Below are 72089 nucleotides of genomic sequence, written 5' to 3' on the forward strand. Positions count from 1 at the left end.
ATTTAAACTTTTTTTGCAGTAAATAAAATACAATTTAATGTAAATGAATAAAACAATATTTTTTAATAAATCAAACTACAGTTTTTTATATAGAAAGAGTGCTTAGTGTGGAAGACTTTGTGCAGGCCCTCTGTGAATGAGTTTACAGACCCCACACTAAGGGTTTGTCTTCATTATTGGGAAGATCAACAGTGCCCTGTCCTCAACATTACTTACCACTCTGCCAATCTTTGGCCTTGTCTTCACTACTGAGGTAAGTCGACCTAAATTACGCTACTCCAGCTACGTGTTAGAATAGTATTTGGCTAAGAAGGCTCCACCACTCATCTGCTGGAGAACATGCTCCAAATGGAGACCCTGCTTAAAAGGGGACTCTGACAGTTATACAGGGGAGTGTGAAGGGGAGGCTATCCACAGGAAGGAAGCAAGTGAGTTTGTAGCTTCACAGGGCAAGGTCCTGGACTGTGGGTAAGACCAGACTGAGAGGCCAGGGGCCTGACTCTTTTTCTACCTACCCCCCCACCTGACAAGGGGGAACAAATGGATACTGAAAAGTGAGCTGGGAAGCCCCAACTGACTATCTGAATTGTGAAGAGTGTGTGAGCAAGCCCCTGCTGGAAGGGAAGCAGGTTGCTGTGACCTTGCTCCAAACTGAAGAGAGAACATGGGGAGGCAGGAAGTGTCCCGGGGTGTGTGTGTGAACTGGGGTATCAGCTAGAGAGCTTGGAGACTCTTCTTACCCCTTCCCTCTTGGGCCCTGGCTGGCCCAGTGGAGAGGGAAGGCCGGGTCCTCTTACCCTTCCCTCCCGCTTCATCTGATCAGGAGAACCTGGGGGATGGATGCACTCTAACTTGGATTTGCCCAGCAAGGCTATTCCAAAATTCTGGGAACTGTTGAGCCATGTCCTGCCCATTAGACCTGCTAGCCCCCCCTCAGTGAAGCCCATTACATGCTTACTAATAGGGTGAATGTCACCCTTAAAGCTACAGTCCAACATATTGTATTTACTGAAAAGGCAAATCCCTCTCTAGTTACAGCTGCATTACAGAATGTTTGGCTAGATTAGGATGTGTAGGTAGCCATAGGTTGTCACTGGTGAATAATTTAGAGAAAATTTTTGCCATATTGTAAGATAATGAGGGCTATATTTACATTCTGATCATCCTTGATTCTGCTCTAAGGGCTGTCCTCAGCCTGACCCTTCAATCTTATTCTCGTTAGATAACAGAACTAGTGTATAAAGCACCAAGTATAAAACCAAATAGCAGCTTTCCATTTCATTTACATGTCAATGGCAATGTTGCTGAGATTCATAATTCATCTGCAAATCCCAGTTCACTACAGTTGACAGGAATTTGACAGCAAAATGCCTGGCTGGAAACCATCCAAGATATAGCAGTTGTATTCACTAAGACTTTATCTCCTATGGAATCTCAAACCAATCTTACACTTTCTATTTTTCATGTATGGTTGTCTGAGATGTTTCTTCTCAAACATCTTATCAAGTGTTAAGCCAATGTTTAAATACAAGTTCAAGAAAATAAGAAATGCATAACAATTCTTCAGCAGTCACATGAGGGATACAGAGATTTGAAAAGGCCTGCATCATCCCATGCCTTTGATTGGTAGATGTAAGTATAAAACTAGTTATAGTTGTCACAGTTTCAGGGTAACTGCAACTGCATTCCCTTTCCGTGGTCCATCGAGGGCACTCACTAAAAGACTTTTGGCTCCCAGCCATCACCTCTCTTGAGCAGAGACCTGCATCTCACTCCCTCCTGACCACTGGTTTTAAGGCTATACAGCAACTTGGAATTACATTATGATATCCCCAGAAAGCCAGACTGCCTAAAAAGTTCAGTGGCTGTGCATTGCTTTTTCTCAGAAGACTATGACCAGTGTATCAGCCACATTTATTAGTTACGCCAGAGCTTCTTCTAAGCATTATAGAGAAAACATTAAAAAAACAGAAGAATCCAAATGCATATTAGAAAGCTTACTAGAGGTCTCCCCCAATTTCAACCTAGAGCTGTTGTTGGATTTAGTCCTTCAAAATTTACAACTAATTTTTCCCTATGGCCACCAGTTCATCCCTCTTAGATCCTGAAGAACCCCCTCTCTCCCACTGGACAGATTGGCTGTTTCTTTATACAGCTCAAGCCTTGGATGTTTGCCTTCTACAATAGGTAATCAGCAATCAATAAGTCTCTCCTCAGGCATATCTTCAAAAGGCTGGATTTTTGCATAACTGGAGTTGAGGAATTTGTATTTACCGCTCCCCTAGGGACTCTTCAGGAATTCCACTTAATACTTATTATGCCAAAAGTCCATACTTGTCTGAAACTTTCAATGTAGTCTTATTTAAACTCCCAGGCCTCACATCTGTCACATTTCGCCCCAGTAAGATTACATATAATCTCATCCTGTGCTCTGGAGAAGACAAATACTGTGTCTTCTTTGCTTGTGTTTCAGCCAGTGGCACTCCTAAGTATGACAAGTGTTGGGGGCATTTTGTTCTATGACTTGTGCTCAGACCCCATGAATAGTGAAGGCTTTAAAGGAAGAACTACCTCTTTTATTGGTACAGATTGTCAATTCTTCCTGAAAGAATGGCTGATTAATAGCTTCTCTGAAGGAAATATCCAAACAGCCTCTACTCTACAAACCAGCACCTGAAAAAGGGAAGAAGAAGGATCCGGGGAACTACAGGCCAGTCAGCCTCACCTCAGTCCCTGGAAAAATCATGGAGCAGGTCCTCAAAGAATCAATTATGAAACATTTAGAGGAGAGGAAAGTGATCAGGAACAGTCAGCATGGATTCACGAAGGGGAAGTCGTGCCTGACTAACCTAATTGCCTTCTATGATGAGATAACTGGCTCTGTGGATGAGGGGAAAGCAGTGGATGTGTTATTCCTTGACTTTAGCAAAGCTTTTGATACAGTCTCCCACAGTATTCTTGCCGCCAAGTTAAAGAAGTATGGGCTGGATGAATGGACTGTAAGGTGGATAAAAAGCTGGCTAGATCGTCGGGCTCAACGGGTAGTGATCAATGGCTCCATGTCTAGTTGGCAGCCGGTTTCAAGCGGAGTGCCCCAAGGGTTGGTCCTGGGGCCAGTTTTGTTTAATATCTTTATTAATGATCTGGAGGATGGTGTGGACTGCACTCTCAGCAAGTTTGCAGATGACACTAAACTAGGAGGCGTGGTAGATACACTAGAGGGTAGGGATCGGATACAGAGGGACCTAGACAAATTAGAGGATTGTGCCGAAAAAAACCTGATGAGGTTCAACAAGGACAAGTGCAGAGTCCTGCACTTAGGACGGAAGAATCCCATGCACTGCTACAGACTAGGGACCGAATGGCTAGGTAGCAGTTCTGCAGAAAAGGACCTAGGGGACACAGTGGACGAGAAGCTGGATATGAGTCAACAGTGTGCTCTTGTTGCCAAGAAGGCTAACGGCATTTTGGGCTGTATAAGTAGGGGCATTGCCAGCAGATCGAGGAACGTGATCGTTCCCCTTTATTCGACATTGGTGAGGCCTCATCTGGAATACTGTGTCCAGTTTTGGTCCCCACACTACAAGAAGGATGTGGAAAAATTGGAAAGAGTCCAGCGGAGGGCAACAAAAATGATTAGGGGTCTGGAGCACATGACTTATGAGGAGAGGCTGAGGGAACTGGGATTGTTTAGTCTCCAGAAGAGAAGAATGAGGGGGGATTTGATAGCAGCCTTCAACTACCTGAAGGGGGGTTCCAAAGAGGATGGAGCTCGGCTGTTCTCAGTGGTGGCAGATGACAGAACAAGGAGCAATGGTCTCAAGTTGCAGTGGGGGAGGTCCAGGTTGGTTATCAGGAAAAACTATTTCACTAGGAGGGTGGTGAAACACTGGAATGTGTTACCTAGGGAGGTGGTGGAGTCTCCTTCCTTGGAGGTTTTTAAGGCCCGGCTTGACAAAGCCCTGGCTGGGATGATTTAGCTGGGAATTGGTCCTGCTTTGAGCAGGGGGTTGGATTAGATGACCTCTTGAGGTCTCTTCCAACTCTGATATTCTATATTCTATGTTGGCAGTCTGACCAACTATTTGTATCTCATCTGCCTTTTCTGGTTAAAATTATTGAAAAGGTGGTGGCGAAGCAATATGCAGAGTATAAGGTGACCTCCAGTCTCTTGGATGCTTCTTAGTCAGGGTACTAACTGGTCGGGCACTGAGATTGCACTTGTATTCATAGATCATCTTCTGATGATAGATGAAGATTTTGATGTCCAGTATTATTAAATCTGTGTGGAAACAAAGTATTCTACAAATGTTCTAGGGGCTTTAGCTCATTTACCTTTAGACGATATCTGGCATTAGAGTTTGATCCTCCAGTCCCTAGGCAAGGCAACAAACATAACTTATAAAATAAGCAATTGCACTTACCCATATTACATCATCATTAAGACAAATACCAAAGGGATGAGGCCAGCTTACATCAGGCACCACCTGAATCAAAATCTCTAGCTAGGTGCTTAAAATGGTCTAGCTCAGGGGTTCTCAAACATCATTGCACCGTTATCCTCTTCTGACAACAAAGTTACTACAAGATCCCAGGGGTGGGGGTGGGGCAGAGCCCAAACCCCGGTTGGGGGCAGAAGGGGCCGCAGCTTGAGCCTCACTTCCCAGGGTGGGGGGAGAGGAGGTGGCAGCCGAACCCCACGTGGGGTGGAGCTCGGCCTTCAGCTTTTGCCCCGAGTCCCAGCAAGTCTAATACTGGCCCTGGTGACCCCATTAAAATGGGGTCACGATCCACTTTGGGGTCCTGACCCACACTTTGAGAACCACTGATGTTCAGTCTATGTCCATCATTGGTGATCTTATGTCACTAAAGCTTCTGGGGACGATGTAGTGGCCAGCGAGGTAGTGGCATTTCTTAGTAAACATGCTATGTAATTTGTTAGTCTTCCATCCTAATACAGCAATACCAAGAAAGCTGCCAAAACTGAAACAGTACCGATGGAGGTGATTGCTGGGTTCGGCTTGAATATGCACATTGCTGATCCTGTCCTGTTACTCACTATGGAGCAGCTGACAAAGATGACAAGAACTGAAAAGTCAATCTGCCACTCTTCAGCCTTCCCATGTTTCACTACCATACAGCAGAGTTAGCATAACTAACTCCACAGTTTCATAAGCTTGAGGTTAAAGTGTCTTCACAGTGACTGCTGAAGGGCACAGAACATATCAGTGGTTGCTGCTATACAAGCACCCACATCTTTTGAACATCAGTGCTATGATGTTTCTCAAGTATATGACAATGAGCTGGTTGTAATCTGAAACTGGAGACTGCTTGATGGTAATGGCCAGGGATGTAGATTAATATAGTCCAGTGCCCACTGCTTCTTACCTGCCTGCCTATCAGCTCCAGCAGTTCACCAAACTGAACCAACAAGACAAAGTCACTGATATATTCAGGTTGCAAAGCAAAATGGCATTCAGCTCCATGCTATTAACAGTTGCCTCCTGAAGCTTATCCAGCAACCAATGAATACTGAACAGCCATGATGACAGGACACAGCCTTGTTAAATTCCCATTGAAATAGTAAAAGTATGCCATGTATCTGCCGTTGACTTAAACACTGTTTTCCATTCTGTGATTAATCTCTGAGCAAAAGTATTGCCAAGCTTAAAATGAACAAAGGTATTGTCAGTGTTAGGCCTCAAACTTGCACTTTGCAAAGGTAAAAAAGGCACACTTTGCAGAGGTGAAGAGGGCAAGCTTTGCAGAAGTAAGCTAAGACTTGTGGTCAAAACGCACTGCAACCAGATAACACATTCTAACTCCTATAAAAGGAGATAAGTTGTGGCCCCGGGCACAGCTTGTCTAACTCACAACTACAACAATTGGCTACAAGAAAATAAGTAAGTATAAATTATACGGTCAAAGTGACACAAGGAGATAAGTAAGCATAAATTATACAGCCAAGGCGACAGCGCTAACCACAATAAAAATTTGGCTAACCCTAATTGGTCCATCTGTTTTAAGACATGGAGGACAGATCAGATAAAAGATACGAAGGCACAGGACTGTGTGTGCATTTTGGTTATAAAGGAAACCTGACCCACACCCCCTGAACCTATGGGACGTGCACTTCATGACCATCTGTACCTGGCCAGTGCGGAAAACGGCCAACTGAAGGGTAATGTATTCTTGGCGAATGCAGGGTAAGGTTATGGAGTAAAGAAGTCTGGTTGCTTGGGCAGAATTGATCTCAAGTTGTATTGATACTATAGTGTTAAGATAGTAGTAAATAGCTAATGAATAATAACTTTACATGTACTTGTGCTTGTCTTCAGTATAACTTGCCATTTATATTAATCCTTATTCAGTGCTGGTCTTTAATCTTGCTTTTCTTATTTTGTCTGTGTTGCCTTTATAGTCGAAAGTCATTTAAAACCTTTTTTTAAGAATAATCAGTAGTTTTAATTTTTCTTATACGGGCACTACTCAACCTCATTACATCTGTGTTGGGTGGTGGGAAGCAGTGATCACCCAGAGCCCCATTAGGGTCCTGACATGTGCCTCCCTCTTCATCTCCGCACATTCCAGTACAGAGCTCTTCTATCAATGGCACTATCTTCCAAGGGACACTAAGCTGTCTCATCAGATCCTACAAGCTTGCTCAATGTACTGAATCATAGCTTGATGGAATTTATAAAAAGCACTGCACACATCTTATTTAATTCAGCCATAAATGTAAAATAATTGTTTTCACAAGAGGCAGGCTTCTCTATCCATGAGTGAATTGCAAAATCTAGCCTTAGTGCATAGGCTACATATTTTCAGCATTTCTCACTAAACAGGGATTAATGCACATATATACATAGTGTGTATGACGTTATATGATAATGGTACAGAGTCCCAGAAAGGTACTTTCTTCTAATACTGTACAATAAATATTTTGTTTCTGCTTCATTGCAGTTTCTGTCTAGAGCCTTCACCCAACCCCTCCTCCCTAACTACCTGCTACAGACTTAAAGAAAAATACCTGTAGTCGTAGGGCTATATCTGTATTAAGAGTTTTCCTATGGGGAAGTGGATGCATATCTCCTAAGCTGTGCCTGCCCCTCAAACTGGTTGTGTGTGAGCTGCGCAATTAAAGTATATCAAACAGAAGCATGAGACACTTTACTTGTAACCTTTATTTCTTAGATTCCTCGACAATCTGGAATAAAAAATTACTTCTTTTTCACTTTGGCAACACGTGTACAGTTTATCAGGCATTACAGTAATGGAGTGTCGGAACGCTCTCTCCACCTCTCCTTCGCTTGGATAATAAGCAGCAGCTCCTCAACAGCTGCCCCTTCTCCTTGGCAGGTGCAACAAACACTTTCCCTCCTGTTTCAATCTACTTTAGCCATTACTTGTCATGTCCATAAACCCGTATTGAATTGACTCCAGTAGATCCTGTTACATATAGAATGAAGGGTGAAGAGGAATTGTACAGAAAGCTGGAGGAAGATAATAGCAGGAAATTGGTTTTTGGGTTGACAAAAAAGAGGAACACTGAAATAAAATATGAAAAGATCTTTGTGTGAAGGATGGGAACTGTATGGTGACTAACCCTAAAGAGGTGATAAAGGTATGGAAAAAATATTTTCAAAGGCTGTTAAATGAGAAGAGAGGGTTGTGAGTGCAAGAACTGCCAGCAATTATGAGGAACCCTCAAGAGGTATTGATATCTGTGAGGGAGACAGAAGAATGCCAAAACAGCTGGTGAAGATGAAATAACAGTTGATACGATCAACGCAGTTGAATATACTGGAGTAAAGTGGTTTCATAGATTACTGTGTGTTTGCGGGATCAAGCAAAGATGATGACTGGAGAACCTGACTGATTGTGCCTCTTTGGAAGGATAAGGGTGATGCAAATGATTGGAGCACCACCTTGTTAAGTGCATCTCCTAAAGTCCTTGGAGGGAAGACTGAGGGGCAAGGAAGAAAATAAAAGAGAGGAGCAACATGGCTTTAGAAAGGGAAGGAATACTATAGACATTATTTGCAATAAGACAGAAGTCTGAAAGAACGATAAATGGAAGGCATAACTTAGAGCATATATTGATTGTGAAGAAAGCAAATGACGTGGTTCTGTGGAAGCTGGTGTTTGGAGTATTGAGATCAATGGGTGGGGGACTTCAAGAAGTGGAGATAGAGGTGTTGAATTAAGCGTGGTAACAGTACATGGAATTTCACAGAGTTTTGATGTGGTAGCATGATTGAGACAAGAGCATGCTGACTCCACTTACCTTCATACTAGTTATGGAGTTAAGTAGGATAACCAAGCCTGTGGAGAGGCAAAGAAAACTAATCTATGCTGATGATCTGGCCCTTTTGGTTAATAGCAAAGAGGAATTGGCAAATATGGTATCAGAGTGGGTGTACATTTGAAGATCATGATTTGAAGGTAAACACAAAGAAAACTGAAGTTATGCAAATAGGAAGATAGAAGAAGAGCTGTTGATTGAAGTTTCAGGAGACAAGCTGAAGCGGAGGAAAAAAATTGAGTACAAGGGAAATACACTTAGTACCATCAGACAGAGATTTGAAAAAATGAAAACAAGAACCCAATGTACATGGGCAACAGTGAAAAAGGGGGAAGGAGTACTGTGGAACTGGCAATTAAGTAACAAACAAAGGAAAACTGTATGCTGTGTGTGTCTGACCCAGCCTGCTCTATGGTTTGGAAATGGAGGGTCTCAGGGAGATGGCGGAGAAAAAGAGGATACAAGTAGTATACAAGTAGGAGGAAGATGGACTTGGGACTCCCAATGAAAGCAAATGGTTGAGGTGGGCTGGACATGTGATAAGAATGGGAGAGTGACCAGAAAAGAAAGCATAAGAGGTAGAAGACACCAAAAACTAGTGTGGAAGACCAAGGATATGATGATGAGTCCTTTGAAGAGAAAAGGACTGGAATCCCAATACCTACAAAACCATGCCCTGGACCCCAAGGTGTGGCCAAGAACGGTGGGCACCTCCAACCTCATGTAAATGGGAAAAAGTCAAGAAACAAATGTTTCTGCTGTGGGTACTGCCCTTACCTGCACTAGGTGCTGGGTCTGCTGTGAAGGTGGGCCTTGCTGGAAGGGGGCAGTGGGGTGTCTAAGGCTGGGGGGTGGACTGTGTACTGTCTGGCAATGGGCGGCGTACCTCCCTCGTAGGCCTCGGACCTTGGATGGGGTCCAGGGGCTGAGGAGTAGCTAGGTGACCAGGACGGGGATGGGCTCAGTTGACACCACCCCTGAGCCAGTTGATGCGCAGGGGGAGTAGGGTTACCATTCGTCCGGATTCCCCCAGACATGTCCGGCTTTTTGAGCTAAAAATAGCGTCTGGGGGGAATTTGTAAATGTCCAGACTCCCCCCCCCCCCCCCCATGCAGAGCACGCGCGGCTAACAGTGCAGCCGGCCGGATGGTGCCACTTACATGGGGCTCCTCTTCCCCCTGCCTGCAGCAGAAATCACTCCCTCCCTCCATTCGCAGATCGGCTCCGGCAGTCTGGAGCTCCTCCCCCACTGCTGCCCAGCGTGCCGGGACGAGCGGCTCAGGCAGTTCCTGAGCAAATTCACCGAGACATTAGGCGAAGAAAGGCCAACAACAAGGGGGCCAGGGGGTCTGAGAAGGGGCAGGGAGGTTTTGGAGGGGGCAGTCAAGAGATGTGGGGGTCAGGAGTTCAGGGGGGGCTTTCTGGGGGAGGGTGTGGATAAGGTTTTGGGCAGTCAGGGTACAGGTAGGGGGTAGGGTCCTGGGGGGGGTCTTAGGAGGGGGCAGTTAGGGGACAAGGAACAGAGAGGCTTAGGTAGGGGGTGGGGTTCTGGAGGGCAGTTAGGAGCAGGAGTCCCAGAAGGGGGCAGTCAGGGGACAAGGAGCAGGGGGAGGGTTGGGGGTTCTGAGGGGAGCAGTGGCGGGGCTAGGGCAGGACAGGGGCAGGGCTCCTCCCGTCCTCTTTTTTGCTTGTTGAAATATGGTAACCCTAGGGGGGAGGGGGCGTAGCTTAGTGGGTGTGAGCGTGGCCTCGGTGAAATCCCGCCTCTGGATGGAAGCGGAGCCGGAAGCTGGCGGCGCGGGACGGTTTGATCCTGCTCTTGGATTCGGAAGTTCGGCCCAGGAATGGCTGGTACCACTGCCGAGTAACGGCGCGCGACGCCTACCACAGAGACCGCTCGTTGGGCGCGGCCATTTTGAACCGTGGTAGCAACCAATGAGTGAGCGAGCACCAGTAGTCACGTGTTAAGGGGCGGTTGGGAAACCAAGGAAACCTCCCCACGCGCTCGCCGCTGTCTGATAGCTACGAAGCGGGAGGGACCCGGGGTCGGTGAGTCCGGCTGGCTGTGCGTGCGGTGGAGGGGACGTGCTGCGGGGGGAGAGGCAGAGAGTGCGCTACAGAAGAGTCTATGGGGAGATGGGGCCCGAGGGCAGAGGCACACGGGGGCGCTGGGCACGAGCCTACCGGGGGAAAGTAGGGGCGAGCGCGCCAAGAGGGCGGGTGGTATAAATCTGTGAGCCGGGGGTCGCCGTGACCACGCTTATTGGGAGCGTGAGGGGCGCGCGCATGTCTGGCAGCGCTAAGTGTGGGCCATGTGTGTCCTGGTGGGTCTCTGCCAGTCGTGCATATTTGCGACTGATTTTGAACTTGCAGGTGGCGCTCGCTGTTTGGTTGCAGTGACTTCTTTGACTCTGGAATAAAGGCTCCCAGTCTGTTTCCGTTCTTGGCTGGCGCTAGTAAATCAGGTCACTCAGAAGTGAAGGTTTATACAGCTCTCGAGAGGGGCGCATTGTCAGATCAGAACGAGAGAAAAGCTGGGATCAGCCTAAGCAGAGGTCAGTCACTTCCTGATCCCAGTCTACACACATGCGGGTTTGGGGCTTTGCCTGTAACGATACAGATTCAAGTTATGCTGCTTTAATAAATGATTTACTTGGAACAGTTCATTGAACGTGTAGAACATGAATAGTTTTCTGTGATTGGATCTTATTACATACATTATTTGCTTATGATATAAAACTCAGCATACTATACAGTATTATAAGGATCTTTTTAACAGCAAGGAAAAAGACAAACATTTGTTTAACAGCAGGGCTGCTAGCTTTTGAGTGCATTTTGCATACATAACTTTTGAACCTTTTTCAGAGGTCCTGGGCACCTATAGCGTCTGGGGACTACAGATGGAGTTGTAAGGTTTAGCACTTGTGAAAATCAAGCCCTATGATAACGCTGGGTGGGAAGGGCCAGTGGCAGAAAGAAATCCATGATAAGAATGTTAGGGTTGTCTTTGATAAAATATGTATTGGAACTATATAATAGTCCTTGTCCTGGGAGATTTAATACATCATAGCCCACTGTCTGCTTTACCTTCATTTACAGTCATGTTTTCAACCTTCAAGGCAATACATTCCTGATACACTTATACATATCTTATGTTCTATTGTCTACAAAATTAACACCCAATCTGTGAGGAAAGGGAAGCAAAATTGGACCATGTTCCCTTTTGATGGTATCACTTATAATTGTCATAAGAGGCAATTCAAATTCTTCCTAGTAAGTTTTTCCAAAAGAAGCATATAAAGCTGTAGTTTCCACTGAAGGTGCTTCTTAATTAGATTGTGCCTGAGCTGTCAGTAAAACAGATGTGAAAATACAGTGCCCTGTTTTTGAAGTCTTCCTGAGTCTTACAGCCTACAAGTAAATAAATGGAAGACTGTGCTTACTCCTGATTCTTCCTTGCAAGAAATATGAGAAAGTGGTTGTGTGAGAGATGTAGTGACTTAGTGTAACTTTTATATGCCTAATAGTTTTAAAAAAAATTAGATTATTGTATCTAAAAGTGGAGGAAGTGGTTGACACTCTGAATAGCCAATGTAGTGGCATGGTGTTGGATTTTACAGTTGGGTATTATTGGTTATGGAAGCATAGGGGTTTGTTTTGTTTAAGGCTAGGTTAGTGTGTTCATATTCTATGTCTGTGTGTAACCATCAACTTCTTGTCACATACAAACATCAGTATTTGCTTAATCTCATGCAATGGTTGGTCACAATTTCTAGTTCGGGAGGAACTGTTAGGAAAAATAGAAGTTTCACTCTTTGATGGAGCTGTAATATATGCAAAGTATGTCATTGCAACACACAAATTGTCCAGTCAGCTTTTAGATTTCCAAACACCTTTTCAAATTATTTCTGTACTATCAGTACAGGATACTTGGGGCTTATTTGCACTTACAGTGCCGGAGCAGCATAGCCGCTGTACTGCTTAGTGAAGACTCTGCCTACGCCGTCGGGAGAGCTTCTTCTGTCAGTGTAGGTTTTCCACCTCCCCGAGCGACAGTAGCTATGTCAAAAGGAGAAGCCCTCCTGTCAACATAGTGCTGTCTACATCAGGAGTTAGATCAGTATTACTATGTTGCTCAGTGTAGTGACATAATTATACTGACATAAGTTTGTAGTGTAGATCAAGGCTCAGTTTTGATTCATGTATAAAATTCCCATAACTCTTAAAATCTTTGATGCTCTGAGCATCTCCAATCTCAGGATGGTCCGCGAACCTTTTGTTGGTCTCATTATTTGTATTATGGTACAGGGTGGATTTGATTTAAATCGCTAGGAAGACTTGATTTAGTCATGGATTTCTACATAAAATGCATTTTTGTTGGTTGTTATAACCTAAATACATATTCTTCACAACTCAGAGATAGATGTAGGTTTCATTTTTAGAAGGTACACACAATACATTTTTAAAGTGATTTATTTTGAAAACTTTTCAGATTAGTTTTACAGCTATATCAGAAAATGAATGATTGTTTGGTTATTTCATTTATCATAGACAATGCGGAGTCCAGTGGCACCTTAAAGGCTAACAAATTTATTTGGGCATAAGCTTTTGTTGGTAAAAAGCACAAAAGCGTATGCTTATGCCCAAATAAATTTGTTAGTCTTTAAGGTGCCACCGGACTCCTCATTGTTTTTGTGGATACAGACTAACATGGCTACCCCTCTGATACCATTTACCAAAGGTAATTGAAGCAGATAGTTCACCTCCCAGTGGCTTCATAAATATCTCCAATTCAGCAGGTTAATCATTAATATATGGAGGATTTTCTTGCCATACTGTATTAGGAGGAGAACATCACCAGACAGCTATTTTAAATTGTTTTATTTAAATAAAACAACAATGTTATGTATTCTGAATTTTTTTCTTCAACAGCAAACATATAATATTTTAACAAAACAAGCATATGGACTTTTGAATTTAGTTAAACATTCAAGTTTTTTAAAATCAGGTTTGTTTTTGTTAAAATTGTTTTTAACTAAAATAGTTAAGTTAAAATTAAATCGACTATGTCAGCCAGGTCAACATGAGAAACTTAAAATATTGGCTTCTGCAGCTAACTCCGTCGTCTTCACTTTCATTTTCCTGTTTGTTCATAATCTGGAAAAGAAAAGAAAAACAAGCTTTCCTACCTTTTCAGGTCCCAAACGATTTCTCAATTTGGAATGAATTAGTCTAAAGGAAGAAAACATTCTTTCTACACTGGCAGAAGGAGCTACTGCTGTTAAAAGTGAGATTATCACTTCAATAGTCTCTGACTTCAAGTGCTTAAGTGACTTCCCCCAGTTCACTGGTGTGACTTTCTTTAAAACATCATCAGCAAACACATATTTCTTGAATGGTTCACCCTTTGCTCTGAAGTTTATTATAGTTGGCGTTATGGAGGGATGATTGCTGGATGTCCATGTCATGGCCAACTCCTCTTCTTCAGCAGTTAAGGTTTGACCCTGGTACCGAGTATTGAGAATACTTGCAAGAAGATGAGCTGCAGATAGTGCTTGTCCCATTTGTTTTTTTAATGCTTGTAATTTAACTCTGTCATTGCATATTTCTCTTTTTAAGATCTCACTCAGTTCCTTCCAATAAATACTGTATCTATAGTATTCCTTCCCTTCCTAAAGCTATGTTGCTCATCTCTTTTATTTTCTGGCCAATGGGAACGTCGGGGGAGGTGCCCACAGGCAAGGGCAGCGTGCAGAGTCCTCTGCCTCCTCCTCCCCCAGGGGCCGCAGGGATGTGGTGCCGGCTGCTTCCCCGAGCAGTGCATGGTGCGCAGCACCACGGGGGTGGCAATCTCGCGGGCTGGATCCAAAGCCCTGAGGGGCTGGATCCAAAGCCCTGAGGGGCTGGATCCGGCCCGCGGGCCGTAGTTTGCCCACCCCTGCTCTAGACCTTTTGCACACTGCTCAATTTCTCCTTCATACACTTTATCCAGCAATTTGCCTGGGACATCTGCTCTGTTGGGTGGACTATATCCTAGTCTTAATGACTGAACCATGTTAATGAAGTGTGGGTTCTCAATCATATGGAAAGGAGAATATGTTGCATAAACAAACCAGGCAATTTTTTCATCAGTTACCTCTTTTTCTAATCTGCTGGTTCTTAGCATAAACTTATCCACGGTTGTTTCCGGATGATAGCAGGGTTTTTTTCTTCTTTTTGCTACAGGTGATATACTGTGGCTATGTGACATATATGATGTGACTGAAACACTGTCATTGGCAAATAACTCTGAAACTTTAGAAAATGATGGTGATCTTGAAGGTGGATAGTCTTCAGAATTCTGTACGTTGAGGATGGATTCTCCTAAACAAAATAAGTCAATGCAGTTATTACCATGCTGCTCCTTTAGTATTACTCATTGCATTCACGGACACTCAGTACTACTTTAAAGGTGAAATTGTAAAAGGAAGATCTGCCTATTTCAGCTATTTTTTTTTATCACAACTGCATCTAAAATGATAGTACCATAGAGTAACAACTATATTTTTGCTCAAATGTGAGAATTCAAGAATAGTTCAGAAGGAAGCCAGGCAGTCCTTAAGAAAGAAGTATGAAATAAAAAAGTTTACCAACCTGAAGATCCTGAATGGTCAGACATGTTTCTTTCATCATTTTCAACGCAGCTTCCTCCTGAGAAGGAACACTTCTCATGATGTTGTTTCATTCGGGCGGCCAGGCCTTGCACTTTTTTGTTGCACTGTTTGCATTTTGCAGGCATGCCTGTCTTACCCACAGGTAGAGGAACTTCATTAAAATGTTCCCAAACTGGGTCTCTTTTACTGCCTGCTGCCATTGTAGGTTTTCCCGTCTAGTGAGAGAATGGTATGGTAGATCTCAACTCAATGGAGGCTACAATCAGAAAGACCTCAAGACTTCTGGAATATGCTGCTCAAACAATTTCACTTTTGTTTCTACTGCCTGTCCCTCCCTTCTCACATTTATCTCCAGACTTCTTCTCCTTGTCCAGATCTATTCCGCCCCCAACAATCTTCTATTCATTGAACTTTTTGAAACTTTGCACTTTTAGAGAGAGGTAAGGGATTGACTCTGTGTACACAAATTTGCAGAAGGACGATAGGGTTGAGGTCTGTTATTTCTCACCTCTCTATATTATTTTTTTATTTATTTAAAAACATTTTTGCTGTTAACAAGCATGTTACCTCTGGAGACACAAATCCACAGTTTGAGAACTGCAAAACTAAGCATCTCTGATGGTATCTTCTAGACTGAGCACTGAGTCCCATTGGGTAAATGGAAAGATTAACTTAAATAATCTATACAGAAGCCCCTGGAATCTCCTAAGATTGGGTCCCTAATCCATGAACTATTGGAACTCATTTACAAAACTTTTTTTAAACAATACATTAATATATTGTCTCATACTATAGAATTAGAATTTATAATCCCTATTCCACGATGACATATCTTTTGAGCTGTAATGTATCTTAGTTAAAATGAACTTTAGGTAGGTTTTTTCCTCAAAAAGCATTTTATCAAAAAAATCCGATTAAAAAATTTAAATCACTGATTTTTATCCACCCTGTTACAGCAGGCTAGAGACCCTAACCATGGATTAAGTAAGGCCCCATTGTGCTAGGTGCTATACCAACACATAACAGAAATACTTCTATCGTAAGCTCTTCTCATTCTAAGATGAGAGACACTGGTACATAGAGGAAGCACAGGGTAACAGTGAGATGATTACTCCAATTCTTTTAGAATAAGAACACAGTTTCTGTTTTGCCTGCAGTCAGTGAAGCAGTTTCTCAGTGGCTGCAACTGACAAGGTCTGGTTTTGATTATTTTCTAGAGTTGGACTATCCCATAGTAGTAGATTAGATTCCTGTCCAGCAAAGCACCTGAGCAGGTGCTTAACTTGGAACATGTGAGCAGTCCTAGGAGCAAGGATCTCCCTGTATGTATCTCATTGCTGGATCAGGATGTAAGTCAGCACCAGCTTAAGGCATTGAGCGTTCCACAAGAAGCACCCAGCATGTGGGAGCATGGAGCCTTGAAAGGTTAGCTTTAAATAGTAGTTACCTTCACAGATGTAGTCAATGTGCTATCAGTGTAAGGGTTTTTCTTTCCTTCCATCTCATTCAGTTGGGTATAGTACTTTAAACATAATGATATTTAGTTAATTGTTCGAATGTAAGCTTTATTCTGGCTTTTTTAATATTGTGTGCCCGTATGTGAATATTGAAAGCATGTAACATTAAATCTACTGTTCAATGGAATCAGTCTTTTATTTTTTTTCTTCCTCAGTTTAGAGAGAAACTCCGCACGTGAATAGAAATGATTGACTCAGTCAAAATAAGGAGACAGAGCACCTTGGATTTTTACTCTCACTATGAATTTCTCTGTGCCGTTCAAGGCTCTGTCCCACTAAAAACTGTGAAAGCTAATGTGAATCAGGGCATTCTTGAGCTAAATGCAGATCGCCTCAAGGCTCCTGACTGGGCACCACTTCTGAATGCTATCAGGCATAATAAGACTTTGACTTCTATTGTAATAAGAAGCTTTCATCAACAGGGTCTTGGAGAATCAGGTTTGTAATGACCACTTGAGATCTTTATTATATCTGTCTAGATGGGAATTCATTACAGGAAAACTAGGAGTTTTTTTAAAATGGTTTACCATCATGTCCTCTTAGTTAAAGCATAATAGACCAATCTTGTGTTGAAAGCTGAGTTATCACAACATAGGATTGTGTGGTATGAATAAGATCAGCTGGAGACACTTAGTGGAGCTCTCTCCTTTCCTTTTAATGGTCCACTAGGTGGTGGTGATAAAAAATCCAAGAGGTATAAAAACGAAATTTCAGGCATTACTTCCTGGGGATAGGAAAAACCTTCCCTATGGCCAGTTGATTTATATCTGTTAGGGGATCCCCCCCCCCCCCTTCTGGGTTTTGGCTTCTGTGGGAGATAGGATACTGGATTAAATGAACGACTGTTCTGATCCAATATAGCAATTGGTGTGTGTATGGCGGAAAAAGGGAATAATTCTTCAGATATCACAATCATAAAACAAAGAAATAAGGAGAAATTCTGGCCCCACTTACCGCAATGGCAAAAATCCCACTGATTCAGTGGGGCCTGGATATTATCAGTAATTCACTTTTGTTGTTTATTAGCGGCTGACAGACCTAAAACCTACTTTAGAAGACGAATTCCAGCAATTCGATCAAAAGACATGACTACTCAATTATGTAAAGCCATCAGAGGTTGTCTGAATATGTCAAGTGCTCTAAAAAATTTGGAACTTGAGGGACTGCTTCTAAGAGAGCGAGATCTAATATTTTTAACAAAGGTAAGACTTCAAATACACACACACACAAATGTATACATTTAGCAATAAAGATGTTGGGTGAGATTCTATTTTATAGTTCTTAAAGGTTTACCACAGATGTTGGTGGAGCTATGGTAGATTTAAGCTTCTTTTGCCCTTGATTATTCTCAGGGTTGGAGAGGCCCCTAGTGTAACTTAGACAGATCTGGGGACTTCTCAAAGTTACTGCAGTCTCTTCAGGTTGTCTGGCATGTTGCAGCCCTCCCTCTGACATGTCATCCCAGCACTACCCTGGCATGCCCCCTTCACTGGGGCTTAAGAGGGAGTGCTTAGAAGGCAGATTTACAGCTATCTTCCACAGTTTTTGCACTAGGAGAATCTTCCCTCAGACACAAATAAGGCTTTTAGGGCCCCTTTGCACCATTCTGTCCCTTTTACATGCATAAAGGATCCATAGTGGGAGTGAGGACCACTACTTTTTCTTCAGATATGTGCTATTAAAATATTGTTATTCGAGCATTTTAAAAAATGTTTTCAATGATTTTTATTTTGAAGGGGTTGGCCAAGACATCATCTTTGGAGAGCTTGTCATTAGCACATTGTCCAATTGGAGATGGAGGATTGGAAAGTAAGTTTTGAAATTTAAAAGAAATAGCCTAAGGTGATCTGTGTCTTTTGTGTTACTGCTTTTAAAATACCTTTTTTAAAAAAATCTCATTGTTCCATCCCTATTTAAATCTATATTGATTATAACAGAAAACAATCATGTTCACTTTGAACGCTGTGAAATTTTGCGTGTGAAGTGCAAGACTTGTCATTGCTGTGACTATCTATCTTTTTCTTTTTTTAGTGTTTGGTTTTGAGCATTCTTCACACTGAAATAAAGTAGTACCCTACTGTATGCTGCAAGCAAACAAACTCTTATGTTAAAAAGTTCCTTTTTATAAATGTTTACAAGTCATGAAATACATTAGCTAACATTTATATCAAGTGGAATATCTAACTGCTTTAACATGAAATATAAAGCAGTTCTGAAATATACCTATTTTAAAGATATTTCATGTTTGTATGCAAAAAGTTATGGAACAGTTAAAATATTTTTATTTAAAATAAATAATATACATCGCTCTTCTACAGTAGTTCTTCATTCAAGGATCTAGGTTCTTTCCTAATGCTAATTATGCCTTTATAACACCACCGTAAGAAACATGGTAAGTATTATTCATTTTAATGATCTGACTGTAATTTTTTTATCTTTTTAACTTCAGCAATCTGTCAAAGTGTGAGAAACTCTGCCAACATCAAATCTATAAATTTTACAGGATGTAGTTTGACCTGGCGGGGAGCAGAACACTTGGCCAATGTCTTAAAGGTAACGTGCCTTTTGTAAAGGCAAATATTTAAATGGATTAATATAATGTATATACATTGTGATTCATAGTTGAATCTAGTATGTAAACACAATTTATTTACATATTTTAATATTAATAACATTCTGATACTATAGGAAAAGCCCTAGTGTAATTTACTGCTAGTGTCGCATTGAGTTCCCAATATTCCTCTTAAGATGATATCTCTTCACTGAGATAACTGCTGCTAGCAAGATATGCATATATGGCTATTTTCTGTTACATCCGTGAAAATAATATAGGGTTATATGATGAGAAATAGTTCATGTCATATGAATGTTCAATTGGAATGACTCCAATAATATAGCTCAGCACATTAATGTAATCATAGTTCTACATATCCTGGTTTGATTAGGGTGACTTGGGCCCCAATTAAACAAAGTACTTCAGCATCTGCATAACTTCAAGCAGTGAAGTCAATGGGACTATTTGCATGCTTAAAGTTACATATATGCTTCTATACCACCCAGGATTAGGACCTATGAGAGCACAAATAGTCATTCTAATTTTAATTGTTTGCACTACACTTCAGCTGCTGTCTTCTTTTTGTTGATAAAGAAACAAGCTAAGCTTATGCACATCAGTAGCTCAAGGAAAATGATTGTACTTTTGGCAATACAATCTCCTCTTCTATCCCAAGCATTGAGGTCCTGATCCAATGCCCATGGAAGAAAATGGAAGTCTTTCCACTGAGTTCAGTGGGTTTGGATCAGGACTCTTGGCCTTATGGGCTGTATTCGATCATTTGGAAGCTGTTAAAGCATGAAAGAAAAACAGATGTGCTTAGATTAGAGCTGCATAATTAAAAATATTGTCTAGATGGCTTTCTAGCTGAAATTTAGGCCCGAATCAAAGACAGCCTGGCTCCCAGACTGTCTGAAGTATACACAGAGGCTTTTGTTAAAGACTCTCTACCTTCTTTAGTGAATGAATCCCTAGTTTCTGTCAAGCTTTAAGCCTGGCAAAGATGCCCAAGAATGTGCTAGCTTTTGCTCAATACCCTTAATGAACTCTGACATTACTTGTCTAAAATTCTACCTGGATGACTAGAAAAAATAATGAGGAACGTAACGCTGCTTACATAGGATTTTTACAAAAGAGATGTGGGTCAGACAACACTCGTCAGCTTCTCTGCACTGTCCTACTATTAAAACCTTTCAGAACTGTTCTGTCACATGTAGAAAAACTCTTTGTTCCTCATTCTACAAAAATTTGGATTTGGTCCCTCTTTCATTTCCTGGATTAGACTTTTGTACTCCAGTCCTAGCTTCTGTTGTAACCAATCACATCATCTCCCCTCCTTGGTACAAGACAGGGATGTCCCCTCTCCTCCTCCCTGTTTGATTTGGCTTTGGAGTCAAATACAAATTAGAATACCTAGGGTTCCCAAGAGATGAAAATATGCCTACATGCTGATTATATATTTTTATTCACTACCAACCCCCTTCAGACCATCCCCAATATTACAAACCGCTGAATTGTTCGGGAAAATTTCAGGGTAGAAAATAAATTGGCACAGTTTGGCAGCTCTCAGTATCTCTCGGGGTGCTTAACTTTGCCCTCTCAGATTTATGGTTTTCATTGGCAGCAGGGGGAAATCAGGTAGTTAGTCCTCTTTTCCAGAGACCTAAGAAAAATAGTCAAAATTAATTTCAATTCTTTTATCACACAGATGGTTTTGGATTTACATAGATGTCAACCCCTCCCTCTATCCAGGCAGAGTTAGAATATTAAAAACAAATGTTCTCCTGTGACTTCTTCTTGTTCTTAGCTCCTTGCTCTGTTTCTTTTCAAAATTAATAACACTTTTAAGAGCTCCTTGTGGGGTATGGGCACCAAGCCCAGATTATCCTTTGAAAAAATGCAACTGCCTTTTAAATCAGGAGGCATTGGTCTACCCAACCGTAGGCTTTACTATGTATCCTCAATCATGAGGAAGGCCACACAATGGAGTGTCCACTCCTTCCCCCTCTCCCCTCCCCCCGACACCCAGCCTATCATAGACTTTAAGGCCAGAAGGGACCATCGTGATCATCTCGTCTGACTTCCTGCACATCGCCGGCCACAGAATCTCACCCACCCATTCCTTTAATAAGTCCACAACCTCTGTCTGAGTTACTGAAATCCTCAAATCTTGATGTAAAGACTTCGTGTTACAGAGAATCCATCATTTACTCTAGTCCAAACCAGCAAGTGACCCGGGCCCCCATGCTGCAGAGGCAAATGAAAAACCCTAAGGATCTCTGCCTATCTGATATGGGGGGAAAATCCTTCCCAACTCCAAGTACAATGATTAGTTAGTCCCTGAGCAGACACCTAGGAAAGAGTTCTCTGTAATAACTCAGAGCCCTCCCCATCTGATGATCCATCTCTGACTGTTGGAGATATTCGCTAATAGCAATTGCGGCTGGGCCATCTGCCACTGTAGGCAACCATCTCCTCCATAAACTTATTAAGCTCAGTCTTGAAGCCAGTGTAGGATTTTGTCCCCATTATTCTCCTTGGAACTTTACTCCTTTGATGGTTAGAAAGTTTTGTCTAATTTTAAGCCTAAACTTGTTGATGGCCTGCCTATATCCATTTGTTCTTGTGCCAGTACTGGCCCTTAATTTAAATAACTTCTTTCCCTCCCTGGTGTTTGCTCCCTATAAATATATCAGAGGGATAATCATATCTCCCCTTCGCCTTCATTTGGTTAGGCCAGGGGTTCTCAAACTGGGGGTCGGGACCTCTCAAGGGGTCAGGCGGCTATTACATGCGCGGGGGGTGGGGTGGGGTGGGGGTGGTCACAAGCTGTCAGCCTCCACTCCAAACCCTGCTTTGCCTCCAGCATTTATAATGGTGTTAAATATATTAAAAAGTGTTTTTTAATGTAACGGGGGGAGTCGCACTGAGAAGCTTGCTATGTGAAAGGGGTCACCAGTACAAAAGTTTGAGAACCACTGGGCTAGGCTAAACAAGCCAACCTCCTTCTTCTCCATTTCTCTGATCCTCCTAGTAGCCCTTCTCTAGACCAGTTTGAATTTCTTTCTTAAACAGGAGAGACCAGAATAGCACACAGTATTCTAGATGAGGTCTCACCCATGCCTTGTATAGTAGTAATACACTTCCCAAACTCTACTGGAAATACCTCACTTGATACATTGTAGGATTGCTTTTGCCTCTTTTACAGCTACATCACCTTGGCAGCTCGTAGTCATCCTATAATTGACCAGTACACCCAGCTTTTTCTCCTCCTCTGTCCTTGATAAGTCTTGTTGTTAGTCCCTAAGTGCATGACCTTGCACTTAGTGCTATTAGTTTTCATCCCATTTTTATTACTCCTGTTTTCAAGGTCATCCAAATCTTCTTGTGTGATATTCCAGTCCTCCTCCATACCAGCAATACCTTCCAACTGTGTGTCATATGCATATTTTATTAGCACACTCCCACTTTTTGTGCCAAGTCATTAATGAAAATATTAAATAGGAGTAGTCCCATGAATGATCCCTGAGGAATACCACTAGTAATTACCCTCCTTCCTGACAGTTCATCTTTCAGCATGATCCTCTTTAGTCTCCCCTTTAATCAGTTCCTTACCCACCTTTCAGTTCTCATATTAATTCCCATCTTCTCCAGCCCCAGTTGTGCATGGAGGAGGGAATTGTCATCCCACTACCACCAGAATTAGTCCCAAACTTAGACTTCTACCCTTTTTTTTAAGGGAGAAATCAGTCACAGTTCTGCTGCTAGGAAAGCCTGGTGTCTGGTTGCTTCTGAGTTTAAATATCATCCTTTATTACATTGTCTTTAGTTTGGGATAACTTGAAAAATGTAACTGTCCATAGACCTATTCTTTGGCCTGATAGGATTAAAAAGAGATTTTGAGCATAAACCACATAATTGAAAATGATTCCATCATGCCCTTTCCTCACCTATGCAATCTGTCTTGGAAACTGAAATCCTTTGAAAAACTTTGACTGGGTAGAGCTCTGATCGTTGCCAAATGTCTAATTCTACAATGGTGGAAGTTCCAAAGGTGCCCAGCTACCAAAGATTGGTACTCTGCCATGGTTCGCCTGCCGGCAGTGCAATAAATGTTTTGCAATAGTAACAACCAAGATGAACGTACGTGTGTGTGTGTGTGTGTGTGTGTGTGTGTGTAAAATATATGCAGACATATATATAGTCTGCATTTTTGAAAGTATTGGAATAATCAATTTAATTCCCCATAGGGTAACCTTGTTTGCAGTGCCCTCCAAGACCCTAGCTACCGCTCATATTCTATTCCTTCCACCTCTTGTATCCCCCCTACTCCGCCGCCCTTTCCTCTCTTATTCCTTTTTTACTTACCTTTCAAGCTTTTCTTTGGTCCTCTCTTCGCTTTCAATACCCTTTTTTCCTTCTTTTTTTCTTTTTTCCCCCTTTCTAAAGAAGTGATTCTGGAAAATAGTTTGATTTTACTTGTATTATCTATCTTGTTGTATAATCTGATAATGTCTCTCTATTCCAATTTAGATACCTTTCTTTTCTTTGTCATCTCTGTTATATATATTAGCTGTGTTAAAGAATAAATAAATAAATTGCCAATGATGAAGACTCCTCCACAACTCTTGGTACATTTTTTTCAAGGATTAATTACCCTTAAAAACTATGTGCCTTATTTCCAGTTTGATTTGTCTAGCTTCAGTTTGCAGTTATTGGATCTTGTTCTGCCTTTGTTTGCTAGATTAAAGATCCCATTATCAAGCACCTGTATCCCATGTAGGTACGTATAGACTCTGATCAAGTCACCCCTTAACTTTCTCTTTGTTGAGCTAAATAATAGACTCAAGAAGCTCAATCATTCTGAAACATGTTTTCCAGTACTTTAATAATTCTTGTGGCTTTTTGAACTTTCTCCAATATATCAACATCCTTCTTAAATTGTGGACATCAGAATTGGATGCAGTATTCCAGCAGTAATCACACTAATCCCAAATACAGAAGTAATATAATTTCTGTATTCCTACTTGAGATCCACCTGTTTATGCATCTAAGGATCATATTAGGCCTTTGGTCACAGTGTTGAACTGGAAGCTTGTGTTCATTTGATTATCCACCGTGACCCTGAAGTCTCTGAGTTACTGCTTCCCAGGAAGAAGTCTTTATAAAAAGTCTTTATTCATAAAAACAGTTGTGGGGCTGGTATCCTATTACTGATGGAAAAACATCAGCACCTACTTAAAAGTTCTGGAATGCCAGTTCTGAGGCTTAATTGTTGTTTTCCTTTGTACTATAAATTTTGGTTTAAAAACAAGAGTAGGACATGAAGAATGACACTGTTCCCTGTCTACCCAGCAATGATGAGTGGTATATAGTGGGTGTGCTGTTTGGGAAATCGGTGTATCTGGGAGAAGGTGAAGAGGCTATAAACTTGCTAGATGGTTTATCTCTTCCTTGCTTTTGCGGTTTTTGCATTAGGTATCTTATATGTATATGAAAGACCTTTCTCAAAGGGCAGTTACCAGTGATTTTCAGTCAAAGTAGGAGGACATCTCAAATGGGGTCTTGCAGGGATCTGGCCTGTGTTTTTGTTTGTAATGAATTTTCATTAATGACTTGGATGATGGAGCGGAGAGTAATGCTCATAAAATTTGCGAATGATACCAAGATGGGAAAGGTTGCAAGTGCTTCGACGAACAGGATTAGAACTCAAAACGATCTTGAAGAATTGGTGTAAGGAATTCTCTGAACCTGGTTTATATTTTACTTCATGGAAATAATTTATCAGTAATAAGAATGAGAGTTAATGTGTAAGAGCATGATTGTGTGTATTTCTTAAATTCAGTAACATTGTAGTTGGGTTTTATTTCATTTCAATAATAGTAATTGTAATTGAATCATTATTTTAATTAATCTTCTTCGCATTAGTGTTGATGGCTTCACTTCACCACTAATGTTAACTTGTTCTGTTTTCAAAGCATCAGGCAATGAAAAGACATGGTGAAGCTTGGGCTGAAAGCCTACGCTATAGGAGACCTGATCTTGACTGTATGGCAGGTTTGAGGCGTATCACTCTCAACTGCAATGCACTTGTTGGTGATCGAGGGGCTAGAGCCTTTGCAGAATGTCTTGGAGAGGACCTGTGGCTGAAAGGTATGGTAAATTGTTCTGTGCTTCTAAGTAGGGTGACCATATTTCCCAAAGGTAAAACGGGAGACGGGGAGGGGCTTGGGCGAGTGTCACTGCTCACCCAAGCCCTGCTGTGCGGGGCTGGTGTTGCTGTTCTCTTCCTCTGTCCCCCTGCATCCCACACGTTACTCCATGTCCCAGTGGGAGGCATGCCCCCCTTTTTTTGGCAAAAGTGGGCATTTGTCCCATTTGCTCTTGGCAACTGATAATCAGATGGCAAGAGAAAATGGGACAAATTCCCAGTTATGCCAAAAAAATTGAGACCCCTGGGACAGGGTTTAAAAGGTGGACTTTCCTAGCCAAAACGAGATGTGTGGTCACCGTACTTCTAAGGCACATTAGAAGTAGTCTTAACAGTAGCTGATTTGCATCTGTAATAGATGTATAGGTAATACATTTTTAAGTTTAAGTATTTAACAAGGTAGGGATAACAGTTACAAAATATAAAGCTAGTAGCCAATATGTGGAGAGGTTTTATAGAAGAAGAAATAATGTTTTCATGGTGATTAGTTAGACACTACTTGGTATTTAATTCTAATTTTGGTAACTGTAATTTTGTGAAACTCTGCCACCAAAATTTGTTCAAATCTTATAAGGGTCTTCATCTACTATTCTACTGTACATAAACCCTAAGGTGGCTATAGAATTCCAGATGTCTTGACTTTCTTACAGCTCTGTAATCTGGAGTAATTTATTGGTTGTAGAACTTTTGCCTTTCAGTATGTTTGATTGTGGACCACATCTGGGAAAATACTGTGGCTGTACAACATGAAAGAATATTGCAAGAAATGGCAAAGCTACAGCAAGTTTAAAAGTATTGGATAATACAATTATCTGCATAGTGATGTGTCCCTGCCCCCGCCCCCCGCCGTGAAATACTGAAGCCAGTATTTAAAACCTAAGTTATTGAATTTATTTATTTTCTTCCAGCAGCTGTTGGTTGGTGTTCAGCACCATTACATTTAATATTGCCTTGCATATTAGACCTTGCTTCACTGCTGTTCAAGTTAGCAATTTTCAAACCCAATCATAAAGATAACTGAGTGTATAAGATGATGTGGTAGGGATTTTTAATTTAGTTACACATCGCCTCCATATTGGTGCATATAACAAAATTAATTCCGCACATGGGTGGGAAAAATTAGAGGGAACACTGCCAGCAGCTATATCTTGAAACTTTGATATCTGATAATGACTTAAATGTTAATCTCCATCCTGCATTTAAAATATTACCTTAGCTCTCCCTTGGGTAGAGCTGAGAATACTATTTCTTTCTTTCTTTTCGGTTACTTGCAAGACTCTTAGGTACATGCATGTGGATGTTTGCATTATGGATAGATTCATTATTTGAATTATTAGTTCAAGTGATGCAACTGAGTAATGTTTAACCTTTTTAAACATTTCAGCACTTGACATGCAGCAGTGTGGAATTTCCAACGATGGGGCAAAATCATTGTTAGATGCTTTTCAGACTAATACAACTCTAGTGATATTGGATGTAAGAAAAAATCCATTAATTGGTATGTACTTTTATCTATCCTTGCATTCTGATTAAATAACAAAGATTTTTCATTTATAACTTTTGAAAAATGTAGCATTTTCAGAAAAATTAAACCAGATTTTACTGAATATTTGCCAACTACATTTTAAATAAAGGGAGATGTTGACTTGTTTTATCTTGCTCTGTTTGTATGAATATTAGGGCTGTCGATTAATTACAGTTAACTCACGCAATTAACTCAAAAAAATTAATCACGATTAATCACAGTTTTAATTGCACTATTAAACAATAGAATAACAATTGAAATTTAATAAATATTTTGGATTTTTTCTACATATTCATATATATTGTATTCTGTGTTATAATTGAAATCAAAGTGTATATTTTTTATTACAAATATTTGCACTGTAAAAATGATAAAAGAAATATTGCACTACAGTACTTGTATTAGGTGAATTGAAAAATACTATTTCTTTTGCATGGAGTGAAAATTACAGATGCAGGCATAAATATACTGACACATGAAGAGAAGGGAGTGTGTCAATATATTTGTCATGTGTCAGAATATTTATGCCCGCATCTGTAATTTTCACTCCATGCAGCTGAAGAAGTGGGTTTTTTACCCACAAAAGCTTATGCCCAAATAAATCTGTTGGCCTTTAAGGTGCCGCCGGACTCCTCATTGTTTTTGTGGATACAGACTAACATGGCTACCTCTCCGATGCTATTTCTTTTGGGTTTTTTTTTACAGTGCAAATACTTGTAATCAAAAATAAATATAAAGTGAGCACTGTACACTTTGTATTCTGTGTTGTAATTGAAATCAGTATATTTGAAAATGTAGAAAACATTCAAAAATGTTTAAATAAATGGTATTCTATTATTGTTTAACAGCATGATTAATCGCGATTCATTTTTTTAAATCGCTTGACAGCCCTAGTGAATATTTTATCAAAAATAATCTAATATTGAAATTAATTAAATGAATGTATTTATTTTTTTCACTCTAGATCACACTTTGATGAAAAAACTTATTGAAAGAGTTCTCATGAATGGAAACAGTACTTGTTCAGAGGTATGTTTCAGGCAATCTGGAATGACTTTAGTTTGTCTGTATTCGGATTTAAAACAAACCATGATATTATGACACCATGTGATTCTGTACAGATTAGTATAACTGTTTTTATTTAATATTAAATTAAGTGTATGTTCAGGTTGCAGTTAAAAATCACAAAAGTTTAGAAAATGCAAAAGTTAAAGCACCAGCAGCAGCATTAACTATGCCACATTGAACATCGTGTATATTTTGTGTAGTTTACAACGTAAACTAATAAAACAGGAATTAGACATTTAATAAGAAAAATAGAAAACGGTGCATATGTACAACATAACAAAGTTAAAAATGTTGTTGGAAGTTCTGATGTTTAGTGGTCTTTAATTGGTCAACCTTAATGTCTTAGTAAAGCAGTTCTTTGTTTGTGTTCCTAATTCCCTAGGTTAGGAAAATAACACCTAACCTAAAAATACGTTGTTTTTTTAAATCAGTGAATTAAATTCTTCTTCGAGTGATTGCACTTGTCCATTGTGCGCCTGGTGTACAGTTATTGGAGATCTTTTTACCTCACTGGTACCCTTTGGGACAGCCCTCAGCTTTGATGGCCACACCATCTTGTACTGTGGTACACAAGGTCAAAGTCATTATGAGGCCCCATCCCAGCTTTATGCATAAGGTGTTCTCAGATTGTATTTCTCTCCCTGTGTTCTTCTCCAGACCCCATTCCCACCAATGGGAATCTTGTCTCCTGACCCCAAGTGTAAATAGAGTGTTCTGCTCTTACTTGGAAAATACCAAACCTTTTATACAATTCAGTAGGTTATATGTAGCATTTGGGGAGATGTCAGGGACCTGTTTACTAGAGGCTGTCACTGGATTAGGAGATGTATGGAACGTTACATCTCAGGTGGGAAACCAGTGTACCCTGCTATAAAATACACACTCCAGGAGAGCCAATGCAGCATAATTGTGTTAGGGAAGTTCTCTTAATGAAGATAAGCACAGCAGCAACTTGGTGTCTGGTGAAAGTGTTCACTAAACTCCATTCCTTGGATTTTACATTGTGCTCCAATTCTTAGTTTAGGAGACTTATGCTACAATCCATATTTAACTAAACTCCTAGCTCACTGTCCTGCTGATGGATCTCATTATGGGAAATATGTGGGAAACGCACAAGATCTTGAAGAAGAAAGGGAAATTACTTACCAGTGACTGTTGTTCTTCAAGAGTTACGTCTGTGTATTTGTTCTCTCTGCCTACCTTCTCTTCTGTCTCATAGTTCTATATAGCATCAGGTCTCTGTGGTTAGGGAGAAGGAACTGAGACAGTTGAGGATTGCACACCCTTATATGAAGTACCTCCCAAAGGACACAGCTTTTCAAAGCAGTTCCACATCTCAATACCAGGGATAGTATATCCCACAAATGGGAATACAAGTGTGAAAATGCAGAGGTGATTCTCGAAGAACAACCGTAAATGGCAAGTAGCCCCTCTTTCTAACTGTCAGACCTGCAAATTCAACCTGGACTCTGAAAGTCCAGCTATGTTCACTCTTGCTTATATTTTGTCATTACTTTATTAAGCTTCATTTGCAGAATCTTTTTCTGTTGACTTGTGAGCCAGATTAGAATCTGTTGGCCCTGCTGTAAAAAGTAGTAAAAACTTATTTGTGTCCATAAAGTATGTAAATCTGACTCTCAATACAAGGAAGGCGAATCAGCTGAGAAAGACAAAGCTGTTTTTACATTAACATTCTTTTCTGATAATCACCACACTAATAGAGAGAATCATAAAATCCTACCAGAATGCTCTTAATAATTTCACGCAATGGGGGGGCGGTAGTAGGATTTTCTGATGTGGCAAATGCTGTTGTACTGATGCCAAGTTTTTTGGAGCCAGTGGCTTCCAAGTGCCATTATATCTACAACATGGAGACACATACTTTAAAAAGCAAACAAAACACTGGAATAGATACTTGGAATATAAACCTAGAAAAATACTGGTCAGACCCAGTCCTTTTTGAGAATCCTCTAGAGCAGCACGGTGTCACCTTGAAGGAAAACAGTAAATTCAAAGCACAGCTTTTCCTTTTGATCTCAATACACTTCAATTTTAGTGTGAATTCTTGTGATAAATGTGCCCTATTGGCATGCCCTACCACTGCAAGCACTGGAAAAAAAACCCCAAAAAAACCTTGATGCTTTTTTAAAAAAAGCTGTATTTTATTTGTAATATAATATCTTACTAGAAAGTCTTTATTACACTGGAGAACTTTGGCTAGAGCCAGACATTCCTACGAGTCAGCTCTGTAGGGGAGCATGGAAAGCAAGTGCCAGTTTTTCCTTTTTACAGAGCATGTGCTGTTTTTCTTACTATAAAAGGAGAACTGTTGCACAGAGGAAGAAAAATTGGATGGGGTGCTTTAGAGGTGTTCTGGGAACATTTGCCTGCAGATAGTATGATGTTATATTTATATCCAATTAAGTTGGAAATTATTTTGTTAAATAATAAGTGATCACACCCTCTCAAAATCTTGAAGATTTTTAACTCAGTCCTGATTATTGAAAACTCAAATTGTTAACAAGGCTACATAAGTGAAGTTTATTAAATAAAATATTCAATATAGAAAAGTAATCTTTAGCATATTAGCTATGAAACTCCAAAGCTAGTACATCCTGAAATATCCATTACTAAAATGAAGTTAACATTTTGAGATTTTTGTGTTTTTTATTTAATGTTCTAGTACAAGTGGCTGACATCTCCTTCTTCAAAGGATATTCTCAAACCTAAATCAAAAAAAAGAACTATTGTCCTAGGAAGTGGTCGGAAAGGAAAAGCTACTATTCGTATTGGTAATACTGCCTTCCCTTTCTCTTTGAAAGAAATCGAAAGTTATTTCTAAGCTTGTCAGTTCTTGCTTTCTACATGACCCCATCTGTCTAGAAAGAAGGCAGTGAAATTGGTCCCAAGAGGTTGGCAAATACAAATTGTAATGACACAGTTTTCATTGACTTTATACAAACGCTTTGGCTCTGTATGATGATTTTTATTGTACATGTTATTGATCTCAATAGTGAGAGAAAAATAAATAGATTTTTTTTGTGAAGAACGGCGGGTGGGAGGAAAATAGATGTAGTGCTTTTGGTTATGAAATAACCATTGAAACTACATTCTTACACCAACAATTAGCCCCTAGCCATCTGCCAGATTAAAATACTAGCTGCTGATCTCTTGTTCTGTTCTTATGTTGATCATCACTCCAGTCATTAACTGGGATACCTTTTATGTTGATGACATTATACACAGCGAATAGTACTTTCCCTAGTAGAACATAGGTAGGAAAACCTTAAGTTGTAGAGTTTCCCCTCTTTTAGTTTGGCAAAACTGAATTTAATAGAACTGAATTGTTTCAGCCCCTCTTGCTAAATGTCACTGCTTCCTTCCTAGTGGGGGCATAAAAGAGACCAGGGTTTGTCTAAACACAAAAGTTTGTATTGCTTTAACTTTACTGGTATAGTCAAAATAGTACAAGCCCCCCCAGTGCAGTTATATCTGTATAAAGGTTCTTTTATCAGTATAATTTATTCCTCTTTCTTTACAGGAAGCACTGTTATACCAGTATAATTGTACCCATATGAGGGGTTCTACTGGTATAATTATTTCAGTAAAATTTGACACACTCTAACCAAAATATTTCTACTGGTACAAAAACTGTGTCTAGGCCAGGCCTTATTCTTTCCTTCCCCTTTTTCCTGGTGCTTGGTAGAATTAGTAACATTCTTTGTGAGCTCTCTCAGTTCTATGTACACTGGATTAGTGCTTTTGGTGCTCCATTCCCTCTTCTGTTTGAGAGGGTAGCAATATTTCCAATAGACTGTGTACTTAAGATCATGCAGAATGAACTGAGAAGTGATCAAAGATACAAAAGCAAAAGATCCAGTAAGTTGGGAGCAGCCTAAGCAGTGATCTTCCATGGCCAGACAAGAACACTTTATGGAAAACCAGATAAAATTTTGAAGATTAGGATTCAACAAGTGAATGCCAGAGTCAATCTAAAACGAAGCAGAATAAACACTTAAAAAAGCCCTGAAAATGTATTTTAGAATAGCTAAAATTTGCCCAATGTTCTATGTGTTTCCTAAAATACAAAAGTTCTCCAGATTCTCTCATTGCTACCTGATTCAGATTCCTACTTCTGCTGATCCCATTTCACACCAAATAACACACAATCAGTAGAAAAGTAAAATAAGCATGGGGACTTCTGAATGATGTGTACTGCATCAGCAAGACCCTTTCCTTCCCTCCCAGGATGGCCTTACCATACTTTACTCAATCTTTCAACTGCTATGGCTCTTGGAGGCTTAGCAGCAGATAGTTGTCTATTTTTTTCATGTCTGAGGCTTTCCATAGCAGACTCTCCATTGCCAGCATAAGATAGGATGAATCTGGCTCTATATATAGATGGCAGTCCTGTCACTGCTAATTTGAATAAATTTATTTGAAATTATCTTATTTTGAATATGTATCTCTTAAACATGGTTAATGAGTAAAACACATGATAGTATAAATATTTTTAAAAGTTACTAAAATCATACTTAATTCCATTTCTTTGGCTGTTTATCTTTTTTAATCTTTGCTTCAGTGATTTGGAGACACAGAGGTAAGCATAATAAGTCAAACTGTGCACAATCAGTTTCAAAGAGCTTGAAATTGAGGCGGTTGTGAGGGTGGGGAGGAAAATTCCTGCTGCTGCTAATTTTTAAAAAAAACCCTTCTCCTTAATCCTAGTTACTTGCTAAACTGTGGCCAGGAATTTGAAATCCCATCAACATCAGTTATGTCCTTTTACACTCCCACCAGATTAGCAGGATTATGGGATGTTCTCCAGAGAAATATAACTCGAAGTTAAATAATTTATTTCCATATTCAGACATTTCACTAGGTAAATGATATAAACTTCATGAGCACTTCTCGAGTCTGGCTGGGTTCTAACTGATGCAAGCCCAAAGGTGGGGTGGGCACTTAGCTGTACAGTCAGGAATGTGGAGTAGTCCATACTGTGTTCTCAATCAGCCTCTGGGCTAGTGGGTATAAGGATATATTCTCACTCTCTTGGGACTGAAGAATACCGGAGCTATTTTCACTCAAGCATTCAAAAACGAAAAATTCATTCTTAGTCAGAAACTTGCCCTGAAAAATTTCAGCTGGAGAGGTGCATGTTTGAGAAAGTTATGAGCAGCTGAAAGAGGATCCTTAAAATGGAAATGTCTAAGCAATCTTAACTCTAGCTGTCACTCCATGTTGTAACTGTAATGAACTCTCTCTTCTCTCCCTATCCCTGCTGTACGATACAGGATTAGCATCTAAAAAGCCCATGCACCCTGGAAAGAGTCCATCTGATAAAGATACCTGTTCACCAAAACCATTACCACCAGGTGCATATGGTTTCCTACCTTGGCGTACTGCAGAGCGTGCAAAGAGGTGCAGGTGAAGTATTGAGAGCATGAGTAAGAAAACAGAATCTGCATGTTGTATCTTGGATTACAGTAGAATAAGTCAATGTGGTTTACAGAGGTCATACTGTAATCAGGGGTGAGGAACTTTTGTTTGTTTGTTTTGTATTGGGCCATTGACCCACTGAAAAAAATCAATGGCTGGACACACGCGTTCAACTCACTTGCCCGGGGGTGGGGACTCGGGGTCCCCGCAGCGGGGCCAGCCGGTGTTCACCGCTCCAGCCCCACAGGGGAGTGCCGAGACTCAGAGCTTCCCCCCTGCAGCTGCGGCTCCAGCCCCATGGGGAAGCCCCGAGCCTCCGTGCCGCCCCCCCACCCCACCTCCCGGCGGGTGAGTTGAACATGTATGGCTCGTGAGCTGGATGAAAATGAGCAAGGGGCCGGATCCGGCCCACGGGCCGTAGGTTCCCCACCCCTGCTGTAAATTCGTATCTGTACTCATTTTAAAACAGATTAGAGTACACACAACATATTTTATATTGCATTTATAATCCTTTCTGTGTCTTGAATTTTGTAACTTGTCTGCCCCTTAGCTGCAATTGGTTAGCTTCTTCAGCAATAATTAAACTAAGCAATAATTAAATTAAGCAATTGGAACGTGGATGTTTCAAAAGAATTCTAAAACTTAGCTGCACATAGATTTTGTTTTTATACAGGGCTTTTTTAAAATAAAAAACATGGAATATTTCAGATGTTATAATTGGTTTTGTAAACCAAGCAGATGAATAATGCTATTGAAAAAGTGATCATAAATTTGGTACCTTCAGGTGTAACTGAAGGAAAAATCTGGTTTGCCACAGCCTTTCTTGCTGGTTGTGATGCACAAGAAGGAAAGGATGCAGCTTACCTTTATGAGCCTAGGTGCAGGTCTGGCTTTTAGTTAACAAGTGAAAATAGCTCTTCTTTCTTTTTTTATTTTAAGCAATCATTTTGATCTTGTAAGCATTGAGACACACATTTGGAATCCACAACACCATTTTTATGTAGTTCCTGTATGAGCAGGTTTGGCCAAGGAAACATACAGAAAAACTGTACGTGTAGTTACAAATAATTTATAAAATTAGAGGCCAAGATATGCAGAACTGGATGCCTAAAGTTAGGTTCCTAAATCCATATTTAATCATTTAAATAAAACCTGATTTTCAAAAGTGCCAAGCACACAGCATCTCTTGTAAACTCCAAAGGTAGCTGCAATGGTGCCACATCAGGCTGCTTATTTAGGTATCTAAATATGGACTTAGGAGCCTAACTTTAGGCACCTAGTTTTGAAAGCGTGGCCTAAATCTTGATTAGAAAGTAGAGCTACTTTGTTATGCAGAATGATATTTTAGTGACAGTTTGTTCAAAGGATCCTGTCAAGTATTTTTATACCGTGTTTTAACTCTTATTTCTTTTGAATATCTTAGCAATGTGTGTTTGTCGGATCAGGACCCTAAATCAAAATTATGCCTTGAAATTGTAATGTTGACAAATTACAATATTTTTCTCAAAAAAAACCACTTTGATTTAAATATATCCTTGTAGGGGATTCCCAGTGGATGGTACCCAGGAGTTACCACTGAAGTTCCAGGTATGATTATCAATTACATATCAATAGATAGGCACATGATGCGGTACTGTAGATAATATGCTGAACAAATAAAAATCCATTGTATCCAGTGAGCTTCCAGTATAAAAACACAAGGTGACGAAACAGAAGTGGAGAGTGTTTTTTATGGCTTAAATACTTCCTGGAAGCATGGAAACTGTGTGTGAAAACACTTCATGGTCACACTTTAACATTTGGGAAGAATTTTTTTTTAAGCAATACTTGAGGTTTTATTTTCTTCCTTTGTGTCAGGTTTTTTTTTTTTTTTCTATTGTCAAATCAGTGGTTTCAATACTATTTTCCAATTTTTTTTTTTAAATGAAGTATATCTATACTTGTGAGACTCAAACATAACTTGGAAGAAGATAATTAAGATGGCATGGCTTTGAATTTTTTATTATCAAGGATGTTTGTGGTTCAAAAACTCCATACTACAACATGTCTTATCCACCCCGCAAGCCTTTGTGAAGACTAATTCCATACTGACTTAAACTGAAATAAATGTCCACATGAGAGGATTACACTGATTTCACTAAATCAGTACAGTGTTCTTGTGTAGACAGGCCTCAGTTCTTTTTTTTTTTTTTTTTTTTTTAATTAGCTTAAAAAATCAAAACATTTTGAGTTCAGTTAATTGTTTTATAGAAGATATTGAGGGAAGAATACTAATGAAATCACTGGCACTAATCACCAGCTTTGAAGTTGACATCATTTCACCTGTTACTGAAAGCGTGACCATCTTATTGATGGTCATTTTAAAAAATTGGCTGTAGGGGGCAGAGAACCCTGACAGATACAGCAAAATTTGCCATTCTCATATTTAGGTGTGATTTTAATGGAATAACGTCACTTTTGCTCTCAGTTGGAATCTGGGCTGATCAGGAACCAAAGCAGCTTCCAGCTTAATTTCAGGGAGCTGCTTCTAGTTATGATCTTGTCTGGGCTACCTCTGAGCATCTTTGCAACCCAGAGCTGTGCAGAATTACTGAAGCACTGTGCGCTATACCTCTTCCTCTCCTGCTTGCAGACAGGCAGTCCCCCACCTGCCATACCAGAGCTTAGGAGATCTCTGGGGAAGACAGTGGTTAGGATTTATCTTATGTAGTACCTGTGTAGGGGGAATTCTCCCTTGGCCAGCTAAGGGGCTTTTATGGCCCCTATGCTCTGTTACAGCAGAGTTCAGGGACTGAGAGGAGAATCCTTCCCCAAGTTTTTATTTGTACTATTAGGTGTCTTACACACTACTGACACTGCAGTGTTTCAAAATAACAACTGTCAAACTGCAGTTTTTGATCTTCTTGAAGCAGTGAGGCTAAATTTGTTGTCACTCACAACCAATGCACTGTATGTTCTGTGGAGATGTACTTACATACAAACATGAAGAACCCTGGCATAATTGTAACAAAAATTTACCATCCAGGCATAACATTTACCTCTGTGCCCATTGTTATGATAATGAAACAATTAATATTTTAATAGTTTATGGTGCTTAAAAAATACTCTTCCTGGTTGACTAGAATGTTTCAAGTCTAGTATAAGGAGAGGCTACAAATAAAGTAAAAGATTCTGACGGGTGATACACTCTGCTCCATTTTGGCATAGAAATTTATTTGCAAAGGATTTATCATACTCTTTCCACGTGCACACTTATATCTAGATTGTGTGGAACTATTTAAAATGAACATGTTATAACTAATTCAAAAGAAAGAACGTTGTGGATGACGGCTGTTAATCGGCTAATTAGATTAGTTCACTAAATATTATATGACTTATTTCCTTGTTAAGCATTGTTTAATAATGCTCCTATGTTCACTTATTTCATATAAGCAGACAGGCATTCCTGTGAAAGTGACAGTGGAAAGTGCTTCTACATCTGAAACTGAAGAGACAGAAGGGGCTTTCGGGGACATTATGCATGATCCTGATTTGACAAAATCCCCAGTTAAAACTAATGTAAGACGATATCAGCAATTACGGGTAAGAAGAAATAATTTTGTTCTTCAGATTTTTCAAGAGATGAGTGCATAGAGCTTCTATTTTTCCAGAAAAATGGGTTTTTAGAATTAGATTTAAATGGGTAAATAATCACTGAACGGGAACTCTGAATATTTGCATACTTCTGTTATACTATATGGCATATATGCCTCAATTCAACAGGGTACTTTAAGCAACTCCTGTCCTCAGTGGTTAAGGAGAACAGTTAATCACCCTTCTCTTTACAACAACCTTTGACATACTTGAAGACAGTTATTCTGTCCCCCATCAGTCTTCTCTTCTCCAGACTAAACAAACCCAGTTTTTTCAGTGTTTCCTCACGGGTCATGTTTTCTAGACCTGTAATCATTTTTGTTGCTCTCCTCTGGACTTCCTTCAGTTTGTCCTTTTTTTTCCTGAAAGTGTTGTGCCCGGTACTGGACACAGTACTTCAGCTGAGGCCTTATCAGTGCTGAGTAGAGTAGAAGAATTACTTTTCGTGTCTTGCTTACATTCTAGCTAAATAATATGCTAGAATGATGGTTTTCGGGGGTTTTGTTTGTGTGTTTGTTTTTGGTGACAGTATTACGCATATTTAGTTTGTGAGCCACTGTAAGCCCCAAATTGTTTTCTGCAGTACTCCTTCCTAAGCAGTCATTTCGCATTTTGTGTTTGTGCAATTGATTATTCCTTCCGAAGTGGAATACTTTGCATTTGTCCTTATTGAATTTCATCCTATCTAATTCAGACCATTTTTCTAGTTTGTCAAGATCATTTTAAATTTTAATCTTGTCCTCCAAAGCGCCTGCAACTCCTCCCACTTTGGTATCTTCTGTAAACTTTATAAGTGTACTTGCTGTGCCATTATCCAAATAATTTATCAAGATATTGAAGAGAACTGGACGCAGGACAAGTCCCTGCAGGACCCCACCTGACGTGCCCTTCCAGATAGAAAGTAATCAGTGATTCACAGTCAGAGTACAGTTTTCCAACCAGTTGCACATCTGCCTTATCATAGGTTTGTCTAGGCTATATTTCCCTAGTTTGTTTATGAGAAAGTCATGTGAGACAGTATCAAAAGCCTTACTAAATAAAGTCTAGATATATCCCGTCAACTTCTTTTCCCCAACCACAGTGCTTCTCTGCCAGAGTAACAAGCCTATTAGGTTGGCTTGAGGTGATTTGTTCATGACAAATCCATGTTGTCTGTTACTTATCACTTTATTATCTTCTAGATGCTTACAAATTTGTCGCCGTTGTTGTTTTTGCTCTTTTATCTTTTAGGGTACAGAAGTTAAGCTGACTGGTCTATAACTCCCTGGGTTTTCCTTAGTGCCCCCTTTCTATAGATAGGTACTATATTGCAATTTTTGAGTCTTCTGGGATCTCTCCCGTCCTTCACAAGTTCTCACAGATAATCACTAATGGCTTAGTGATCTTTTCAGCCAGTTCTTAAGTATTCTAGACCTACTGACTTGAAGACATTTTAATAAATTCTTAATTTGTGTTTTCCCCAAATCTAGCCTCAGATCTACCCCATTTACACTGATGTTCACTGTTAGTTGTCTGATCACTGCGAACCTTTTTGGTGAAAATGAAACAAAGGCATTTAACACTTCAGCTATTGCTATGTTTTCTGTTACTGTCTTTCACTTCTCATTTGAGGAATGAGCCTATCTTGTCCTTGGTCTTCCTCTTGCTTCTAATGTATTTGTAAAAATGTTTCATGATGTATGAATCTATTAGAGCAGTAATGAGGTGGTTATTTCTGTTGTTTCGTTAAAAATTCATAGAGGGAGTAAATGTATTTTTAACATTTTTTTTTTATTAAAATACTTTAATGTACTTTGTACAAAAATGTTTTAAAAAGTAAATTGAAATTAGAGTTACTTTAAAGCTCCATTTGCAGTCGAGCTTTATAGTAACATCTTTTTCATTTCCTCGTTATTCTTCCTGATTCCTTTGCTTGCTATCTATAGCAAAATGAAGAGTGATAGCAAGACTCCGACAGCTGCTACAAACTTCTTCATACAGAGTGTGTTATAATGATGTGTGGAAGAGAAGGAAAATAAAGGGTTTGTTTTAATGGCTCAATAATACTGCTATGGTAATACAGTATCATTACTATAAAACACTCCCCCTCAGGCAAAATAACTAGACACTGAAATGCTAGTCGTTGAGAATCTAGTTTGCAAAAGATATCTTGCCACCAACTTAACATAATTTTAAACCACACACTTGCAGTGGGTTTTGCTTCAGATCACTCAATTTGACCTATCATTCATTGTATCTGATTGTACTGATTAGGTTCTTAAAGATTTATCCAAAGACATAGATATTTCTTTTGATTACATAAAAACTAAAATATTAACTTATTTAGCTTAGTGGCAGATTTATGCTTTCTGAGCATAGAAAATGATTGGGATATGGAGGAGACAGCAGAATGACTGTACTTCAACATAGGTTCTCTTGCAAAGGGAGAACCTACTACATGTCTTATTTGAAAAATCCTAGACAGGGAAAGGGGATGGAGGATAAAAGGGAGTAGGTTTTTTTTATATTTAGAACAAAGCTTCTCTTGGAGGGTGAACAAATTCAGTACGTTTTGAAACATATCTGAAAAATGCCTTCATAGTGTCCTTCCTATTAACTGAGGGCCAGATTCTGATACCTGTCACATTGAGGAAGTAGTACCTGGTGCAATGGGTAGTTGGTTATTTCAATGCTACTATTCAAGGATCAGAGTACTATTGAATGTGAAAAGGGTGACATAATGTGGCATTTAAATTTATTGCTTCCTTTTGTCCTATGCTTCTTGCCATAATGGCAGCTTACAGTCTCTTTAATTCTTATGTTCAATAAAATAATATTTTAGTTAATGTAGTTCATTTTTGAAACAATATAAAGCAATTCTGAAATTTTAAATGAAAACCCCAGTGTTTTTCAAAACTAAATTAAAATAGGAACTGATATAGTCCTTTCCTCCACTAGAGGGAATCAGAAGTGCTTGAATTGGCTCTCATGCATAGTGGAAAGCCCTAAGGATTATACAGTTGTAAATAGTGATTTAAATGGTGGACTTCACCCTCCACATAGTGCAATCTCTAACTTTACATAAGCACTGCAGGTGTTTATCGTATATGTGAAAAGAGTTAGCCTGTTTTTTTTTTTCTTTTAGTTTTTAAAAGCTAATCAGTTTGGTAATTTATCTAGTATTAGTGATCTAATGTGAAACCATAACTGCAAAGGCGTTAAGGGCAGATTTTGTTTTCTCCTTAAACCTATCCCAGTAGTATCCATGGAATTCTTTAAGGCTCTTGTGACAGTCTTCTCTCTGTGCTTCACTTATGCAAGTCAGAAACTGTCTGGAGATATAACTCCCTTGACAAACTTAAATAAAAAGAAGAGGGAAAACTAACAAAAGGACACATTTCAAAAGTGAGTACCAAGGCTGCACAACAAATCTGGAACATACACCTGTTTTAGTATGACAAATGAGTGCAGTTAAGTCAACTTCATTTGAAATTTTGGCTCCTAATATACTTAGGAGGAGATTCACCAGAAATTGTTTTTTCCTCTCTGCAGTGCAGACATTTATTTGCTAGTAGTTAATTAAGGGCCTGATGCTGCAAACACTTACTCTCAGAGATAGTGCCTACCACTTCTTTGGGATTTCTTTGGGACTGTTAACACTAGTAAGCAGTGTGCCAGTAGTGTTTGCATTATTAGGCAAATGTATAAGACCTAATATACTTTTGATGGGCAAGTATGTAATAATGATAATTAAGAAGTCTGTTACATGTGGTATATTAAACCGGCAGAGCCTAGTTAAATAATTTATTTATTGACTTGATATTATATAATGTAATAGATGGCCATGAAATTGTTAGACCTAAAGAATTATTGTAGGGCTGTTTGCAGTACCATTTTAAAGTTTATCCTTTTAATTATTTTATTATTAAAATTTTTTTGTTTTTTTTTTTTTTTTTACAGGGCTCTATTTTCAGGGGTTTAACCATGCTATAAACTTTTTTGCCCTGGGAAGAAATGTAGTGACTTAGCCAGAGCAGCAAACATTAAAATAAATAAACTTTGCCACCCTTTGAATCCTGAACCAAGTTTCTTCTCAGTGCAAAAGTATATTGCTATTTTAAAACCCTAAAAACAAGAGAATTGCTTGGTAACATTAGAGGAAAAACTTAAATGATGTTGCAAAGAGCACTTTGAGTATCAGTCAGATCCATAAAATCTATGTCGGACTCCAAAATTCTTCTTCAAGCATTGCCTGCCTGGATTCCAGGATGAGGCGATGTATGCACTTCAGCATGCAAATATGGAACTTTCTGGATGCTAGTGTCTCTGGTGCACATCAACATACATATCCTGTTGTTGTCCTCATCCATCAGACAATGTCGAAGGAGATGCAACCCCAACTATTACGCAATTTCTTCTGATGTAGGCAAGAAGCAGGAATGCAGTAACATCTGCTGTCTGTTCTCTCAGAAAAATCTTTGAGGTTTTTTTTTTTTGTTTGTTTGTTTGTTTTTAATGCTCTTAGGGTATTTTTAATGTAGTGTTACACAATGGCAAAAAAAATTCAGTTTTGGCATTATTGGAATGTTTTCCTAAGCATCTCTGACTTCCCCCCTCCTCCTCCCCCCCCGCAAGTCCCCCTTTTTCTTGATTTGTGATAGTGAAGACCAACTCCCCTTTGTGATGGCACAAAGTCTGCCGTAGACAAGTACCTTTAGCGCTTGTGAAGGAAGAAGTCTGTATCCAGCTAGATCAGTCTCTAAGATAATTCTCTGTGAGGCTTTCTACATATCAATAACTGTCCTTGCATAAACTCTCCTCTGGCTCAATACCTGGAGGAAGATGAGGCTGTAGAAAGCCCATTCTCATATTTTTTTAGTCTGAACGATCCTGTCACTTGAACCACCAGCCTCCCTAACTCAGGATTTCAAGACTTTCCAGAAACTCTTGAGAAGCCTAGCTGAAGTCCCAGACTTGGAGTTGTTTGTAACTTGTTACTGAGTAATTCTGTCAGCACCTTTTTTTAACTAAGTGTGTTCTAGAACTTGCAATAGACCTCTTGCTTATCCTTGGATCCATTCCTCCCACCTCCTAAAAGAGCTGACATTTTTTTTTTAAAGTTCCACGAGAGTATCGTTTTTAATATTCCTCCTGTCTCTGACACTCTGATCAGCTGTGGCTCATGGGAATTTGATTGCATCAATGTGCACTAACTTCCCTTCTTACCCACTGTTTTGGAGTCTGATAATAGATTGTTGATATTAGAGGAAGGAACTGAATGCCAGTTGTGTATCTGTTCCCTAATGTGAACTTGAGTGATGGTACATGTAGCACCAAAAGACATTTCTATCCAAAAAGTTCAGAGGCTGTGCACAATACCTACATTTTGGATCCATGCATGTAATCATGTGGGAGAACCACAGTTATAAGGACAAGCAACTGTTGGTTTTTTTTTTTTTTTTCCTTTGGTGCCACACAAGACCGCATTAGTTATAGTACCTTAAATGGGATAACGGATGGAAGAGTCTTTGTTTCTAAGTGGTTCTAATAGTAGTGTTGGCCAATCCTGACAAAATAAGCTCCATGTGTGACCTGTCACTTGAGGAGAGGCAGCCAATTAGCTTTTCCAGCCCTTGTCGTATACATCTTTGCTACAACTCTGCTCTGCTTTCCTTTTAGCCTGTGCAGCTTTCCATCTTCACTGATCAGTATTCAAGAATCTCTCATATATTGGTGGTCTTGGAGCATGGTATAAAACAGGACTATAATCCAAAATGTCACATTCCAGTTTAGTCTTGCTTTCTTTTAAATTTAAATTTTCATTGAGACCTTTTATTTTCTTTTGTTGCCTTATAATAATAATAATTAATTAATAATAAATATTGTTTATTAACCCTACCAAAGGGTTTGGGGTCCTGAAAAATAAAAATATTAAAATAGAATTTTAAAATAAGCTCTTCAATCCAATCAAGTAACCAATTGAGGGAAGATCTAGTATTAGAGGGTAACACCTATAACTTTGAAATCTTCATATTCCTGTAAACATTTACAGTCCTGGATGATAAATGTAGCTATCAAGTAAAAATGCATTTTACTTTTTCTAACCCCACTCTGAGATTTGACCAGTTAGGCTTATTTATTTTTAAAACAAGACGACAAAAAGAAAAACAGAAACGATCCCTGAATTTATAGTTGGCGACACAAGAATATTGAAAAATGTTGGCAATAACATTTAAAGTTTTAAAGTATACATTTTAGTCACATTTAAACTATTTTATTTTAATCTGGCTAAATGATATTGTCATTTTATTAGAAAACAAAAAGTACTTCCCTCTCCTTCCTTCACCATCAAATCACCCCACTGCCTCAAAATTACATATTAACCAAAAATGACGTTCTTGCAGACAACTATATCATATCTATAATGTTATGGACTGAAAGTATACATCCAATTAGAACACAAATATATTTATAGAGTATTCTAGGTGTGTCTGATACTTTAAAGATAATATTCTACTTTCTGACAGACAGAGTTGGAAGAATGTCTATTAAAATTAAAGGAAGAAAGAAGGGCAAGAGTAAAGGCCGATGAACGGATAATGGAGGTAGTTATTGATTGTTTAATATTTAATATCATCAGTTCACATTTGCTTTTATAGCTGCATATGTCGTATTCTCTAAATGTTTAGTTTGGAGTAACTATCAATGACAATTACGTGTGCATTAATATTTTCTATAATGGTCAAGCCAAATTATGTGAACTAGTTTTTTAAAAAGATCTAGGGTTTTAATTGCTTTAAAATGACTAGTTCCATTCTTTTCTATAAAGGCTCTTAGTACATTGATGAGCCTGGTATATCTGAATGCTTTCCAGTAGTGTATTAAGTGACATGACTAACATCCGTCACATGTTGTTTGTTCTCTCACCATCGCCGGAGAAGTGCATGCAACGGAGTGACTCATTAGGTAGAATGCTGTTTTTTAATATACATGCTGCTATATGCTAGAGAAAGCAAGGTCACAGAAATGCATATTTCACTTGGCATTGAAGGTGGTGAGGTTTATGATGGTCTTTAGTTCCTGAGGGCATTCATTCCACAGACTTGGATTGGCTTCTGAGGATGTTCTGTCTTCCATACACATGAGCTTCACCCTTATTAAAAAGAGCTGCATTGTGGCACAGGAGCATAATTGTTGACCATGCTCTTTATCATGGAGCTTTAGGTAATTTTTTTTAGATATCCTGGAGCACCTTCAAGATTAGGACCAATACCTTTGTTGGAGAAAAACTGAGTTCTCACTCTTTTGTTTAGGTACAGCAAGTCAGATGCTTTATTAACTCTCACAATTGTGCAGAGGAGAGAGCTAAACAGATCTCTCCCTGGTAACTAATTACAGCAAGCATTTATACCTTTCATTCACAGAAATAATGAGGGACAGACAGCTGCATTTTGTCTCCTTGATATCTCATTTCTCAATTGTTTTGACTCCTGCCAACATACAATATTTTCTATACCTTATCTACACAAGGTCTCCTACACCTTATCTATACATACCAGGTCATAATGACTTATTACACAGTTCTTTCTCACCCGCCTTACACATTCCTGGCTTCTATAAATCTCGCGTTATCAGGGTTATCAGGGTTACAGTTAGCTTGACTCTTGCTAACGAAGCCTGACTCTTGCTAACGAACCATCATGCATTGCAGTTCCCTTCTGTCAGTTCTTTTCTCTGCTTCCACACCTTGAACTTGATTTTATATTCTGTGGGAAGCCAATGTGGAACAGAGGACAGGGTTGATGTCTTCACAGTAGCCTGTATTGCTGAGAGAGAGACTGCCGCATTCTGTACCAGTTAGTTTCCTAAATGCTGCAGGCTTCATGCCCAGGTATATTGCATTGCTGTAGTCCCCGCTAAGAAAATATGTGAATAACTGAGGTCAAAGTAATGTGTGTCATTTACCACTTTAGAGAAATGGTAACATTTGTATTTAGTAATGTGTGTTTGCCCTCTTGGTCTCTTACTGCTGATCCTATTTCAGAGCCTTGAACTCGTTTTAGCCCAGCTGCTGTTTCAGTGTGCTTTCAGTATCTAGCATCCAGGCCACTTGGATTGTTCACTTTTTTGTTAAGAGTGATTAATCTTTGATTGGTTGTGATTTATACTAGGCAATCAATTAACTGTTTCTCTGGAGTTACTAGAAAGATTCTCCTGGTTAGAGAGTAACAAGTAAATAGGATTTCTTTAAACAAAACTCAGCTTCAAAGAAACAGAATGTATGAGTGGATTTGGGTTCTTATGTAGAGTTTAGATTGGGGTTAAATGTTGGGGTTTAAATGTGGCAGTACTCTTTCAAGCTCAACCCATGTGAGTTGCCATGAGGCATCACTCCCAGTACAGGATGCAGATGTCCAAAATATAGTTGTGTGTACACTCTAGGCTCCATTGAACAGCTTGAGCTTGGCTGTCCCTCAGTAGGTTTGGAATAATATCTGTGGGCACTGCTGAGCTCCTAGGGCTTGGCTTCCCATTGGTGGGGTGCTTAGATGTCTTGCTGGGCTTTTTTGGCTTGGCTCTCCCTTAATGGGGATCAGATGCTCTACTCTCCTAAGCCCCTTGTTTGGGGAGGAAAAAGATAATTCATGGTACTCTTTCAAACACCACCCACGGTAGATTGTGCAGATCTGTAAATCCCTCTCCTTTCTTACATGCTTTCATGAACAGTGAAATACTTAGGCAATGTCTACACTACCAGTTACATCGGCAAAGCTTATGTTGCTTAGGGGTGTGAGTAGAACACCCCCGAGTGACATAGTTTCGCCAGCATAAGTGGTAGTGTGCACAGTGCTATGTTGTCAGGAGAGCTTCTCCCACCAACATAGCTACCACCACTCGTTGCGGATGGTTTAATTATGTTGACGGGAGAGCCCTCTCCTGTCAGCATAGAGTGGCTACCTAGAGATCATGCTGCCGCGCAGCTGCATCAGTACAGCTGTGCTTCTTGTAAGGTCTCTAGTGTAGACATAGCCTTAGAGTTGACATTCAAATCATCTTCAATGCGCATCTGAATTAAGACCTCACTAAGTAGTATGAGGGACTGTTCACAACTTTCAAAGCTATTGTTCCAAATTCTGGAGGATATTGCTACACTGCAGACTTGCTTTTTTTCTTAAATGAAAGCTAACATTCTCAGTCACAAAAAGGCGGCTGGCGAAAGGTGCCACTGTACTGGCCCAATATGAGATCTGGTTTAGACACATGTAACACTAAATATGAAGAGAGTACTAACAATTGCTAAGAGATGTCTCTTTGTTGATAATGATTACACTGTCTTGGTTGTTTAAAGTGTTTCACAGAACACTTTTTTCAGCTAAAAGAGTGCAGTTTGAAATGCCTTACATTCTTTTTCAAGGCTTATATCATCCTCAGTGATAATATTGTGATACTTACTTTTTTCTCACCCTTTTTTATAGCTGGAAGTTGAAAATGCCCGATTAAGGAATCTAAACTTCTCTCTGTCTGAGGTTCTTCATGCACAGTCAGTAACCAACATGATTCTGGAAGATGAAGGTGTTCTGGGCAGCATTGAGACCTCTTTCCAAAAGTTTCATGCTTTTTTAGACCTTCTTAAAGATGCTGGGTAGGTTATCGTAATATCTGAGTATTTTACCTTTTTCTATTACATCTTCTCCCTGTTCCTGCCCCATCTTCCTCCTAATAGGGCATGCCTCCCCTTCAGGTGTCTAGGAGGATCTCATGGGTCTCCTAGACACTTGGAGGAGCGGCACGCACTATCAGGAGTAAATAGAAAATAAACTTCGCCCTCTCCCAACTTTTTTTCCTAATTAGAACCAATGATCTAAACTAACCCAAATCCAAATTTACTTACCTGTCTCTAGGATAGACTTTCAGGATCTCCAACTCCCTCCTCTTTTTTTATTTTTCTTCAGAGAAGGAAGCTGCTTCTCCTTCCTTCCAAGCATTCTTTACTGGATTCACCTCCAATTCCCAGCAGCTCTGGAAATATGGCTCTCAGAAATCCTAGTACTGAGAGGGGAGCTCCTTCTCCCACTGCACATGGGACCTCCGGTCTCAGATTCTGAGTAGAGGCAGCAGTCTGAGTTTGTTTTGTTGAACCTTCTATTGTCTTTCCAAGAGCAGTTCCTCTCCCCCACTGGCTTTTTTCTTGTCTCCGAAAATACAGTATGTCTTTGCCATGATAACCTTGGAATGGAGTAGCATGCCCTGGAGGCTTCCTCTCCACCCTTAAAAGATATACACTTACAGGTCTAAATCAAAAAAGAAAAGCAAGGCCACACAAAAGCTATGGCAGAATTAAATGAACAAGTTAGTCAAAATATTTTTGGACCTTAAGATTGGCTCTTTATTTCTTCATCTCCGACAAGACCACTAAACACAGGAAAATCTCAATCCAAAAATCTCTAATGGATTTGGTAGGCCAGATGATTAAAAGTTGACTAATTAGTGGCTTTCGATCATTCTCCCATGTCTTATGAGCAAATATGGCTTTTGTAAGTTTCACTCACACAGCTCTGTCCATCACCCAATCCCTGATTCAGCAGTGATAGAGGTGGCTTTCCAAATGGCTTCTACTCCAGAAAATAATTCTATTACCTCATGAACGCATTGCTCTTGGAGAAAGATGGAAGAACTTTTTTCCTTCTGTGCAGATAACACTTCAGACATGTGAACTCTCCAATTAGGAAGGGACTGTCCATAGAGCCCCTAGACACTGCTCCTCTGGATTTTCCTGTCTTCTTTCCTTCCTCAGAACTCAAACAACAAGCTTGACCAGACAGTGACAAGTCTCATTGGCTAGGAACTATTGTTCCAAATCCAGCAAAAGAGACAATTTCCCCTGCCCCCTACACTTTTGGGGGGGGGGGGGTGAGGTGAAAAAGAGAGGTTTGCCTTGTTCTGGGCCTTTCCAGATTGAATCTAGAGCTAGGCAACATTTTTTTTTTCTTCAGTGAATGCATTTTTCAGGGCACCGAAACTTTATTGAATTTGGCCAAATAGTTTCAGGCAGAAAAAAAGTTAAAGATTCAGAAATGTCCAAATGAACCATTTTGAAATATTTTCTAAACAAAATGTCTATTTGAAATTAAATTTTTGTTTGACAAGAAAAACAAAAAATATCAGTTCTTCTTCGAGTGCTTGCTCATATCCATTCCATTGGGTGTGTGCGCGCCGCGTGCACGATCGTCGGAAGATTTTTACCCTAGCAACACCGGCGGGTCGGCTGTGGAGCCCCCTAGAGTGGCGCCTTCATGGCGCTGAATATATACCCCAGCCGACCCGGCGCCCCCTCAGTTCCTTCTTACCGCCCCTGACGGTCGTTGGAACTGTGGAGCGCTGCTTAGCTGTTCTCCACTCTCCCTAGCTTAGTTCGTTATTCGCAGTTATAGTTATAGTTATAGTCCTAGTGTTTATAGTTAAATAGTTCAATAGTTTTTAAAAGTGTCTAGTTGTTATAATAGTTCAGGGGATTAAGGGGGTCGTCTCCCCCTTTCTCCCCCGGCCGCGGGGCCGGGCTCATGCCCAACGCTCCCGGCTTCAAGCTGTGCGCCTCCTGCGCTAAGCCTATGCCCACGAGCGACCCGCACGACTCCTGTCTGAAGTGCCTGGGAGAGTCCCATCAAACAGATAAGTGCAAGATCTGTAAGGCCTTCAGACCAAGGACCAAGAAGGAGCGGGACTTTCGGCTCCGGCAACTCCTGATGGAGGCGGCACTTACTCCGGACGCTCCATCTACAAGTCAGGCCCCGGCACCTAGCGCCTCGGTGCGCAGTGCCCCGGCGGCACCGGCCATGACGACCACGCGAGTGGCGTCAGATGAGCCTTCCCGGCACCGGACCGCGTCGGCACCGCAAGCACAGCAAGTGCCTCGGCGCCGGTCATTATCCCCAGGGCATAAGAAAGCCCATAAGACGGGGACCTCCGTGCCGAAGACGCTGGCTCCCCCAGTGCCGGGGGTAGAGCCGCGTACGCCGGTGGAGCACCGGAAACAGGTGCCTCCAGCACCGTCGACTCCGGCGCCGAGGCCGTTGAGTCCGGTGCAGACGGCGTCTCCACCGAGGCCGGCGGTGATACAGTGCCTCCCGTCGACGCCAGAGACCTTCGCGGCGGCGAGAGACTTAATAGCTCTCACGGAGCCGGCACCGCATCAACCACCGGCACCGACGGCACCGTTGCCTCGCCCGGTCCAGTCGAGGGGGAAACCTGCCTTGATGCGCCCTCCATCGCAAGGGCTGGAACCTCGGCACCGATCCAGGTCCCGAAGCAGGTCCCCACGCCGCTCACAGTCCCGGCACCGAATATCACCTCGGCACCGGTCGTACTCGCGGCCAAGATCTTCTTCGCGGCACCGCTCTACGTCTCGGCACCGCTATGATCGTCGGCACCGATCAACGTCGAGCCGTAGTTCTCGGCACCGCTACGGTCGCCGCTCGACGTCGAGAGGCCGCTCCCGGTACCGGGCATACTCCAGGTCCTCGTCGAGGTCCAGATCCGACTCCCGGCACCGACGAGGTCATCGGCACCGGTCGCGGTCCCGGCACCGATCGCCGGCACCGCGTGGAGATAGATCATCTCCAGACCGGCACCGTGCGGCACCGCAGCCCACGGGAATCGTCTCGACGCTCTCGGCACCGCCATGGCCATCGAGATCGGGGTCTCGCTCCTCGGAGGACCTCTCGAGATCGGCATACCCCCCTCAGGGGCAAGCCGAGGAACAGGACTTGGTCCATTGGCAGAACATAACAGAGGACCATGCTCATGGCCCATCTCACTGGTCGTTTTGGACCCCGTGGGCGTACCATCAGGCGCAAGGGGCTCCAGTTGCTTCGACCTCTCGCTCCGGTCACTCGGTTAGAAGGGCCCCGGAGTCCACCATCTCTCGGCCTCCGCCAAGGGGCATGGAGGCTTCCGTGTCCGCACCACCTGACGCCCTGGACTCAAGCGCAGGTGATGCTCCGGCCCAGGAGCAGGGAGACCAGGACCCTCCCTTGGATCCTGTTCCACCGGAGGCATCTTCTTCTTCCTCTCCGGATGAGGCAGTGGCGGGCACATCGTGCACAGGTCCACCTCCATTAGATCTTCGGGCTCACCAAGATCTTCTGCGTAGGATGGCCCGTAATATGGACCTGCAGGCGGAGGAGATAGTGGAGGTGCACGACCCGATCGTGAATATCCTTGGAGCGGATGCCCCATTGAGGGTGGCGTTACCCCTGATCCGCACGATCCAAACGAATGCGGATACGATATGGCAAACTCCTGCCTCTATTCCACCCACAGCGAGAGGGGTGGAAAGGAAATACTTTGTCCCGTCTAAGGACTATGGGTACTTGTATACCCACCCCCAACCGTGTTCACTGGTGGTGGAATCAGTGAATGCACGAGAGCGCCACGGCCAGCAGGCTGCAGCGCCTAAATCAAAAGAGGCTAAGCGGCTCGATCTGTTTGGCCGTAAGGTTTACTCAGCCGGAGGGCTACAACTTAGAGCGGCGAACCAACAGGCGCTACTGAGCCGCTACAATTTCAACTCCTGGAACTCTATGGGGAAGTTTAAGGAGTTGATTCCCCAAGAGTCCAGGGAAGAGTTCGGAGCCATGGTAGAGGAGGGCAAGAAGGTGGCTCGGACCTCCTTGCAGGCCTCCTTGGACATTGCAGACTCAGCTGCGAGGACCCTGGCTTCGGGTATCGCTATGCGCAGGATCTCCTGGCTTCAGGTTTCGGGTTTGCCTCCGGAGCTGCAGCAAACCCTACAAGATTTACCCTTTGAGGGTCATGGATTGTTCTCAGATAAGACGGACTCTCGCCTGCAGAGCCTCAAGGACTCGAGAACAATCATGCGCTCCCTGGGGATGCATGTTGTGGGCCCTCAGCGCAGGCCATTTAGGCCGCAGCCTCAGCGCTTCTACCCCCCCCCGCCTCGTCAGAGACAGGACTCGGCCCGGAGGCGAGGGCGAGGTGGTAGAAGAAGGTGGACCGGCCCTCAACCTGGTCAGAACCAGGGGCCACCTAGACCACCTTCAGGCCCCAGGCAGAACTTTTGAAGGTGCGGTCGAGGACGGCGCCCCAGTCATCCCACAGGATCCAGCCCCATCCTTTCGGGATCGCCTTTCCCATTTCCACCGTGCCTGGTCCCTTATAACCTCGGACCGTTGGGTCCTTCGCACGGTGGACAGGGGATATGCTATCCAGTTTTCCTCAATTCCCCCCTCCTCCCCCCCTTCCCCGTCCCTCTTCAGGGACCCTTCTCACGAGCAACTTCTTACACAGGAAGTTTCCATGCTCCTTGCTATGGGGGTCATAGAGGAGGTTCCAGTGGAGTTAAGGGGCAGGGGATTCTATTCCCGTTACTTCCTCATTCCCAAGTCCAAAGGAGGTCTGCGACCCATCTTGGACTTGCGCGGACTCAACAAATTCGTAGTAAAGTTGAAGTTCCGCATGGTCTCTTTGGGGACCATTATCCCTTCCCTCGATCCTGGAGACTGGTTCGCCGCCCTCGACATGAAAGATGCATACTTTCACATAGCAATTTACCCGCCTCACAGACGCTTCCTGCGGTTCGTGGTAAGCAAGGTGCACTACCAATTTGCAGTCCTTCCCTTCGGCCTATCCTCGGCCCCAAGGGTGTTCACGAAATGTATGGCTGTCGTGGCAGCGTACCTTCGTCGGCAAGGGATACAGGTGTTCCCGTACCTAGACGACTGGCTGGTACGCGGTCGCACCAAAGAACAAGTTCGAGATCACGTCCACATAATAGTGCACACATTCAACAAGTTGGGTATCCCACTCAACAAGGACAAATCCACTCTAGAACCTACCCAGAGAATAGAATTCATCGGCGCGGTTCTAGACTCCAGACGTGCACAAGCCATCCTGCCAGACAATCGCTTTTGCACCATCACGAGCCTCATTCAAGGACTCAAGGCCTTCCCTACTACCACGGTGAGGTCGTGCCTTACCCTGCTGGGTCACATGGCTTCCTGCACGTACGTAACCAGGCATGCCAGACTTCGGCTTCGCCCACTCCAGACCTGGGTGTCATCAATATACCGCCCACATCGGGACAGCCTGAACATGGTGGTCACGGTCCCAAACTCGGTCCTGACCTCCCTCACATGGTGGCTAGACCACAAGGTGGTTTGCGAGGGGATGCCGTTTCACGCCCCACAACCCTCTCTGCACCTGGTCACAGACGCTTCATCCCTGGGTTAGGGCGCCCATCTCAGCGAACACCATACCCAGGGCCTGTGGACTGCACCCCAGATAGCCCTGCACATCAATGTTCGGGAACTGATGGCGGTGCGCCTGGCGTGCCAGGCATTTCTCAACCTCCTACGTGGCCGCTGTGTGTTAGTTCTCATCGACAACACCACGGCCATGTTTTACATCAACAAGCAAGGAGGAGCACGTTCGTCAATTCTATGCCAAGAGGCCATTCGCCTGTGGGGCTTCTGCATCGCCCACTCAATCCATCTCACGGCATCGTTCCTCCCTGGAGTCCAGAACACTTTGGCGGACCGACTCAGCAGGTCCTTTCAAACACACGAGTGGTCTATCCGTCCGGACATCATACATTCCGTTTTCCAGAAGTGGGGGTTTCCCCAGATAGACCTGTTTGCATCTCAAGACAACAGGAAGTGCCACGTGTTCTGCTCCCTGCAAGGTCGAGCTCCGGGCTCCCTCTCGGATGCGTTTCTCCTTCCCTGGAAAGACCACCTGTTTTATGCCTTCCCTCCGTTTCCGCTGGTCCACAAGGTACTGCTCAAATTGCGCAGAGACCAGGCACAGGTGATTCTGATCGCCCCAGCGTGGCCGAGACAACATTGGTACACCACGCTGTTGGAGCTCTCGGTTCAGACACCGATCCCGCTTCCATTATGCCCGGATCTCTTCTCTCAGGACCACGGCCGCCTGCGTCACCCCGACCTGCAATCACTCCACCTCACGGCGTGGCTGCTCCATGGTTCACCCAGGCAGAGCAGCAGTGCTCGCACTCTGTCCAACAGATTCTGCTGAGCAGTAGGAAGCCTTCAACACGGACCACATACTTGGCCAAGTGGAAGCGGTTCTCCTGTTGGTGCGAACAACGAGCCACGTCCCCGTTACAGGCACCTATCCCTCTCATTTTGGAATATCTCCTCTCCCTAAAACAGCAAGGGTTGGCGATATCTTCAATTAGAGTTCACCTGGCCGCTATATCGGCCTTTCACCCAGGGGAACTCGCGTCCTCGGTATTTTCTAACCCGATGGTCGTTAGATTCCTCAAGGGCTTAGACCGGATGTACCCACAACAACGTCAGCCCGTTCCGACGTGGGACCTCAACCTGGTTCTCTCCAAGCTCACAGGTCCTCCATTCGAGCCACTGGCCACCTGTTCACTTTTGTACCTATCCTGGAAGACAGCCTTCCTCGTAGCCATCACCTCAGCAAGGCGCGTTTCTGAACTCAGGGCGCTTACATCCGAGCCCCCTTACACAGTTTTCCATAAGGATAAAGTGCAGCTCCGCCCACATCCTGCCTTTCTCCCTAAGGTGGTTTCTCCATTTCATATCAACCAGGATATATTTCTCCCGGTCTTTCATCCTAAACCACATGCTACTCGCCAGGATCAACGTTTGCATTCTCTGGACGTACGCAGGGCCCTGGCCTTCTATATTGACCGCACAAGGCACTTTAGAAAGACGACGCAACTCTTCGTTGCAGTGGCCGACCGAATGAAAGGCTCACCGGTCTCATCACAACGCCTATCCTCCTGGATTACGTCTTGCATCCGGACTTGCTACGACCTGGCAGGTGTCTCAGTACCACACCTCACCGCTCACTCCACGAGGGCCCAAGCTCCCTCGACGGCTTTCCTGGCGCAAGTTCCGATCCAGGACATTTGTAGAGCTGCGGTTTGGTCGTCAGTCCACACGTTTACAGAACACTATGCACTAGTGCAGCAGTCCAGGGACGATGCTGCCTTCGGATCAGCAGTTTTGCACACAGCAATGTCTCACTCCGACCCCACCACCTAAGTTGGGCTTGGGAGTCACCTAATGGAATGGATATGAGCAAGCACTCGAAGAAGAAAAGACGGTTACTCACCGTTGTAACTGTTGTTCTTCGAGATGTGTTGCTCATATCCATTCCAAACCCGCCCCCCGTCCCCACTGTCGGAGTAGCCGGCAAGAAGGAACTGAGGGGGCGCCGGGTCGGCTGGGGTATATATTCAGCGCCATGAAGGCGCCACTCTAGGGGGCTCCACAGCCGACCCGCCGGTGTTGCTAGGGTAAAAATCTTCCGACGATCGTGCACGCGGCGCGCACACACCCAATGGAATGGATATGAGCAACACATCTCGAAGAACAACAGTTACAACGGTGAGTAACCGTCTTTTTTTTTTTTTTTTTTTTTTTTTGGTTTGAAATGAACCAAATTTTTGTTCCAGATTTTTTTTGGTTCAACCACCAAACCAAAACATCTGGATTCTTTGTAACTCTCTGTAACTTGAAGTCTTTAAATTATGATTTGAGGGCTTCAGTAACTGAGCCAGAGGTTCTGGGTCTATTACAGAAGTGGGAGGGTAAGATTCTGTGGCCTGCAATGCGCAGGAGGTCAGATTAGACGAGGATAATGATAGTTCCTTCTGGCCTATGAGTTGTTGAGCTGGGGACATTATCCATCCAAAAGTTATACATGCAGCTTATTTCCTCCCCTCCCTCCCCCCCCCCCCCCCCACTCGAGAAGATGGTTTTCAGGCTAACTCCAGAATTTGCTCTCAATAGAAATTTTGCTTTTCACTTGTATCAGTCAATTTTCTGACCTGTTCCTGTCCTACACTCTATCACAACCTGGAAAAACAGTTGCATACTTTGTATGTGGCCAACGAGGTGAAATTTGACTTGTACCATACACAACCTTGAAGGAAGGCTGGCATGGTAGAGAGGTCTTTGAGAGAGGGTACAAAGCTTTTAAGTCTATTATGATAAAATTTCTCTCATATGTGTATGGTGACTATGAGAGGATAAAGTAAATGATCAAGCTACAAATTATCCAATAAGGATTTCCTCTGCAGGGGTAAAAGCACACAGTACCAAGACAATGCTGTCATGTGTGTAGTATGCCATATCTTTCAAATAGATCTGCAATATAACTGTTTTAGTTGTCAGCACATTCCTCTTCTAAGTGCTATGAGACAGATGCATCAGACCAAGCCAAAAGCAGCTTTTTGATGAAGGGCACTCTAGTCTTCCTTTGCTCTCTTTCAGTAAACATACTGGTATTTTTAAATATATAAAATATATTAAAATGTTTCTGATACTTCATGGAGTCAGTCTGAGTTGGAAATTTTTGTACTCCCCATTGATGAGGGAAATTTCCTACTACTTGCTGCTTCCCATCAGCGCAGGAGTGGTGGATCAGCTGGTATGTACTTTGGAAGGGATAATAGTGAATAAGTTAAAGTAATTGTACTTTTTTTCTCACTATTGTTTTTGTGTGTGTGTGTGTGTGTGTTTGTATTGCATGTTCCTTTGATGTATGTGTCGTTCCTGTCATTAAGAATAGGATTAATCTGAGACAAGTGAATTATTAGAAAAAATGTTCTTTAAGAATGACTTTTCATGTTTTTAAATTAATTTTTATCCTGTCTTCCTTGTATACTTAGTCGATGTTAACAGGGATTTTTGTCAGTTGTTTGAATTTTTTCCTCTCAGGTCACTGTTTTGTATTCTAGAACCACAAAATATTATTGTAATCATGTCAGTTGATCTGCTTGGCAAAACTGTAGGGTTTTCTTCTCTCTAGGCCAAACTGTGATGTTCTTGCTCACATTGAATATTATCTGACTGTATATATAGCCCCATTGATTTCACTGGGAATCTGGGATTAATAGGGAAAGACTTTTATTAACAATGAATATATCACAATCTGCCTCTCTGGTAGTACTGGGTAGAAAAAGTAACCCATAAGATAGAAGCATCTACCCTTCCTTTCCCAGCACCCCTTCCATCTCTACTGCTTCTTAGCTTCCCAGTTGAAGTTGTCTTAGTTGTAGTGCAAAACAGGAGGGCAACTCCTGTAGCTTATAGTAGCCATAATTTTTAATTATTCTTGGACTCCCCAGGCTTTAGAAAAGCCTAAAATTAAAAGGGAAATTTCAAACAAATATTTATTTTGCAACAGCTCTCTTCCTTCCTCTGGTACAGGTAACTACTGCTCATTCCGGAAAGATCACATTTTACATATATTCTTTTAACAGACTTGGGCAACTTGCTACAATAGCTGGGATAGACCAATCTGATTTTGGTTTGTTGGGCCATCCCCAAATGAATTCTACTGTCAGCAAACCTGCTATTATACAAAAGGAGAAATCATATGAAGAAGAAAGACAAGAACAAACTCAGAATAGCAAAGTAAGTGTGTGTGTGGGGGAAATCGGAAGAATAATTGTGGCAAAATACAGTAACTTCTCACTTAAGGTTGTCCTGGTTAATGTTGTTTCATTGTTACGTTGCTGATCTATTAGGACACAGGCTAGTTTAAAGTTGCGCAATGTTCCCTTATAATGTTGTTTGGCAGCTGCCTGCTTTGTCCACTGCTTGCAGGATTCTCTCGAAGAGCAGCCCCTCCTTGTGGAGATTAGAACCGGGGGGGGGGACGGCAGTCCTCCATCAGCTCCCCTAAATTCCCTGTAAGGTATCTGGCTCGGCAGCTGCCTAGCAACAGTTCAGGTGGCCCTCCCCCCACGGTGCTGCTCCTGCCCTGCCCTCTGCTTTGGAGCTGCTCCCGGGAGCTTCCTGCTTGCTGGGGGAGGGTGAGAGAGGGGTGCTGATATCAGGATGTTCCCCTGCTCCTGACCCCCTCCACTCCCCCTGCTCCCATACCCTGTCTCCACAAAGCGGAGGAGGGGGACAGGGCTCCGGGACAGAAAGGAGGGAGCTTGCTGGAAGCTTTTGCTTCCTGTCTGATCTGCTTAAAAGGGCAATGTACTTGAAGTGGGGTCAGCGTACTTAAAGGGGCAATGCACGTCTCTCTCTCTCTCTCTCTCTCTCTCTCACTCTTGTATGCCCCCCCTGAGCACTTTGGAAAGTCAGCGCATGTGCTGTCAGGAGGAGGGAGTGGTGCGCTCCAGCTGGATAGCATGGACTCATTATCATGTTCAGTTTTTGCAGGGAAGTGTTTGCAGCTACTTCTCTGCATCTATTGTATTTCGTCCCTCCTGCCTCAGTCCATGCTGCCCTGTAGGCTACATTAACAGCGTATTAACCCTTGAGGGCTCAGCCGAGTGCCACTTCATCATTTAGCAGCCAGGCATTCCCTGAGAAATATTCCACCCTCTTACTCCACCACCTCAACCAAGCTTCACAATCATTCATTGCTGTGTACAATATTAAACTGTTTAAAACTTTTGAGTCATTGGACTAGAGTCAGGAGCCCTTCAGTAAGAACATCCATTCTAAAACTGTGCAGATCTGGGGGCTGTAAGCTTGAGTGTTCCAGTAGATCTGAACTGTGAGGTTAAAAAAATGAGTGGGTATCCAAAACCTTGTCTACCCCATAAAAATTTGCTTTGCTACAATATCATTGTAACCCTCTTCTAGCATGCTTGTAACACACTTCGCATCCACATTAAAAGTACTCCAAATGGTTTACTGCAGGACACTGTGGAATTATGAGGACTGGTCTACACTCTCTGACTAAATCAAATCAGTTTTAATATTAGTTAAGCTGAATGAGCTTTAAAACTAGTTGGAGTGTTACTGTAGATGAGGATCTTGTTGCTAGAATAGTTTTTGTGACTGATTTAATTGTGGTTCTGGCCTCTGGAGCCTCATCTATGCTGTCTCCAACTGATTTTAAAGCTGGTTTGAATCTGTTTTGAAACTTAACCCATTATAGGAAGGCCTGATTATTTTTCCTTCCCTTCCCTTCCCTCTCTCTTCTCCCCCTTTCCACCTAGGCTAAATGTATGTTTGTTTTTATCTGAACATTTTCACCCTGGAGGGTGTTAGTGCCGATGTGACTGAAGACTAACTGAAGGGTTCATCTAATCTTTCCACTGCTGTCCACAGTACACCAGTGGCTTCGGAAAATCTCCAACCATGCACTGCTATTGGGAGCTAGAGATTATTATTTGTATTACCATGGCAATGAGGAACCCCAGTCATGGACCAGGACATGATTGTGCTAGAGGCTGTACAAACACAGAACAGATTGTGGGATAGGTACTAAGAAGGCATTGCAATTTAAATACACCTCTACCCCGATATAACGCTGTCCTCAGGAGCCAAAAAATCTTACCACGTTATAGGTGAAACCGCGTTATATCGAACTTGCTTTGAGTGCGCAACCCCTCCCCCCCCCCCCGGAGCGCTGCTTTACCGTGTTATATCCAAATTCATGTTATATCGGGCCGCGTTATATTGGGGTAGAGGTGTAATTTAGGACAACACTAGTGTGGACACAAGGCAAGCCTGTAATGGTTCTTAAATAATTCCGTATGACTAGTTTGGCTTTATTAACTCATATGTGCTTTAACTGGTTCAGTGCAACTGGTTCAATTTTAAGCTGTAGACAAGGCCCAAAATAAATGGGGCAAGCGAAACTGTTGTAATATGCCTACTTCTTCTACACTGGTTTTCCCTAACCACTCTCAGGCCTTGGCTACACTCGCGGATACAGCCACGGCAGCGCTGTGAAGCGCAAGTGTAGTCGCGCCGCCAGCACTGCGAGAGCTCTCTTGCAGCGCTGCAAGTACTCCACCTCTCCGAGGGGAATAGCTTGCAGTGCTGCGAGCAAGCATGCAGCGCTGCAGGCGCTGATTACACTGGCGCTTTACAACGCTGCACTCGCTGCGCTCAGGGGGGGTGTTTTTTCACACCCCTGAGCGCAGCAAATGCAGCGCTGTGAATTGCCAGTGTAGCCAAGGCCTCAGTATCACCCTCCTTCCTAAACTGAATTTTCTGGAAAAAGTAAAGGATGTTCTAAAAATGTACCCTCATCCAATTTCATTACATATGTATTTTACAAAGATGACTGTGTAATAGTACAGTAAATTAAATTAGTGGTTTCTTGGCTTCATTAAGAAATTTTGATTTTATTTTGAATCTTTTTTGCTTCAGAATGTTGGTGGAGACATCAAAGTTTCTCTTCCAGGCCTCATCCATTCTCAGGTCCTTGTGAATACCTGTGCCATTCCCAGAGAAATACAAGAATTTCAGGTCACTGTTCAACAGCAGCAAGATTTATTGGGAGAAACCGAAGCTCAAATGGATAATCAAAGAAAGGAAGAGGAAACATCCAAAAATAGCAGGCCATCATCCTCTGAGAAGAGTGTCAAATTAAGTGAACAGACAAAAGGTCATTCTTCGAAGCAATCAGCTACTAGTCAGTGTTCATTCTCTGATTCCAATGTAAATCTGAAGAGTAAGGGTAGCAAAACATTCAGTGCCACTTCTAGTGAAGACAGCCAAAACTGTTCCTCAAAAAAACACATCTACAGAACAAATGAAACTGGAATTGCAAATGTTGCAGTCCGAGGAGATCAAAGTAAACACCAAACAGCAGATCATTCTAGAAATGGCAAAGAAGGATTTGATTCTGAAATACAAGAAAGTATCCATTCCATGAAAAGCATTTGAAATGAGTCTAAAAAGAAAGTTCAGATTATTTTCCACATGTGTAGAATAAAAAATGTCCATAGGTGTTTTTTTTTTTTTGAGAGAGAAATGTATGCTTTGAAAACTTTTGTAAAACTTTTCACACTCTTTACTGTTTCTGTTTCATATAACTGTAATCTTTTTTCCATTACACAGTTTTTAGAGAAACCAAATGAAACATCAACAGAATGGTACCTGTCAATGTTGTCTGAGTTTAGAAAGGCAGCGATGTGATGCAGAGGGATGTTTGACTTGCTGTGCAGTACAAATGAATATAGATTTATTAAATAATAAAGTTTTAAGCAAATAAAATGAATGAGACAGTACTAATTATGATTTGCATTTTCAGTTGATCGTATTTCAAACCATTGTTTAGTTGTAATTACATATCCATTGGTGCCTAAGACAATATGGTATATTCTCCCGTCATTGTTTATGCATAGCTACCATTATTATTGGGAACATCAAGGGTGAGTCTAAACCCCTTGCTAGTTAATATTGTTTGTTAAAGTATGTTCTTGTTTCATAGTTATAGACACAATAGTGGTTTTGTATATCTTTGACAGTAACACGTGAATTGAAATTACAGTAATTTTATTTAAGTGATTTGTTTTCTTTTTTATTATAGAATGTAAGCCATAACTCTTACTTGCTCAATTGAAAATTTCAAGTATTTTTGTTGTTTTCAGACAGTGGAGTGTCTCTCTATTTAATCAGCCTATATTAGGTATGGTGATTCTGTTTTTGTATTAAGACAGTTATTGATTGCATTCAATCACTAGCATGTCCCACTTGAAATTTTAGTTTCTGAGATGGTGATGGTTATTCTGAAATAGTGAAACCAATTTGATTTGGCTTCATAGAGGTGGCTAAGAGGTTTAGTATTGGGATCATTTCCTGCTTGCTGGTTAAGACTAGCTAGTGAAATCATTACTATCAAATGGCTGTTAAATGGTCTTTTTAATTAATTGTGTTGGTCCAGTTCTTAGTGGACAAGTGCCCTTATCACAAAAATTCATATTCTATTTAACGTGTCCTCTTGTTGGTAATCTTAGCAGTGATGCCAATGACAGAATGAACATAGAGCCTGAAAAATCAGATTTTGATGCTGCTGAGAGTAACAAAAATACAAAGTGGGTATTCATTATGCTGCAATACGTCTGTTAGTCTATAAGGTGCCACAGGACTCTTTGTCGCTTTTTACAGATCCAGTCTAACACGGCTACCCCTCTGATAAAAATATCTAGGAAGATAGAACTACCTCCTTGCCCTAGAGCAGGGGTGGCCAACCTGAGCCTGAGAAGGAGCCAGAATTCACCAATGTACATTTCCAAAGAGCCACAGTAATACATCAGCAGCCCCCCATCAGCACACAAACCCCCTCCCAGATCCTCCCACCCACCGGCAGCCCTGCCAATCAGCACCTCCGCTTCCCTCCCTGCACCTCCCGATCAGCTGTTTCGTGGCATACAGGAGGCTCGGCGGGGGGGGGGAGAGGGAGGGCGGGCAAGGGCACGGCAGGGGAGGTGGCAGGAAGGGGTGGAGTGCGGGCAGGGCCTGTGGCAGAGCCAGGGGTTGAGCAGTGAGCACCCGCCGGCACATTGGAAAGTTGGTGTCTGTAGCTCCAGCCCCGGAGTCGGTGCCTATACAAGGAGCCACATATTAACTTCTGAAGAGCCGCGTGGGGCTCCGGAGCCACAGGTTGGCCACCCGTGTCCTAGAGACCCTCCAGAACAGCATTGAGGCACTCTGGTTCAGACAGTGGGGATCCTTTCATTCCATTTAATGAAGAAATATGAAATTTCAGTGATTATGAAAGATTGACAGCCCTAGAGACTGAAGTTTCTTGAATTTAAAAGAACAACAAAATTGAACCTATTTTCCAGCAAAATTGTTTAACCTTATATGGGAAACTGCTTCTAGTGGAAAATGGAAAAATATTGAAAGAATATGGAAGTCTGGATGAAACTGTTTCCTTTCACAGCAGAAATCATGAGCTGGTTCTACTAATGACTAGAAATAAGATACTTTTCTGTAAGCCAGGAAAATTTCTTATTTTCAGAGAAAAACCCATTATGTATCTTGTGGAGTGTTATCTAGCTTTCTAGTTAATGATAAATATGTAGTATGTTGTTGAAGCAATGGTTTCCTTAAAATTTTTTAGTTTTAAACTGTCTGTAGCAATTAACTTTAAACTTCTAATTTCTTTGTACCTTCTGAGTATGAAACATATAAAACAAAATTACTAATTCAAGATTTTGTTCTAGGCTTAAATCGACTGCATAATATTGAAATTAACACTTTATTTTATTTATTTAAATTTTAAATAAACTTCTGCAGATACTGAATGGGCTGAAAAAAGTCTACTTGATCTCCCTCTCTCCCTCCCTGTCTGGACTTTCCTCTTGAATTATTTCTGCCTAATATTCTTGATAGATTTGTGGGAGATGAATCCAGAAGAATACTTTAAATAGAAACATTATGTAAATATTTTTAAAATAAAGTTTGAAAAGAATAAAGCATTCTTGTCCTTTTGTCATGAGATTTCTAGTGGAAAAAGTGTAAGTTTGTGAATATTAGAAAGGACCCCTCTGAGATCATCTAGCTATTCCATCTTGAGGGGACTCTTGTTCACATAATGAACAGCAACTGCTTTATAACCAGAACCATCTGTAATATGTCCTCCTAAAGAGAGAATATGAGAGAACCAAGACCACTGCTAACTGAAAAAAGTGAAGTGTCCAAAATATTATTTTTAATTACTGTGTTCAGTTATTGATAAAAAGGAATAATGGCTGTAATGAAGAGAGATCTAGGCAACATATATGTGTTGAAGTATGGCTTTTTTCAAGATTGTAAAGCAAGCAATTATTTTCAAAAGTTGGAAATTTTTCTGTGGAAAATTGAACTTTTTTCTTTTTCTTTTCTTTTTTTTTTTTTTAAACAATGCATGCATCTGATAGCTCAGCTGTTCATATTTTTAAAAAAATTCACTCTTGAGGAGGTGGAAGTGATGCTGTTAGTCCCCCAAAGCCATATGGATTAGTGAATTATGCACAGAGCTAGGAGGAAAGGAGGTACTAAAATCTATTTCCACCTTGTCACTAACTTTGCTTACTCCTGCACATTTAAATAGCACTTTTACAGTCATCATTTAATTATACAGTAGGTTGATCATTTACCCTGACTTCACTGATGGGGAAAACTGATTATCAGAGGTTATGGAAAAGGTCACAGAACAAGGTTTAGCACCACAAATTAATGTCTAATCTGCTAGATCATGATGGCTTTCAAGCAAATGCCTTTACCTGTTGGTGTTGACAGGGCCAAGTGACTATATCAACACAGGATGAATAATAATGAAATCTCAACAAGACTATAGTGTGAAGAAAGCAGCTGGTCCTTGATGTATGGATAAACCTTTACAGAAGAATTGGGCTATATCTGGCTTCTGTAAGCAGTCACCTTTCCCTAAGAAAAGGTCATGCACACGGTTATGGTTAAAAGGAGACAGATGTCTTTGACTGACAGCAGGTTCTTAAACATGCTTTGTAGTAGGTAATAAGCAGTATATGACAAAACTGTATAATAGTTTTATCAGATTGTTTAGACCCCGAGTACTATTTAATATTTTCAAATTGTTAATTTTCTGTATCTATCTAATAATTTCATACTGATGTCTCTAGTTAATCAAAAGTGACCTGTGGTAGTTGATTTATTGAAGAAAAACTCGTATGACATTGAAGAGGACGTTATCCTGTTTCTCTGGCATACACCAGGTAGAGTGGTATGAGAGACGTGGTAACTGGGTAAAGAGAAGCTACATGCTTGCTTCCAAGAGATGCCACAACTTTTGGCATACAGAGAGTACTGGGGACAAAATGAGCATCAGGTAACAGGATGTGGTACTAGCAGTGTCTCAGTTACATTTATTATTTTTGTTTCAATTCAGAGCAATAAAACACGCTTGTATAAACTATCTGTGCACCTTGCCAATTATTCAAATTACAAAAGCAAACAAAACACAAATGTCAATCAGCTTGCTCCACTGGAACAGGTCTAAATACCAATACCACCTAGTATTTCGGGAGAACTGAAATGCTGACCAAACTCTCCTCAAAAGCCAGTTGAAACAAATGGGTCCTTCACCATGTCCTGAAAGTCAGCAGATGTAGGCTATATTGGACCAGGAGTAGGAGGATGTTCCTGACATCCCAATATCCTTAGTGTGATCCTGGCAACAAGCCACTTCTCATATCAATGGGAATTTAGAATCAGCTCTTCCGCTGACTGCAAGTTTAGCAGTATATTAAGAGGAGAGGTGGTCTTAGGTAGGCTAGTACTAGCACTTTAAGGGTTTGATAGATCAAAGATAGCACCTTGAAATCTATCCAGAAGTTCACAGGTCCTAGGGGTCGTGCTCTTTATAGCATATCCCATTTATCTAGTGGATGGCTGCTTTTGCACCACTGCCAGCTTCCAAATCCAACATGTAGCCCCACTTAGGCCTGATCTACACTAGGAAATTCTGTTAGAACAGGGATGTGAAAAATCCACACCCCTGAATGATGCCATTAAACTGACCTTACCCCTGCTATAGACCACACTAGATCAACAGAAGAATTCTCGTAACCTAGCTACTGCCTTTTCGGGAGGTGACAGAAGAAGCCCTCCCATCAGCATAGTGTCTTCAATGAAGCACTATAGCGGTGTAGATGCAGCGTTTTAAGTGTAGACAAGCCCTCAGAATGCATTACAATAGTCTAATCTTGAAGTGATAAAAGCATTTTCCTGTATATCTTGATTTAATTTTTCAATGAGAAACGTCAGCAGGCTCAATAATCTTGCAGAATACAAAACAGATTTGTAGAAATATTTGCATACACGTGACTTTACAGTTAGCAAGAAAGACTTAAGGCATGTCTACACTGGCAGAGTTACAGCGCCACTCAGAAAGCCTTGAAGGGAAACCGCTGTTGTATGTTCACACAGTCAGCTGCCTGCGCAATATCATGTTCACACTTGCAGCACTTGCACCAGTATTCAGAGCGATGCACTCTGGGCAGCTATCAAACAGAGCACCTCTTTCCCTTCTGCCACTAAGACGTGTGGGAAGGGGGAGGGGAGTCGTGGGGCATCCTGGGTCCTGTCCTAATGACCCGTGATGCATTGCTTTGCATCCCAGCAATCCCTGTGCTTTTGTCCGCATTTGGCACCATCTTTCAATGGTTTGTGTACTGTGCGCCCTGGCTCTTCAGGCTGCAGGAATGGATCTTGAACTGTTGACCTGTATGCTGCTCATTCTGACCAACACGTCACAAGTGGCAGTGGAGTTATTCCTTAAACTACAAATGCAAGAGGAGTGCGACATTGATCTCGCCAAGTGTAGTAGCTATGACATGAGATTACTTGTGGCATTCATAAAGGTGCTGACTACAATGGAACACTGCTTTTGAGCTCGGGGAACAAGCACTGAGTGATGGGGGTCACAGTGTGATGTACATCTGGGATGACGAACAGTGGCTGCAGAACTTTAGGATGAGGAAAGCCACATTCATGGGACTGTGATGAGCTCGCCCCAGCACTGCGGCGCAAGGACACGAGAATGAGAGCTTCCCCGCCGTTGGAGAAGCATGTGGCAATTGCACTGTGGAAACTGGCTACTCCAGACTGCTACCAATCGCTTGCTAACCAGTTTGGAGTGGGAAAGTTGACCGTTGGACTTGTGTTGACGGAAGTGTGCAGGGCCATTAATCACATCCTGCTCCAAAAGACTGTGACTCTGGGCAACGTGCGTGACATTGTAGATGGCTTTGCACAAATGAGCTTCCCTAACTGTGGAGGGGCAATAGATGGCACGCATATTCCAATTCTGACACCAGACCACCTAGCCATTCACTACATTTAATCGTAAGGGGTATTTCTCAATGGTTCTCCAGGCGCTTGTGGATAACCGTGGGCGTTTCACAGACATTAACACAGGCTGGTCCGGAAAGATGCATGACGCACGCATCTTTCGAAACACGCCTGTTCAGGAAGCTGCAAGCAGGAACTTTCTTCTCAGACCAGAAGATCACCGTAGGGGAAGTTGAAATGCCCATTGTGATCTTGGGAGACCCCACCTACCCCTTAATGCCGTGGCTTATGAAGCCATACACGGGGCAACTAGACAGCAGCAAGGAGCAGTTCAACACCAGGCTGAGCAAGTGGAGAATGACTTGAGTGTGCTTTTGGCCATTTAAAAACCCGCTGGCGTTGCCTCTACGGGAAGCTGGACCTGGCTGATGACAATATTCCTATGCTTATAGCCACGTACTGTACACGCCATAATATTTGTGAAGGGAAGTGTGAAAGCCTCACTCAGGGCTGAACCGCAGAGGCTCAGCACCTGGAGGCTGAGTTTGAACAGCCAGAGACCAAGGCTATTAGAGAGGCACAGCGGGGGGCCATAAAGATCAGGGATGCCTTGAGGCAACAATTTGAAGCTGAAAGCCACTAATATTTGTTGATATGCTCTGAAATGCAGTGCTTGTAATGCTAGGAGGTGATTGGTGCACATGATGCAATATGTGGGTTTAACATAACTGTATGTTGCTTTGCAGGGCTCTTTTTGCTTTCAATTAATAGAATAAAGATTGCTTTCAAACCAACACAATTCTTTTAATAAAAGACAACAACTGAAGGAAAGAGTCAAACAACAAAAACAGCAGCAGTGAGGGAGGGTGGGGAAAGGGAAGGTCCCAGGATGAGGAGGGATCCCGGAATAGCTAAAGATTTGTGTACGGTCAGGGATCATATCCAACCTTCTTTGGAGTACAATCAGGGCCGGCTCCAGGCACCAGCTTGGCAAGCAGGTGCTTGGGACGGCCTCTTCGGAGAGGGGCGGCAGGTCCAGTTATTCGGCAGCAATTCGGCGGACGGTCCCTCACTCCCGCTCGGAGCGAAGGACCTCCCGCCGAATTGCCGCTGCAGATCGCGATCGTGGCTTTTTTTTTTTTTTTTTTTTTTGGGCTGCTTGGGGCAGCCAAAACCCTGGAGACGGCCCTGAGTACAATGCAGCAGGTACTGTACCTCAGCAGGGCCAAACTGCAGAGGGATGGGTGTTGTTTGCATTGGGTAATGGGAGTCCACAGTGCTTAACTGTGAGGAGGGAGGAGTGGAATGCTGCAGGTAGAGACTGGAGCCAGGAGGTTGATAAGAGTGTGTTGGCGGTGTCTGGGGGACTCATAGGAAAGAGTTTTCTGACAGTGGCTACTGGGGAGGGTGGGCGCAGAGCTGCTCGGTTTGAAGAGCTAGTATCAGCTGGAGTGTGTCTGCTTAACCTTTAAAAGCAGCTCCGTGGCTTCATTCTGGTGTGCTGCATTCCCCTTTTGGTCCCTCCTCTCGCTGTTCCGCCGCTCCTTCAATTCCTGTTTCTTGGCGGTGGAGTGCATCATAACATCACACAGAAAGTCCTCCTTGGTTCTTCTTGGCCACTTTCTAATTCTGCGCAGCCGTTCAGCCGTCGATAGCAAAGAGGGAGGCTGGGCTTCCATGGTCATCTCTGTGAAGTTTAAACACAACATTTTACAGAAGCAGTATTGTTCGCAACACACCCAACACTGATTCAGTGATTTAAAACACCGCCAGTACTCTCACACCTGTCACTAAATGGCTGACCCCAGGCAAGCACACATGAGCCACAAGACCCCCAAAATGGTGAGTAGCCACAGGGACAGGGTAAATCACTCTTCCCAGGCCCTGCTGTACACTGGGCATGTGCCTCTTGGGGAGAGCTAGCACTGTGGGGGGGGGGCTGATAATCATTCCTTTCCCCCACACTTTCCACAGGATGTGATCATTGTGGAAGATATCTTGCTGCTGAGGGTGAGCAGGGAATCAAGGGAGGGTCTTCTTCAAGACTGCGGCTTCCGCTCTGGCCCCCATGTGGCTCGCCTGAGTGCAGCAATGGTCCCTCCACCCCTCACCCCGTGACAGCACAGTGGCGTGGGAAAGTTACTGTTAATGGGGCAAGAAACAAAGCAGCTCTGCCGAAGATAGGGTGACCAGATGTCCCGATTTATAGGGACAGTCCCAATTTTTGGGTCTTTTTCTTATATAGGCTCCTATTACCCTCCCAGCCCTGTCCCGATTTTTCACATTTGCTGTCTGGTCACCCTAGCCGAAGAACCTGTGACAGCGGATTGCCCAGTAACTCCACGAGAGTTTCCTGGAGATCTCTGAGGGCGATTCCCATGAAGTGACAGCCTGTTCCGCCGCTCAGACTAGGCATGCAGTAGGAGACAAGCCTGCTTTCTGCAACCCTCCTGCCCCCAACAAATCGCTTCAGCAATTCCCCAAATCAGATCCACTTACCAGGGGCATCCTCTCCTCTTTGCGCTTCACTGTGACTGGCTAGCCTCCTCTGGGGTAGAAAAGAGCACCTGGTTGCTTGCATCTCTGACCTCCGAGTCATCGTCTGCCTCTAGGTCCCCCGCCATATCCTCATTCAAGATTTCCTCCAACTGGCTCGGTCCACTCTTGAGTGGCATGCGAGCCACCGAAATATCCACAGTAGGTGGGGTTGCTGCCGAGTATCATGTCCAGCTCTTTGTAGAACCAGCAGCTCGTGGGCGCAGCACCGGAGTGGCTGTTTGCCTCCTGCACCTTGTGGTAGTCATTCCGCAGCTCCTTCACTTTGACCCTGCACTGCAATGTGTCCCGGTCATGGCCCCTTTTTGTCATGCACCGTGAAATCTGTCCATAGATATCATAATTCCAACAGTTGGAGCGCAGCTGTGGCTGCACCACCTCCTCTTCCGAAATGCTGATGAGGTCCAGCAGTTTGGCATTGCTCCAAGTGGGGGATCACCTGGTGCGTGGATCAGGCATGGCCACCCGGAAAGATGCGCTGAGACATCTGCATGCATCACCGAGCAAATAGGAAGGGAACTTTCAAAATTCCAAAGGAATTTACGGGGTGGGGTTGATGGTTGGTCACCTGAGGGCAGGGCAGTAGAGTTCAAACCAATGACCAGAGAGATGAGAACAGGCATTGTGGGTAGGGTGACCAGACAGCAAATGTGAAAAATCGGGACAGGGGTGGGGGGGTAATAGGAGCCTATATAAGAAAAAGACCCAAAAATCAGGACTGTCCCTATAAAATCGGGACATCTGGTCACCCTAATTGTGGGACACCTCCTGGAGGCCAATCACAGTGCTGTAATCGACCACGGTGTATACATTGGCACCGCAGTGCTGTAGCCCTGGTACAGAAAGCTCTACGCCTCTCATTGGGGTGGTTTTTTTAGAGCGCTACAAGTGCGCACTTTCTGTGCACTAAGTGGCTTGGTAGTGTGTACACCTTGGGAGTTACAGCACAGAAAGCTGCTTTACTGTGCAGAAATTTGACAGTGTAGACAGGGCCTTACTTTAAACCTTCCCAATAGCATTTTGTCCCATTGGGCAAAATAGCATAAAACCTCCCTCCAAATCTTACAAGATCTAAGTTCTGTTGCTAAATGTGCTATTACACAGTTAGTTACAGTATGTCATCTATATACATTTTATAATTCTTTCCAAAAATTAAAATTAAATAATACTTGCTATCTATCTTGAAATGCCAAGGGAATTATCCTGCCATTTTTCCCATATGATGAGAGACTCCTAAACAATCAGCTTAGGAAGTACACATATGTGATAGGCTGGTAGAGGTTCTGGCCCAAGGTGTCTCCTAGTTTATTACTTTATCTCATGGTTCAATTAAGGGTGTGATTCCCCCCTTCCCCCTCATGTTGGTATTACTGCAGCAAAAACATTAATTGCAAAGATTATTGCTTCACAGTAAAATGCATCTTCACTGAGACTCTGGATTCTAATATTAAGAGCTGTGTAGTGGTGGAGAAAATTACTATTTAAAAATATTTAGATCTGGGGAACTAAGCTTTCGATTCACTTACCTGCACTATAAGATCTCATTGTGAGGTACCAAAGGTATTGTATATATGTGTGTCTATAACCTGGCGGCACAAATACCCTAGCCTATATCTTACAGTAAGTATTTTGATGTTTTATTTTAAAGTAGTTTGTACGTTGTGTCAAAGATCATTAAAACCAAATTGACTAAAAATTATAACTTTTTGACCTCTTTCAAAGGTTTATATTTTGTAGAAGGGAGAAGGCGCCTATGGATCCTAGCTCCAGTGATTACTCTGATTCTGTGCACTCACTACTGTCTTGTGACCATCTGTGAGTTGGTGACACCAGCCCAGCTGTGACTGCTAGACCAGCCCATCTACTCCCCGATCCCTTACAACCACAAACACCTTTGTGTTCATTGCTTAACGGCAGCAAGAGCCAGATCCACATGATCCACCACATGATCTGTAGTCTATATATAATACTCAGCTTTTACATGTGCCTGTGTTATTCTGATCTTTCTGTACTAATAACGCACTCTAAACTCTTCAAATATATTTTAGTCAATAAAGAATTTTAATCTTGCTGAGGCCAGAGCTAAGGTTGTGTGGATGAGTATAATTGTGAGAATCTAGATATGTGTGTTGTTGGGGCTGTATGTTGGAACTGTAAAGGAGAAGGTGAGTATAAAGGTGTCTGAGAGGTAAATTAAGTGAATTAGGGATGACATGGGTGTCACAGCTGAGGACAACTGCACCTATATTTCCCCCTCGTGGTCCAGTAAGGGCACCTGATCTAGGTTCCCAGCTCCTCAGCCATCACCTCTCGGGTGGAGACCTGCATCTCTCTCCCGCCTCACTAGGGTGACCAGATGTCCCGATTTTATAGGGACAGTCGCGATATTTGGGGCTTTTTCTTATATAGAGGCCTATTATCCCTCCCACCCCCTGTCCCAATTTTTCACACTTGCTGTCTAGTCACCCTACTCCTCACTGGGTTGGTTTTTTCCAGGTTGCACAGTTCCCTGCCTATATTGTGAGTTCCCCAATAAGCTAGATGGCCCAAACAGCCAGTGTCTCCATTTTGCTTTCTCTCCTGAAGCTACAAACAGCATAACTGCTCACAGTTATAAGTTACCACATGGCCCATTCAAAGCAAGCACTTTTATTATTAAGGTGAAAACCTCACAGAGAAAATATATTAAAAATAATAAAATGATGCATGCTAATAAGCTTACCAGAGATCACCCCCAACTCCCACAGTGGATCTGGTAGGTGGTCAGTCCTTCAAGCCCCACACAGGTTTTTCTTCTGTGGGTTCCAAGTTCATAACCACTTTTTGCTCACAACTAGAACCCATATATGTAGATTAGACTTTCCTTTATACAGATTGGGTCTGGAATCTTCAGAGACCATGAATATGTAATCAGTTAGACAATGGTGCTCTCCTCAGGGCATAGCTTCAAAAGGTAGGATCCAACTGTGGGAATTTGCGTTCCCCTCCTCCCAGGCATTTGCTAGGAAACTTTGTGAGTTCCTTCTTGTCTGGTTCATTGTTTAAAATAGTGCTTTGAATCTCATAACACTTCTTGGGGTTACATACAATCCCACAATAACACATAAACTTTGCATTTATAGTTCAATGGATTCCAAAGCTATTGAAACTTAATTCAATAAGATCTCTTAAAGATATTGCAGGAAACTGCTGTATCTGTCTCACTGGGTATTAAGGAAATGAGATTTTCAATATTTTTTGGAAAAAGTGTTTAAGAAATACAGTTTAGAAACCTTAACTTTAAGTTAACAAAGGAGTTTTTTTGTGGGGAGGGTGTATAAAACTATTAATATTGTGAATGTGCATGCAAATTCATTATGCATTTTGGATTTGGGTACAGACTGTCTACTTCAAACTCTTGCTGGTTGTTAATGTTTTACATGTTTGTTTGTAGTTTTCATGTTTGATATGGCAAAAGTCTGAAATCAATACATTGACTTTTTGCCACATATTACTGAACTACTTACATATCAGTCTCTTAAGCCTTTTTGTCTCCTTCATTTGGAATCTGAAGCTCTTATATACATTTCACAACTGTAATACATAATGCTGGAGCCAATAACAGAATATCTGATCAGGAAAGCTCTTTGGGTGAATTCTCTGAATCCTATTTCAAGCACAGGCGACGACTTTCCATTTTGTCGAGGGGGTGCTCGACCAGCATCAGCTGTGACCCAGGCCCCGCCCCCACTCCATCCCTTCCCTCAAGGCCACACCCCTGCCCTGCCTCCACCCCACCTCTTCCCACCCCTGCGCCAGGAGGAAGGAGGGACAGGCTCATCTGTAGATTTCCTCATGGAAGTGGCTGTCGTTCCATCTCCAGACTCAGCAGATTCTGTGGTTTCTGCCCCTCCTTCCTCCTGCCCATGAGTGGAAGGCTGTGGGAGAATCTCTGAGGGAGATATTTACAAATTTTTTCCTCTCTTTTAAGAAATGCGAGCTGGGATTCCCCACAGGCATGGCTACTCCTTATGATATGGGTGGTATTGTCAAAGAGCTCAACTGAACACTGCGTTCAGCATTCCCCCTTTTTTATTAAAGGTCTGATGGAATGAAGGGGAATAGTTTTCCCCCA

General features: G+C 42.1%; 1 protein-coding gene across 10 annotated transcripts; it reads left to right on the forward strand.

Moving 5' to 3' along the window:
* The first annotated feature begins 10037 nt into the window (after positions 1–10037).
* Positions 10038–60165, forward strand: CEP78 (centrosomal protein 78). 10 transcript variants are annotated; one of them, XM_065549431.1, is made up of 19 exons: positions 10206–10354; positions 10679–10860; positions 16176–16383; positions 16631–16913; positions 17502–17677; positions 18212–18284; positions 18925–19028; positions 25008–25182; positions 26625–26738; positions 27730–27794; positions 30517–30625; positions 32416–32433; positions 33128–33260; positions 34814–34859; positions 36705–36854; positions 43412–43489; positions 46361–46527; positions 56164–56317; positions 59027–60165. In XM_065549431.1, the coding sequence occupies exons 4-19, from the start codon at positions 16661–16663 to the stop codon at positions 59543–59545; spliced, it is 2334 nt and encodes a 777-aa protein (XP_065405503.1). In that variant the 5' UTR covers positions 10206–10354; positions 10679–10860; positions 16176–16383; positions 16631–16660; the 3' UTR covers positions 59546–60165. The 10 variants fall into 10 exon arrangements, with proteins under 10 accessions (XP_005297775.2, XP_023961179.2, XP_065405503.1 ...); XM_005297718.5 differs by lacking the exon at positions 16176–16383 and having other exon boundaries at positions 10038–10244; XM_005297717.4 differs by lacking the exon at positions 16176–16383.
* The last annotated feature ends 11924 nt before the right edge of the window (positions 60166–72089 follow it).

The sequence above is a fragment of the Chrysemys picta genome, chromosome 6, assembly GCF_011386835.1.
Source record: "Chrysemys picta bellii isolate R12L10 chromosome 6, ASM1138683v2, whole genome shotgun sequence".
Classification (NCBI taxonomy): domain Eukaryota; kingdom Metazoa; phylum Chordata; order Testudines; family Emydidae; genus Chrysemys; species Chrysemys picta.

Excerpts from the sequence above, each read along its gene's own strand:
- CEP78 (XM_005297718.5), top strand. The coding sequence starts at position 16,661 with ATGATTGACTCAGTCAAAATAAGGAGACAGAGCACCTTGGATTTTTAC. Across the intron at positions 36,855-43,411 it reads GACGATATCAGCAATTACGG|ACAGAGTTGGAAGAATGTCT; the intron begins GTAAGAAGAAAT and ends ACTTTCTGACAG. Across the intron at positions 46,528-56,163 it reads GACCTTCTTAAAGATGCTGG|ACTTGGGCAACTTGCTACAA; the intron begins GTAGGTTATCGT and ends TTCTTTTAACAG.